This window comes from Pleurodeles waltl, chromosome 2_2 (assembly GCF_031143425.1).
Source record: "Pleurodeles waltl isolate 20211129_DDA chromosome 2_2, aPleWal1.hap1.20221129, whole genome shotgun sequence".
In the NCBI taxonomy this organism is placed as follows: Eukaryota; Metazoa; Chordata; class Amphibia; order Caudata; family Salamandridae; genus Pleurodeles; species Pleurodeles waltl.
This window is the reverse complement of record NC_090439.1, coordinates 849,577,474-849,649,562: the sequence shown is the minus strand read 5'-3', so window position 1 is coordinate 849,649,562 and position 72,089 is coordinate 849,577,474. Positions and strand designations below refer to the sequence as shown.

The following is a 72,089-nucleotide window of genomic DNA, read 5'->3' as shown; positions in this document are numbered from 1 at the left end:
CCGTCTCAAGAACCGCTGAACTGGGCCCTTCAAGGCAAGAACCGCTGAACTGGGCCCCGCCGTCTCAAGAACCGCTGAACTGGGCCCTTCAAGGCAAGAACCGCTGAACTGGGCCCCGCCGTCTCAAGAACCGCTGAACTGGGCCCCGCCGTCTCAAGAACCGCTGAACTGGGCCCTTCAAGGCAAGAACCGCTGAACTGGGCCCCGCCGTCTCAAGAACCGCTGAACTGGGCCCCGCCGTCTCAAGAACCGCTGAACTGGGCCCCGCCGTCTCAAGAACCGCTGAACTGGGCCCTTCAAGGCAAGAACCGCTGAACTGGGCCCCGCCGTCTCAAGAACCGCTGAACTGGGCCCCGCCGTCTCAAGAACCGCTGAACTGGGCCCCGCCGTCTCAAGAACCGCTGAACTGGGCCCTTCAAGGCAAGAACCGCTGAACTGGGCCCTTCAAGGCAAGAACCGCTGAACTGGGCCCCGCCGTCTCAAGAACCGCTGAACTGGGCCCTTCAAGGCAAGAACCGCTGAACTGGGCCCCGCCGTCTCAAGAACCGCTGAACTGGGCCCCGCCGTCTCAAGAACCGCTGAACTGGGCCCTTCAAGGCAAGAACCACTGAACTGGGCCCTTCAAGGCAAGAACCGCTGAACTGGGCCCCGCCGTCTCAAGAACCGCTGAACTGGGCCCTTCAAGGCAAGAACCGCTGAACTGGGCCCCGCCGTCTCAAGAACCGCTGAACTGGGCCCCGCCGTCTCAAGAACCGCTGAACTGGGCCCTTCAAGGCAAGAACCGCTGAACTGGGCCCTTCAAGGCAAGAACCGCTGAACTGGGCCCCGCCGTCTCAAGAACCGCTGAACTGGGCCCTTCAGGGCAAGAACCGCTGGCCCTTTGGCAGACGTGGCAGGGCAGGATCTATCTCGGGCAGGGCTGCAGGATGTCCTCTGGCCAACTTGCCTCCTCCAGTGGCAGTGGGGTCTGTTATGGACTGTATGGACTGTGGCTTTGCTCTCCCCAGGATGGCCCAGTGGGCAGGCCACCCACTGTATGGACTGTTTGGACTGTGGCTTTGCTCTCCCCAGGATGGCCCAGTGGGCAGGCCACCCACTGTATGGACTGTATGGACTGTGGCTTTGCTCTCCCCAGGATGGCCCAGTGGGCAGGCCACCCACTGTATGGACTGTATGGACTGTGGCTTTGCTCTCCCCAGGATGGCCCAGTGGGCAGGCCACCCACTGTATGGACTGTTTGGACTGTGGCTTTGCTCTCCCCAGGATGGCCCAGTGGGCAGGCCACCCACTGTATGGACTGTATGGACTGTGGCTTTGCTCTCCCCAGGATGGCCCAGTGGGCAGGCCACCCACTGTATGGACTGTATGGACTGTGGCTTTGCTCTCCCCAGGATGGCCCAGTGGGCAGGCCACCCACTGTATGGACTGTATGGACTGTGGCTTTGCTCTCCCCAGGATGGCCCAGTGGGCAGGCCACCCACTGTATGGACTGTATGGACTGTGGCTTTGCTCTCCCCAGGATGGCCCAGTGGGCAGGCCACCCACTGTATGGACTGTTTGGACTGTGGCTTTGCTCTCCCCAGGATGGCCCAGTGGGCAGGCCACCCACTGTATGGACTGTATGGACTGTGGCTTTGCTCTCCCCAGGATGGCCCAGTGGGCAGGCCACCCACTGTATGGACTGTTTGGACTGTGGCTTTGCTCTCCCCAGGATGGCCCAGTGGTCATGGAGTCCCCTCGTGGATCTGGCGTCGTGTACTCAAGTGGCTGAGGTGCCCCCCCTTCCCTTCCCCCTGAGGTGCCTGTCCTATTTTCTTTCTGATGCCCCTGCAGTGTTCTCTCCGTGGAGTTCTTGTCGTGGGACTGGGCCTTGCCCCTTTGCACAGGACCCCTGTGATCCACGGACAGTGGTTGGACTACATTTAGTAGCTGTATATATTTTGTACATAGTTTATTTATTTTTTGGGATTAATGGCGTACATATTTCAATATATCTGCCCGTTTATGATCTCTTCTTTTGGTCTTTGCATTATTTCGGAGGGGGGTGGTTTGTGGGTTGTGACAGTGATCTGTGGGAATGCATTGATGTGTGTGTTGTAGTGGGTGTGGGTGGGTGGGTGTGTGCCGGTAATCTTTTCCCTCCCCTGTGTCGTAGGTGCAGTACTCACCGATGTCTTCCGCGCCGCCGGGCGTGCTCCTGGTATATGAGGAGGAATAGGAGTGCGGGGATGACCTGTAACTCTGGCTCCATACTGCCGGAATCTCGCGTGGAGTGCGTAGAGGTGAGCGTTTTCCCGTTCGTAGTCTGTTTCCGCCGTGTTCTTATCGGCGGTGCTCCCGCCCCGGAAAAGGTGGCAGATTGGTGGGTCGTAATAGGGTGGGCGGTACTTTGTCTGCCGCCGGGCTGTTGGCGGGAACCGCCGCGCTGTTTGTTTGTACCGCTGTGGCGGTCGGAGTGTTAAGTTGGCGGGCTGTGTTGGCGGTTCCCGCCAGGGTCAGAATTGCATATTTTAGACCGCCGGCCTGTTGGCGGCTTGGCCGCCGCTTTATCACCGACCGCCAGGGTCAGAATGAGGGCCTATGTCCCTTGAGGCATAAGTATGTGATATTTTTAGATAGGAGATCAGTTTTTTATTTTGAATCTGAGGGTCTGATTTAGAACCTGTCAGGATGGCCCTTTTCTTCATGAGGGCAACAGAGAAAATTACTCTGTCGCTATGACGGAGATAATGCCTACCAGATTAAGAAATGTCCGAAAGGCTGGTGGACATTCCTAGTATTGACAGGAACCCCCATCACAGTGGTTCCTGTCACTGCATTGTAAATTTGACGGAAGGGCTTCGCCAAACATGACAGAACTGCCCGTCAGTTAACCTATTTAAAAAAAAGAAAATCCTGAAGTGGGATTTTCTTTTTGAAAATAAAAGAATAATGCCCCCTCACCATTTGAGTCTTCTACTATGGTGATGGGGGATTTTCTTTTATTTTTTACTGCCCCTTACTGCCGGGATTTGCCTGGAAGTGACAGACAGTAAAAAATGGCTATATGTCCACCCATCTAAATTGGGCGGGTGAACATATAGCCAATACTCTGATGGCCCTCACTCTGTCGGCCCACTGGAGAAGTTTGGCCACGTCGCAGATGATGCAATCTGTTTTGTCGTTAAACTATAGTCTGCCCACAGCTAGATGCGGTAGGTAGACTATTATGTTGGTGGAGTAGGAACTCTGTTGCTGTTGTGATGGAGTTCCCTCAATGCCAACATATAAATTGGCCACATAATCATTAGGTCACCTCCGTTTCAGGAAACCATATGTAATGAGCAAATAGAGGATGGAGTGGGGTAAGTACAGTAAAGTATTGTTCAATTCATTGTCTGCTTTGTTAGAATTGCTGGTAGCCAGCTCTAATCAGAGGTTAAACTTGGATGATTGAGAGACTCGTGCATTTAATTTTCCAGATGTTCAAAAGAGTTCTGCATGGTCCCTTCTTTTGCTACAGTCATAGTTTTCTAAATTGCATTTCGCAAAACTGAGAGTTTTGCCACTCCTTTTAGTTGTGGAGGCATAATGGATCATTTTGGAAATTATTGCTAACAGACACAAGCATGCATTTATGAAATATTTAGTGATTTTAATCCCCCATTTTCTAAATGTTTCTTTTCTAAATAGACCTGATACGCTTCATCTGAGGAAGCTTACGTTCCGAATGTCGACAGTCTTTTTGAATATCAGAAACATTCTGGTTGAATCTTTCTGCTCTGGTGGCTTATCTCTCTTGCACCCCTTAGCGCCCCACTAACGCCACCATGTATGTGCAATATCTAAGATATGGCGTACCATGGCGGTAGTTAGGGGCCTAGGGTCAACATTTCTTATGCTAGTTCGGAACTTTTCAGGATTATCGTAAAAAAAAAATTATGCTAATCCTGTAAAGCCCATGGAGGCCCATTGTAAACAATGGGAGCGTCCTTCTAACACCTGCTCTGAACAGGCATTAAAAGTGCTGAAAAAAATGACTCAAATGACCCATTTTTTCAGCCCAGCCCAAAGGGGGAATGCCCCCTTTGCATACATTATGCTTGCTGCAGGCACAATGTAGCACAAAGGGTTACAATGTGGTGCAATGCATGCATTGTGACACTTTGTAAATTTGGCGCAGCAGTTTTGGCTTCGTTGGGCCACATTAGTATAAAAAATAATGATAATGTGTCGCAAGGAGTTGCTAGCGGCTCTTAAATCTGTCCTTTGTTTGTTGCTTTCCATAGCCTTTTCTGTTCCCTTTTTTAACAGCATTTTGCAATTACCCTTTTGTGACTGTGTAAATTCATAGATTCTCATATATCGTGTAGTTGGTGTTTTAAGGGCAGGAATGACCTGGGGGTTTTGGACTTGATGTAGCTCAACAGGCCCTGCTCCAGGAATTTTTATCTGGATGAGCCAAGGGTGCATTTGGGTGGGCCACAATGGGCCCAGCTTTTAATCCTTCTGGAGGTAGCCTACAACCCCGTGATTACGTAATATCTACGTCCAAACAGGCACCTTGGTACAAACAATAGATCCTATGTGTATACAAAGCTTGTAGAGGATAGGGTAGTGGTAAATTGAGCTAACAGCAATTTCAGGGTTTAGGGGTGGTTAGTGGTAAACTGAGTTAAGGGTAATTTTAGGGTTTAGGAATAGGCAGTGGCAGTGGCAATGAGGTGTATGGGTGATTTCACGGTTATGGGGTGGGTAGTGGTAAAGGGATATAAGCATGTTGTTTGTATGTTGTAGTCTTAGTTTGCTTCTATCAAATTAGTTAGACAAACCATGAATACCAATGAGTTGTGAGTTTAAGTGAAGGACTGAAAAAATGTACACGATTACATAGAGGGATGTTTCACCCTAAACACAAGCAAATGCTTTTAGTACCTCCAGATTTGTGTTGGAGAAAGCGTCTTAAATGGAATGGGTCCTAGACAGAACTGCTGGAATTGGGATTGAAATCATCAGCTCTCCAAGCTGCAATCCTCCTGTACTTTGCGGAGGAGTATTGGAACACTATATTACGTGGAACTGTTAAAAACTATTTTCTCCCATCTCAGACAACCAAGTATAAGGAGTAGAGAAGGTAAGCAAGAGTAGGTTAACATAACAGAAATCTACTAGAACTGGTGGCAAAGCAGAAACTCAAAAAGTGGAGATGTGCATACGAAAATCCTTGAGATCAAACATTAAGGGTCAAAAGGAAGTGAGTGAACCCAAAGTAACCACACTCTACTTCCAAAGCCTCCTATCCCATGAAATTCCGAATGTCATTTAGTCATAATTTCAGATAAGGCCCATCAACAAGATGCCACCTTTCATCCCAGACAGACCTGAAGCTGGTTGCAGGCACCATAGCACACAGCCATCAGATTCATGGTAGTGGACTCTGGATTCATCTTTCTCGTAGTCTATAAGTCTATTAGTGCAATCACACAAAACATAACATTTTGCAGTGATGCTGACTGTGTATTAGAGCCAAAAGCAACTCATCGTCATAAGCACCAGGCCTGCATCTGGCTCAGAGGTCGGCCTACATCAACTTTAGGGTGATGCCTCTTTCACAAGAGTTGGTTGACACTTACTAGACCTTAACCTTAAGCAGGAACTACACTCCTTCTTTTAGATTTGAGTGACCACTCCAACATACAGTTAGGTATAAATGGTGACCACTGATTCTGCATTGAATGATCTGTGCATTTCCACCAATCACAGTCCATAAAATCTGATCAAAACGTGACTGTTCTATTTATGATGGTATGTCAAATTTTTCATTGCAAAACTCCAATTTTCCTTTTTTAACTTATATTTGAGAACTGTGTCCCAGAGCATACACTGATTATTGCTTAAGGTAGAATGCTCAGGGGTGTAACCAGGCATCTACAGCTCCTGCAGTGCAGGGATCCCCCACAACCCTTCAGAGGGCCCCATTCATTCCAAAGTCAATGAATATATGTGAGATATTGGAGGTTCAGATGCCCCTCATCACATTCTGCAAGGGGCTCCATCATTTTGTGCTATGCCACTGGGAATGATCTGTCTCTATCAGGGCCTAGACAATACCACCACTCCAGCCTGCCGGCCCCACTGCAGCCCTGAGAAAGGTGCACTGTGTTCTCATGTCACAAGACCTCCAATAGTAGAGGAAGAACTTACAGTGTTTAGCTATTAAACGTGAAAAAAACCATAAAAGTCCTCACTTCCAGAGTCTTCATCTCCAGTATCTATTGGTGGCATAGCCAGTGTATCAACAGCCCTAGTGCGAGAAAGAAAATGTGCCCCCTGTTTGAACTGTGAAGTACTGCAATAATCAGAGTTCTTTTGACCTGGGGCCCAGTGCCACTGCGCCTGCTGCACCCTCGTATCTCTTGTCTTCTGCTTACCAGAGTGCCTGTCTTATCCTCATCCCTACATCCCTAGGCTCCACCCCACGTATCCAGTCTCTCTAAAATAGGTCACTGCCTCACTGTCTATATACTGCAGCTCAATATTCAAACATTTGGGGCCAGATGTAGCAAGCAGTTTTGCCCATTCTGTGTCTATGGGAAAACGTGTTCGTACATATGGCCCTTGGGGTGTTACATCCCGCACACAGGGTTTCCGCATAGCCTGGTTCATACAGGCTAGACTGGAATTTTAAAATGTAGAAATTAGTAAAATAACATAAGGCCAGTATTGTTTCCCCTTTAATATCTAAAACAGTAAATATAAGAAGAATGCAAATTAAAATGTGCTCATAGTTGCATTTGTGGCCCAACTGATAATTAAAGTAAACGAAATCAAAAAGGGAATGTTTAAAATGAAAATGATAACAAACGAATTTACATTAATTTCTATTTATGGCTCGTGTCCAAATCTTTGCAGAATCTCAAAAACGTGAACAAATGTGGGAAAGGTGTCAGCCGGACCCAGGTTCCCCCACAACTTGTTCCTAACTGTTTTAAACTTTAAAATCAAAATTTGCCTCACAGCATGGTCCGATAAAACAGCAGGTGCAGAGCTCAGGAAAGGTCCATGGCTGTAGCAGGCTTACTTTCCGTCCTCTGGGGCTGGAGAGCAAACGTGAGGCCCGCAGAGTAGAGGGCACTGCAACAGCTGTAAAAGTTGCTCTGGGGAATCAAAAAACAGAGCAGCTGGAAATCCACATCACCCAGTGGGATTAAAGAAAAGGATTTATTCCCCTCCCCATGTCACTAATGTGCCTGCACTAGCGGGTGAAGACAAAGCCCACCTCTTTAAAAGGAGATGCTTGATTGGGTCTCCTTTGTGACAAAGACCCTAGCTTGATCACACACATCTCTAGTACCAGCAAACAGGAACTGAGAAAACACCACAACTTCGGCAGACGACACAGAAAAACTTAGTGTAATTATACAAGTGTATCTTGCGTTGGCAATTATGCTGTGACTGAGCAGGCCAAGTGTCATGTTTGGGTGGGAATGGCCCACCCGCTAGAACCGGGCCTGTAGATCAATGAGGTTTGCAACTTGAGCGTGCATCTGTGTTGTTTTACAGAGGATGTTACGTTGTTTTGGACTTTCAGAATGTTCTTCTGTGGCCTTTTTAGCCCGGATTAATCTGAGCAGGGTCAGCATATTGTGACAGACGTTAGTTTTCGGTGTTTGATTTGATAGAGCTACATATTGATGTTGTCTTTGCATACCTTTCAGATTGTTTTGTTTTGGAACTGTTTGTCTTGTTGAAGGAGTAATATATGTTTGATTTTGCTCTGGTATGGCTGTTTGGTATAAAGGGGATACTTACCATGAGCTATTGTTTAATTTTGGATTGCATGTGTCACTTGTTTGTCTTTTACTTATAATGCTTGTGTTTTCAGACATGTTTTTTATTTCCATTATCAAGGAGCCTACAACTGTAGGGAGTAAACGTAGCTTATTGATTATGTGAAAACACTGGCACAAACTAGGAACGTCAAGGACGTCAGAACACTCTGATTAGGCCCATACAATACGGCTGCTCAAGTTTGCTAATTTTATGTCTGTTCCTGAGACAAAAAGAACTAATGTATTTAAAGGTCAACTTGCGAATCTACTTTATTTGAATGGTGATTGAAAGTGTTTACTGTGTCTTGCAAGGTGTCTAACAAGGACGGTCAGCAATCTCTGGAAGATGCTGCTGCTAGATCACAGAGATTCCTTTTAGGAGTTAGAATTTTAGGGGCCTCGTTGGATATTATTTCTGAGTTACTGAGATTCGACATTAGAAATGGGTTGACAAGGGCTCTTCCGAAGGGTCTGTCTGGGGCAAATTTTTGTTGGAGCTTAGTATCTTGTGTGGGACATGGACTTGAGTGTGATGGCAAACTTTCTTGAATCAGCTATAAATGTCCCATGGTTGAAGAGCTACTTGCAAGCAGATTTATGCACCCCCCCCCATGGGTTAAGATCCCTTGTGGGCATTCGCTTAGCTATTCTACAGTGATTGGATATGAAGACTTCACTTTTTCATCAAGATCTATTTGAGACTGATGTCCAGTTATTATTTCTGTTAGATTAAATGTTTTCCCTGATTTTTGTGCTTCCTTTATTGGCAGAGATCTGGTTGTTACTTTTAGAGGATCCATAAGTGGTGATACAAACTAGAAAGAATGTGGGGACTTGGTGATAGTCTTTGATACATTTCTGAGGTAAATTGCACAGCTCCTCAGTGCCAGGCATGCTGCTGGAAACACTGTCTAAAGTGTTTTTTTTTAAATTGGTACTAATTTCACGTTCCTTTGGATGCGCTATGGTACGAAACTTTATTCACTTGGCCCACATTTGTTTAAATTGGCAGCCCCTTGAAGTTTTCATTTCTATGAGGTTTTATTTGTTGATTAGAGGAGGTCCTCAATTTACCAGATCTCATTTTGTATTGACAATATAGTATAGCAGCTGCAAATTTCTGTAGGCTGAGAATCATTTGAAGGCTATATTTTAGCGATCCGTATTTTCATATGCTGAGATGTATACATTTCTTTAATTTGTACCACACACTAAATATAAAAAAAAAATATATTTCTTTTAGGTTTGGATCTTTTTCACTTTTCGATATACTTTACCATAAAGAGGTCTCCATCGCAGTGGTGGAGATCTCCGCCTACGCTTGAAAAGTTTACACTTGTAAATTAGGATACACCCCCTGAATTCAGGAGGTAGAGACATAAAAAATCTACACTTTGTATTAATTTTATAGTCAGAATTGTTTTTTTAAATATATATATTTCTTTATTGTTTTTTTACATAACACAAACAGGTCACAAGCATATTCCGATCGCTCACAATCATATTGGTGAACAGTCGCACAGTCACTTTCTTCGTGTCTGAGATGGACACAATTCATCATGTATATCTACTTCAGCAATTCACTCTGGTGTGATCCAGCCATGTTTGTCCTTGGCATAACTGCTGTCAGCAGGCATCAGTATTTACAAGGGGAATTACATTACGGAGCTTTTCACAGCATGATAAACATTGACAGCTTGAAACTTAAGTAAACTAATAAGGATATCCGAGTTCACAATACTTTCTCGCAATATGATGGACACGGTACATTCAGATATTATTTATCCGTGCTGGGACCTCAACAGCGGGGGATTCAGAGGGGTGGGGGGAAAGTCCACAGCTGTCCATGGTCATGCACTTGTGTGGCGGTGCTCTTGGTTCTCTGCAGGAGGGCCCCATCTGCCTCCTCCTCACCTCTCTGTCACCCTAGTGGTGTCTGCAAGTATTGAATTTCCCATTTACTGTGGGCATTCATCTGATTTAGCTTCAAATTTGTTTAATAAGTCCATCCCATTGTTCAATATCTCACCCTCTCCCCGGTATGCCCAGTTGCCTACGCTGGCTTTTATCTCCGCTTTTGCCCCTTACAGTAAATCACTGTTTTAAGCTAACAGCAGGTGGACCGCTGTGGATTTCCAAGCCACAGTGATCCACCACTTGGCCAAGACTAAGACTAAACTTACAAACCTATATGTATGCTTGTTCTTTTTTTAAATGGTCGCACATCTAATAGGCATTGAAGGGTGTCCTGGGGAAGGAGCACATTGACTAGATTCCTCATATACCCAAGACTGTCCTCCCAATACTGCCTGGTCACCAGGCACTGCCACACCATGAGGTAGAAGTCAGCTACGAGTCGGTGCAGCAGGGACATGAGGTAGATGCTGCAGGAAACATACAGCCCGCTCATTTTGGTGTAATGTAAGTGTGATGGAGTAACTTAAAATCCGTGTAGCGGTGTCTAGCATTCATTGACACCCCTTTCAATGATCCCACACATCTCCCTCATGTGATGGTTGTGAATTCTTGTCCCTTTCGTGATTTCCACCATTCCTTAGCTGCCCTGTGGTGTTCGCTCTGCTGCAATAGTGCCCTACTATTACTGCTTTCTGTTGGTGCCCATGCATTAACAGCACTGTCAGTACTGGTGCGTGCATATCCTGCAGCACACCCTAGACCCGTCTTGTCACTTTATTAAGAGCCCCAAGCAGAAGAAAGAGTCCTGGGCCCAGTCCATACATGTCCCTGAGATTCTCAGAGGTGCACAGCCATCCACTTTCTACCAGGTCTCCCCAAACTTACATCCCTGGTTCCGTCCAGCAAATAGTCTGGTAAGAAGATTTCAAGGACTTGGGGGGTAGTGATCAGATTACAAGTCCGTGGAGTAAAATGTCGACCTGGAATGGACAGGAACATATTTCTTCCAACATATTCCAGATACTTTCAGAAGCAAGTTATCTGTCTAAATGCCTTGCATCATACCCATTAGGTAATCCAGAACACTACATCCCTCCAAACCATCCAGCACATCTTCACGTTTGAAGGTGTTTTCCTCCACTATCCATCTCACTTTAAACTGCAGTGGAGCTGCGGCATAATATAGTTGATAATTAAGTGCCTCTAGAACCCCCCCAACAGAGATTTAAGTTTTGTTAATGCCGCTCTGCACCTGCCAGTATACCATATCACGGATGTAAGTAACCACTGCAGCTCCTGAAAGAAGGAGGGGCCCAGCACCACTGGTAGGGCAGGGAAAAAATACTGCAATCTGGGCAAGGTCAACATCTTGGAGATTGCAATCTTCCCCATGGGTGATAACAGCAATTGTGTCCAAAATGGTAAGGACTGCCTTGTCGCTGTGAGAAAACTCACCAGGTTCCCCTCCACCAGTTCAGTCTCAGCGTGATGCACATTCACTCCCAGGTATTTAATCATGTCTAGTTGCCAGGGAAGTTGGATAGTCGGGAGATTTACTATCTGAACGTCTGGGATATGAAGAAGTGGGACTAAGCAGTATTTATCCCAGTTAATTTTAAACCACAACAGCCCTCCAAATTCATTAAGAAGATCAATCGGTAACCGGACATTGGTGCTGTCAGCAAATAAATAAATTAAGATAATAATATGTTGTCATGGGCTCAGTAGAGATCCCTCAGTCAGATCTCAGAGGCAGATCAGGGGCTCCATAGCTAACATGAAGATAATGGGCGACAGTGGCCATCTTTGCGTAGTGCCTCTAATTATTGTTATGGGGTCAGAGATTACCACACCTGTATGCACATGCTCTATCGTGTCTGTGTATAATAAAGAAACCCATTGTTGGAACTCCGGTCCTGCTACCAGTCTATTGAACATTGTGAAGAGGAACGGCCAGGTCAGTGTATCAAAAGTTTTTTTGATAACAAATTATGCCATCCAGTGCTGGATATTCTTACACCTGGCCCAATCCATTATTCTGAACAGGTGTAGCAGGTTAAGGAACGTGTTCCTGCCTGGGATAAAGCCATTTTGGTCTGGGTGTATTATTGTCTGTGACAAGAGGGCTAGGAAAGTTGCCAATATTTTCCCTATGTCTTTAAATTCTAGGTTTGGGATTGAAAATGTCGGCAGGACCGCTAATTAAGGGGATCCCTGTGTGGTTTGGGGAGGACCACTAGTACTGCTTCTCTCATGGATGTCGGCAGGCAACCCTTGCTTCTGGCCTCCGTAAACCAGCAGCAAACATTGTGGCAGCTCTGCAGTGTATGTGTCATCGAATTCTACAAGAGACCATCAGTACCAGGAGCTTTAACGCTTGCTACCTGTTTGATGACCTGAGCTCTTGTATCATAATCAGGGCTTCAGGTTCCAGTATCTGCCCCACGTTGAGGGCTGGTACAGCAAGGCAACGCAGGTACTGTGTCAGTGTGTCCCCGGTAACACCTGCAGGTGCTTAGTGTAGGGTTTTGTAGTAAGTATAAAATACCTAATTAATTTTAACTTCCGTATTTACCTGTGTCCCCACACGGGCACCTATACAGCTAATAGGAGTTCTGGATATCTGACTTAAGCAGCAAGGCAAGCATAGCCCGTGCCTTGTTGCCTGACGAATGCGGACACGCCCTATACTCCTTATAATCCATGTGACATAATCTTGTAAAGATCTCATTATATTCCTATCTCAGCTCCCCAAGGGCCATCTATGCTGCACCCTCCATTACACTACGTATCTCTAAATCCCTAATGTGCGTTGCCTTGTGCACCATTTCCGTATGAAGCATCCTCTTTGATGCAACCATCTGCTTCATGCATGTCCCTCTTACAACCACCTAGAATGCACTCCAATCTATGGTAGCATCCAAGACCATTCCTGCATTCTCAGTGAAGTATTGCTCTATCGCTGACCCTATCTGTTCCTAGAACACCTGGCTGTGTAGTGCCTTCATGTGTAGACACTACGTAGCCATTTTTTGACATGATCTCCCCAGCCAATAGAGATTCATAGAGGGTTACGATCAGATAGTGTATGGCCCAGACATTCTGCATTTATCATCCTAGCAAGTGCCTGTGTCGTGCCAAAGGCCATATCTGTTCTGGTGTGTAACAAGGTAGACACTCGAGTAGTGGGAGTATTCCATTGATGCAGGTTACATTGCCCACCACATATCAATCGCCTGACTGTGTGCTATCCATTGCCGAAACATTTGGGTGTAGGGAATGTCTGGGGCCCTGGAAATGGTGGGATGGGTCTGTCGAGTCCAGGTCTTGGACCTAATTGAAATCTCCACACCACACAGTCGGTGTCCATGCAGTTTGCAGGAGTTCAGGAGTCGAGCCATGCCCATGGTGGTCCTTTCGTAAAACAACCCTATTGCGTCACTATGTCAATTGGGCTGTGCCACACATCCATTAGCTGCAGTCTCCAGTGGTGAGCTCCCACAGTAGGTGCAAAGTAGAATGGTTCCTGATTAGCGTTCGAGTCATATAGTTCCACTAAGGCAAGTAATGCCACATCCAAATCACCCTCTACCACCGCAAATTGACTCTCTGGGTCTAGTCTGGTATGTAATGTGACAAACAGCATCCCAGAGCTATAGAGAAAAGTAACCCCCCCCCAGCAAACCCTGAGTATGTGGTCCTGTACATTCTGCCCCTCCATCATTTGGCCAGTTTCTGTAGATACCCAGATAAAAAGTAGGTCTCCTGTAGATAAGCAAAATGCACCTGTCTGTGCTTTAGGTATATATGTATCTTATAGCACTTTGTTCATGTGGCCATGCCCCACACATTCCATGCCAAAATTTTGTAATTACTGGTTGCCATCTAACCACGAGATTTTGGGGTCCTATTAGGCCATCCCACACCCTGCCCAGCCTCCCCCACAAACCCTGTCCTGTTCCACTTGTACCATTTCTGTTTTCTCATGTACATGCCCTATGTCGGATGTCTTGGTGTGAATCTAACCCCTTGAACTCCCCTGCTGAGGCGAAGTGTCCAAACCTACTGAGCCAAACATATCGCACCCCAAACTTGTGCAATTGAACTTCTTTTCTCAGAGTGTGGAGGTCAGTGGAGGTTGTCAGCATTTAAGGTGGTGTGTGAGTGCCAGCATGTATGTCTACTTGCTAGAGTACTGTTCTTCGCCCACAATCACTGCCTAAACATCAGCAGCTAACGTATATGATCCCATGATGGCTTCCTGCTACCCTGTGAAGAGGGATTCAAAGAGGGGTACTTGTGTTATTATCAAGGTTATGGGTCTGATTTAGATGTTGACGGATGGGTTACTCTTTCACAACAGTGATGGATATCTTGTCTGCTGAAATCTAGATCCCATAGGAAATAATGGAGTAGGAAGCAGGCTCTGTATATACTATATCAAAATGAGATATAGGGCCTGATTCTAACTTTGGAGGACGGTGTTAAACCGTCCCAAAAGTGGCGGATATACCACCTACCGTATTACGAGTCCATTATATCCTATGGAACTCGTAATACGGTAGGTGGTATATCCGCCACTTTTGGGACGGTTTAACACCGTCCTCCAAAGTTAGAATCAGGCCCATAGTGTGCTCAGAGTCCAGGGGTTCCCCAGAGGCTTAGCGGAGGCTGAAGTAGATAATACTAATGCTCTCTTTTGTGGTAGTGTGGTCGAGCAGTTATGCTTATCAGAGGGTAGTGCAAAGCATTTGTTGTACACAAACAGACAATAGAAGAAGCACACACTCAATGACTTAACTCCAGACCAATGGTTTTTATACAGCAAAAATATATTTTCTTAATTTATTTTTAGAACCACAAGATTTAAGTTGCAGGTAAGTAGTACAATAGATTCGAATTTCACATATGTATCAACAGTACTTTGTTAGAAATCGAAAAGTTATAGGGTTTTTGAAATATTGGCAATAATCTGTTTTAAAACTTGACACACTGCAATTTTCAGAAACAGTTCCTGGGGGGAAGAAAAGTTAGATCGATTTGCAGGTAAGTACAACACTTACAGTTCCAGTTTCCAGTAGTAAGAAATTCCACATGTTAGGATTCAAGTTAACCCCAAACACCCACTATCAGCAACACGGTGCTGGCCGGGTGCAGAGGTCAAAGTGTAGGCAAAATTAACGTGGGCTCCTATGGAGACTGGGGCACTCGGTTTCGGATCTGCAGGCAGGTAAGTACCCACGTCTTCGGAGGGCAGACCTGGGAAGTTTAGAGGAGCACTGGGCAGGCTACAAGTAGGCACCAAACATACACCCTCAGCAGCGCTGGGGCGGCCAGGTGCAGGGTGCAAACAAGATGTTGGGTCTCCAATGATTCTATTTGAGGGTACCCCAGAGGTAACTCAAGAGGCTGTAGGTAAGGTCCAGGATATCATCTCGGGCAAACCACAGACTGGAGAGGGAGGAGGGCTGCCTGCTGAATGTTGCTGCACCGGAGGTCGGGTTCTCCAAGGCCTGGGGGCTGCGGGTGCAGTGTTTCTTTAGGCATCGGATATCTTCGTCCAGAGCTTCACGGTTAGGGGAGTCCTCGGGATTCCCCCAACAGGCATTGTCGTGGAGGGGTGGAGATGTCAACCCAGTGTGGGCACTTGCTCGGAATTGCCTGGGGATCCTCTCTAGTTGGTTCGGCCACCTGGACACAGGACATAGGCGTCGGGTGCAGAGAGGTTAGGACTCATGCATTCGGAGTGAGGTTGGAGTCCTTAGATGTTGTTTCTTCTTGGACAAGGCCGCTGTCCATGGGAGTTCTTGGTCCTTTTGAGTGCAGGGCAGTCCTCTGGAGCTTGACAGAGGTCGCTGGTCCTACTGGATACGTCGCTTTTCTTTTCCAGTGTCTTTGAAGCAGGAGACAGGCCAGTAGGGCTGGGGCTAAATCAGTTGTCGCCTTCCTTCTTCTCTGCAGGGGCTTTCAGCTATGCAGTCCATCTTCTTCTTGTCAGGTCGTCAGGAATCTGGTGAGCTGGGCTCGGGGAAGCCCTTAAATACAAGATTTAGGGGTGTTACAGAGATCAGAGGGCAGTAGCCTATGGCTACTGTCCCTGAGGGTGGCTACACCCTTTCTGTACCCACTCCCTTTGGGGAGGAGGGCACAAACCTAACCCTATTGGTCCCTGTCCTCCAAACCAAGATGGAGGATTCTGCAGGGAGGGGGTCACCTCAGCTCTGGACACTTTAGGGGTGGTCCTAGCTGGGGGATTCACTCCCTGTTTTCCATAATTTTCCTGCCGGACATGCCACCAAAAGTGGGGCTTTGTGTGGGGGACGGGCAACTCCACTAGTTGGTGTGCCCTGGGGCACTGTAACCCGAGGCTTGAGCCTTTCAGGCTCACCACCAGGTGTTACAGTTCCTGCACAGGAGAGGTGTGAAGCACAGGACAGGCTTTATTTCTGATCACGGAGAGCACAAAGGCTGTCATGCCATGTGGTCTGAAACTTGTCTGAAAGTGGCAGGCTGGCACAGACCGGTCAGTCCTACACTAGCACTTTGGCTAACATATAGGGGGCATCTCTAAGATGCCCTCTGTGTGCATTTTTCAATAAATCCCACACAGGCATCAGTGGGGGTTTATTGTGCTGAGAAGTGTGATATAAAACTTCCCAGTATACAGTGAAGCCATTATGGATCTGTGGAGTTCGTAATGACAAACTCCCAGACCATATACTCAATATGGCTACAATGCACTTAGAATGTCTAAGAATGGACTTAGACACCATAGGGGAACATTGCTCATGCAGCTGTACCCTCACCTGTGGTATAGTGCACCCTGTCTTAGGGCTGTAAGGCCTGCTAGATGGGTGTCTTACCTAAGCCACAGGCAGTGGTTTGTGGCATGGCACCCTGAGAGGGGTGCCATGTCGACTTTGCCTTTGTCTCCCCACCACTACACACATACTGCAAAGGCAGTGTGCATGTGCTTATTGAAGGGTCCCCTAGGGTGGCATAATACATGCTGCAGCCCTTGGAGACCTTCCCTGGCCACAGGGCTCTTGGTACCATGGGTACCTTTTACAAGGGACTTAACTGTGTGCCAAGGGTGTGCCAATTGTGGATACAAAGATACAGATTTTGGGAAAGAACACTGGTGCTGGGGCCTGGTTAGCAGGATGCCAGCACACGTTCAATCAAAGTTGGTATCAACACTAAGTAAAAAGTGGGGGGTAACCATCCCAAGAGTGGCACTTTCCTACAAATGGGATTTAGATTTTGGCAGACAGGATATCCATCACCATTGTGACGGAGTAACCTGTCTGCCAAAATCTAAATCTGTCCCTGTGTAATAAGATCAGTCTCGCTTGAGAGTCGAGGTTGCATCAGAGCTTGATCCCCGGGCATCTGTCCTTGATAGACTACCATACTCAATGTCTGCCACTACTTGGGCCTTTTTTCTCTTGCTGCTTGCCGTTTGGAGGGTCTGCTGTGCAGCTTCCTGGCTGAGCGCTGATTGTTCTTCACAGGTATCTAACCCCCGTCATTGATGCCTTCACTCGTTGGCAGCACTTCCCCTTTGCTTTCAACCAGTCACATGCCTCTTGCGGTGCCTGTAAAAGAACAGTCCTCTTTCCATTCTGGATTCTGAGCCTCACCAGGTACAGCAGTGCATTTGTAACATTCATCTGCCACAATTTCTACATAACCACTGTGAATTATTCCCACTTCCATTGTATCATCCGGGAAGATCACCCCCTTTTCATTTTGTACCTGCCAGGGAACTTTAACACAAGCAAGTTGCAATATGCTTTCCCTGTCTCTGTAGTTCAAAATGTGTGTGACCACGAGGTGGGGCAGAGCACCCAGGAGAGGCTGTGACCACAAAACTCTGTGTGTCCCTTCCATAGAAAAAATTGGGAAGTTTTTCTCTCCAGCACTGTGGTTACCAACCAGATTTCCATAAGTAGCTCCATGCTTGAGTCATCTATATGTCCTGGGAATCCAACTACCCTTGTAGCATTGCAGCGTGCATCCTTCTGCACCATTTGCCTTCTGTGGTAGCAGCTGGACTTCATCAGGCAGGTCTTTGATCTGCTCTCGGGCTTTGATCAACATAGCCAGTTTTGACTCTGCAGTGTTTATTCTGTTCCTTAAATTCTTATGATCCTCAAGCAGGAAGCCCATGCCAATGACTTGCTTGTCATCATCATCATCATCATTTACTTTATTTCGGTAAGAGAAACATACCATAAAAGTACAATACGTAACAATGTATAAAAAAAAAGTTATAAAAAATACTCAATAAGATGAATAAAAATTTTTTTGAAAAAAGAATTAAAACCGTGAGAAGGTAGGCATAAAAAATTACTTGCACCATCAACACCTCTGGACCCAGAAAATATCAGCTAATATCATGTACCAAGGTGCAATACAACAAATATACTTAAAAAAAAATCTAAATCTAAAAGGCAGCCACCCAAACTTATTCATTGAAATCCTAGTCTAAAGCACCACAGATGGTTCCTAAAACTTTTACCATAGGATGAGATAAATAAACAGATAAAACTGGTTTGGAGAATTCTCTCAGCAGATGAACAGTTCCCAAAGACTGTTTGTATCCAATAATATAAAAACAGCGCCTCAAGTACCACAAAATATAAATTAATATCATGCACCAAGATACAATAAACATGCATAAAAAGATATAAATCTAAAAGGCAGCTACCCGGACATATTCTTTAGAGTCGCTAGTCTGAGACGCCAAATTGATTCAAATAATTTTGCCACCGGATAAGCTATATGAACCGATGGATCAGATTTAAAAATTCTCTTGACATGTATACAGCTCCTAAAGCCCATTTGTTTACATAAGGGATTGATCCACGAGGCCCTCTGTTTGTCATATGCACGACATTGAAAAAGGACGTGTAAGACAGACTCTTCATTCTTACATCCCATCGGACATGACTTAGACTTATTAATAGAGTTAGACCATTTATAGGTTAAAGAACACAGAGGGAGGGACCCTATTCTAAATCTGATAAAGAGGGCACGCGCAAAGGTGGAAAGTGCTGCATCCATGAAGGGCTCAAACTCATAATGACATTTGAACTGCAAACAGGTATTAGACATGGACAACAGCACAACCTCAGCCAATTGGGCAGTTTGAACTTTGAGCCAAAAAGCGTCTTTCAGTGACTGCACAGCGTTTTTAGGAATGGAAAGGGGATCCTTCCAATAGGACCCCAGACCAAGGAGCGTTAGGGACCCTTCAACATAAACACACCAATTGATTTTAGTCTTGGAGTTGTGGCCCACCAGATTGAGAAGCCCACATCTGAATGGAATGAGGGCATCAGATGAACCATAGCCGAATCCAAAACAGAAGGGGCCTTAAGGCAGCAATGTGATTGATTGAAAAAAGATTTAAATCCATTCGGATAGGCAAGGATGGGGTATTGGAAGGAACTTTTAACAACATCTTCAAAAACTGGTTTTCCACCCTAGCCAGATTCACCAAGTTGCAATGGCCCCAAAGCTCTGCACCGTACAAAGCCCCCCCTGGCTTGAGATTTATATATTTAAAGAGCAGGAGTCATAGCAAAACTAGGGGATCTGGTCGCAAATCTCACAATGCCACCCGCCCTTTGTTTCAGGCACATTACTGATTTCTGGCGATGGGCGTGCCAGAAATGTGAATCTTCTAATTTTATACCTAGGCAATCAAAAGTGCCCACTCTTTCCAAGGAAACGCCTTCTAGATGTACATGTATCTTCATTTTCTGCTTTTTGTCCCCAAACACCATATATTTAGTTTTAGCTGAGTTGATTTCCAAACCATCGTCCTTGCAAATCTCCAAGAACCTTTCGAGCAGACATGAGAGACCCATAGCTGTTCGAGAAAGTAGCAAAGTATCATCAGCAAATAGGAGGCAGGGGAACTTCTGCCCACCCATACTGGGGGCATCACCAGGACAATCTAAGAGGTACAGAATGCAGGCATTGATAAACAGGAGGAACAGGGTAGGCGCAAGAACGCAACCCTGCCTCACGCCACGAACTGTGGGAAATGCTGGAGTCAGATCTCCTGCCGGGCCCCATCGTATTTTGGCACAATTGCCAGAGTAAAGATCTTTAAATATATTAATCATGGAGCCTGGGACTCCAGCATTGCTCATAACCTCCCGCAGCTTGGGACGCGGGACAAGGTCAAAAGCGGATTTCAGATCAACAAAGACCACAAATAGGTGACCATGATCTACGTCTACGATCTTCCACTTTATGGTAATAAAGCGGAAGACCTGATCATTGGTACTGACCTTGTCCCTGAATCCTGCCTGCAGATGGCTTAATACCTGAATTTTCGCTACCCAGTGTTTCAGTCTGCTTAGCAGCTGAGAGCAGAAGATTTTTTGCTTGTCAATCTTGGGGCCAAGGGATGATTTTATGTCTATTACTGCCTGCAGTACCTCAGAGAATTTCTCTGTGTGTTCTTGCAGTTTTCACTCCAATGCAGTGTGTGGTGCCATCACTGGGCTCTTCGGCATGGGGACAGGTGCCTGGTGTGTCCTCTCTCATACCCTTTGGTTTCACCATTCTCATGTTCCTTGCAACAGCGTGACCCATTGGGGGTTCAACAGCTGTCCAGCCATGCCCTTGGTGGTCCTTTAGTAAAACAAGATAGCAACCCTATTGCTGTCTCTATGTCACCTGGGTTGCGCCACACATCCATTTGCTGCAGTCTCCAGTTGTGAACTCCCACAATAGAGTATCAACTCTCTGCTCTCTATCTGTGTTGTTAGAGACTGGGAAGTAGACATCTGCACACAGCTCGGATCCCTGGATCAGCCTGTCTCCGTTTGGCTTATCTAAGGTCCCTTCCCCTATCTATGCCTCCAGGAATTATCATGGTACACAGTACAGGTGTCCTTGCCCCCTTTATGTGGCAGTCCCCAGGCCTCAGGTGTGCATTGATCAATTGCTAGTGCCCTGAGGCATCCAATATGCTTCCAGTGAGACTCCAATCTAATGTTATTATCACCAGATGTGGGCATCCCTCCTAGCCAGGGAGGGAGCGGTTGGGCCTGGAACATCTTAGGTGGGGGGCTTCTTACCCAAGGAGGCACCCAGCCTTGTCAGTCTTCAAATCATACCTTGGGTGGCATATTTACTGGTGGATCCCCTGTTCCTCAGGCCACGTGGTTGGGAGCCTGTTGAGTTGCACTCCCATGCTGTCGTCAATGGACAGGTCTTTGTCTCCCCTTTGTTGTGCCATTGCAGATGGCAGGTCTCGCCATCAGAGGAGCGCCCTCACCATGAGCCCAGCTCTTTTGCCACCCACGCTTGGCTGCAATGTTGCAGTCCACAGCACCCGGTCTGCCTCCTTTCACTGCAAGCCATCGCCTCGGGCAGTTTCGCCAGCGCAGTCCCACTCTCGCTTCAGCGTCTGCACTACTGAGTACTTAGCATGCCACACCATTGAAACACACCCCTACACTCAGAATTCGTTAATAGCTAAAAGTAGTAATTTTACTACAACATGTAAAAGTGAATTTACACATGAAGATTTACTCATGTGTAAGTGTACCTTTGTAAATAGGCCTCCAGATGCATAAGTGTGGCAGTTATGCCAATTAAAAAAATTAAAGATGTACATCTTAAAACAGAACAAATGCAACTACACCTAATCAGTAGGCTGCAACTACGGCTTTGGTCAACTAAGAGATGTCCACAGCAAAACCACAGATTGCTCATGCTGAGAAAACGGATCACTCACAGTTGTGCTATATGTCTGCTAGGTACATAACACTGTATTACATTACATTCTGAACTGGTAGATGTTCCATGCATGGATCATGGGTGTTCCCATGCACCCACCCATGAATCTGACTCAATTCCAGATTTACAACGGTTTCTAAATCTGGGATTGCGCCAAATCAGTACGTCTACAAGAGGATGGCGTAACAAGGAAAAAATAAGTTTTTCCCCTTGTTATTTCCTCTTTGAATTGGTTGTGTTGTTTCTATTGAGTTTGTTGTGCGTTGTCCTTGGTATGAGATGGGCCTAGTATTATGTCAAACTTGTTTGTATCTGGTGTATGTGAAGGTGTCTTCCCTCAGAGAAGGAATAGATGGAATGTACAGTGTGAGATTAATCCTTGAAGGAATGTGTTCCTATAGAAGTATTTGGAACAGTTGATAGAGACGGATTGGGCACAGAAAACCTGTTGAGTGCTGGTGGGATGTGCGTCCTTGTATAGCAAAGGGGTATGTGTAACTAGTATCTCGTTGATAAAGACAACTTTGTATATGCAGCATGTGGGCTTCTATTTCTACTCTAAACCTTTGTTAAAACCTCACAGAGAATCACTGTGGGATGATTGATACCCCGTAGAGTCAAAATCACCAGAGAAATCAGAATTTTAATAAAGGAAAGACTCACGTCCCGCTTTCAGTGTTCCTCCGAAACTATGGTAGTTCATGAATTACTCCTCAGAACATGACTATTTCTTCTTTTCCCCATTATGCTAAAGTAATTCCTGCAGAATTCTTACATCCTTCACTTGTGTTTTCTTGTCATTGAAAAGAATGTGTTGTGTATCTAGAGATCCTGACCTCTATTCTATTTTAATATTATATAAGTGCTTAATTTGAGTTGGTTTGGCACTCATTTTATTTGTATGGGACACTTGAAATCTCAATTCACTTGCGTTCTGCATTTGCAGGGTGGCTCTACAACAAGTGCAACAGGCAGCTGTTGCAGAGTTAAACATATAAATATCTCTTAGGGATAGACCTAAGGCATGCCCAAGCTGTCATGAGACTGTTGAGTGACACAATGACAACCCATCACATAGCATGTCTGAAGTATGGAGAGAGCCTTAGCCACGCTGGCATGCCTTTTACCATTGGCTGGTGTGGGCGTGTCAGACCTTATACTATTTTATAATTTTACGATAAGGTGACACATAAAGGGTAAAGACATCTATTAACCTCAGAGGTCGACTCGAAGCTTTGGACTCAGACAGGAATAAGAGAACAGCCAAACAGATAACATGAGTCAGTAAACATCAACTATATCAACCAATAATCAAAATATACATTTAAACATTTATTGCCCTTAAATTAAGAGTGCTAAAGTCACGTAGATGAAGCACAAAACCAAATGATAAAATCCAAAATATCACAGGCTGTCCGAAGCATCTAAAGAATCTCAATCTGGCCAAGACACTCCAAAAGAACAATGTAGAATAACAACAGAATCAAGTGAATGAAAGAAACAGCATACATTTATTTGAATTAATCACAATCAATTAATAAACATCAAATTTAGACACTGGGTCAGGCATTCCTAACTAATACTCTAATCAGAAAGCATGTGTGGGTTTCATTCAAAAATAAAAATAAGACAAAAATTAATTTGGAAAACATCTACCTATGCTGCTAACCAAACATATGTGGTTAGATTTCTAAAAGAGTGAACCTGCACAGGAAAAATAAATACACATTTGTTATACCACTCCTAAATGAGACAACAGCTTGCTTATTATTCTTCAGCAGACAACAGGAACTGCAGGTCTTCAGAGAGCAGCATCAGGCAACAGGAACATGAATGGGACAACAGTTCAGTAATAATAGAGCCTAATGTATCTGAACTGATAGAATCATAGGCAATGACAGAAACACATCTAACTCAGCACAGATCTAGAACAGAAACTGACTGGAACACAAACTAGAACAGAACTAACTGGAACACTTACATCACTTAAACTTTGCTACATTAAAGTCCCAAAATGTTACTAGCTGAGGCCCATATTTATACTTTTTGACGCACAACTGCGCCAACGCAGTTGTGCGCTAAAAATTTTAATGCCGGCTAACGCCATTCCAGCGCGCCATGCGGGCGCCTTATTAATGGAATGACGTTAGCTGGCGCTGCGGACTGGTGTGCGTCAAAAAAAATGATTCACACCAGGCAGCGCCGGCGTATGGCAAAATGGGGGTTGTGCGTCAAAAAATGGTGCACGTCAGGTCTGAGGCAAAATTCAGGCCTCAAACCGGATTTGCGCCATTTTGTTTTACGCCCAACCTCCATTGACATGACTCCTGTCTTAGCAAAGACAGGAGTTATGCCCCCTTGCCCAATGGCCATGCCCAGGGGACATATGTCCCCTGGGCATGGTCATTGGGCATAGTGGCATGTAGGGGGGCCCAAATCAGGCCCCCCTATGCCACAAAAAAAATCGGAAAAAAATACTTACCCGAACTTACCTTTACTTCCCTGGGATGGGTCCCTCCATCCTTGGGTGTCCTCCTGGGGTGGGCAAGGGTGGCAGGGGGTGTCCCTGGGGGCAGGGGAGGGCACCTCTGGGCTCCTTTCGAGCCCACTGGTCCCTTAACGCCTGCCCTGACCCAGGCGTTAAAAAACGACGCCCATCAGGCTGTGCGCTGTTTTTTAAGGCCTGCCCCCTCCTGTGCGTCAAAATGACGTCAGAGTATAAATAAGGGGCACAGGCCTTAAAGTCATTTTTTGGAAGGGAACGCCTACCTTGCATATAATTAACGCAAGGCTGGTTCCCCCTTCCCAAAAATGATGCACATGGTGGAATTTTGACACCTGCGGGGTCGGACGTCAAAGTATAAATATGGGGCAGGGTTTGCGCCGATTGTGCGTCAAAAATTTTGGCGCACATTCGGCGCAAACAAAGTATAAATATGCCCCTAAGCGTCTATTGGACAAGACTATTTGGTAGTTTAGTGTGCAGCCAATAAAACATAATCTGCACTTCAGATGTATCTCTTCTTCATAGAGCATGTTCGGATTGGTTTACATTGTCAATCCTCTCTGGTCAGCAGCTTCCGTGATTAAATACAATTTTAGAAAGAAACATGAAACATGACATTGAGCACTGAGGCCCATTGTTGAAACTAACAGTTAATAACTGGAGGAAATTGGACAAGTGAAACAAGTACAGAACATACTTTTTCCAGTGTGCAAGTCACACAGGATGTTTAATAAACTAAGCAAAACATTTCAGTGAAGTCAGAACATTTAAAACATCGTGCTTCTAGAAAATGCTATAATGTAGGCCTTTCACTACTGCTAACATATGAAGAAAATAAAACATTTTAGGAATAATTTCAAACATTAATTTTGTAATTCATTAATAATTCATCTTCTTTAGTACATATAATTATGATTAATCAAAATATGTTTTCATTAGATATTATTATTTCATATAATGCACATTGTTTTTGGTGTCCACCATATCAGTCATTTTAAAGCGGGACATTTCTTTTTCTAACACACGTTTTTCATTTAGGCCTTTAAATACATGCTATTTCACATTGCGTTTTAGTGATTCATTTTTATTAATAATGTTTGCTCTCTAAAACTGATTATCTTCAGCTGTGGCAGGACGATACAGTCTGACACATTTACTCTCTGCACAGATCCTCTACCTAACACTTGTCAGTCTCCTGCCTGCCTCACAGCATGCAATAATGCTGTGGGAGCTAGTGCCATGCAATTAAGAAGGATGAACTGCCGCCTGACACTACAAAATTACACTTTACCAACTCTACTCTTCTTCATGATAATGTGCCCAAGTCAAAATGGAAGATCATCCTGGAGTCATTCTTAAGTCATCTGGTGACTGCAGCTAGGATAATCATGGAATTATCTAGTAAAGTCATTCCAAACCATTGTGAAGTATGTGTATTGGGCAAAATATTTAAAGAAGATGGTTCATCACAAAACCTATTCTAGGATAGTGTCCTGATTACTTCAATTGAAAATGAACTATGATATTGAACTATTCTAGGAATACTAATTGACAATTTCAGGATGAGTGTGAATTAGTCCAGCATAATTTCAGGACAGCTTGAAGATGGGTGTGGATTTCTCTAGGATGATTTGATTACAACTTCAGAATGAGTGTGCATTATTTTTGAATGATTCCATGTCAACTGCAGGTTACTCCTGGATGGATCACAAAAGATTTGAAGGGTGGGGATTACTCCTTAATTTTTAAGTCAGGTTTGGATTGCTCCTTAAAGATTCTATAATGCGAATATGTTTTCTAAATAAATGGCACTTTTCCCAAAATAGGAAGCCTCAAGGAGACTGTAGAAACATTGATTTCCCTGTAAGTGCTTGGAGATGCACCACTGGTCCTATACAACACAGCATTGTGTTGGGTTGTAATAAATGGTTATACTTTACACAATACTATAAATTCTAATATCTAACGATTGGACCAATTATTACTCCTGTTTTGGCATATAACTCTTCTTGACAGGGTCTTGCCTTTATTTGAGGGACAGAGCATTAACTCGAGTTTTTTTAGGAAGCATCAGGCAAAAGAAAATGGATCCACAATGAATTATCAACATTTCATTTTATTTAATTAAGGCTCAGGCTGAAAATGTTCAGTTCTATATATTCCACCCTCCAAATTCCCAACAAAAGGTAATGCCAGTTCCCACATGCCAAGCAACAGATATGCATAAACTCCACATGGTCTGAAACATACAAGACAAGCTTCCATATGCTCAGGTGATGCTCATCTCTGCCTGCCCCATGAAAGGTATCACATTTACCATGTATCTCCAAGTTCCCTTTCATCCTTTCCTACCCACTTTTCCTACCTTCTGTGTTGGGATCGAGGAGGACTTTCCTTGGGTGAAGATGAGTGGGAGAAAGTTTGTGATATGTGCGACCCAAGCCCAGTTTGCAGCTATAGCTCTCGTGGTATGTGGAGCCAGTTCGCGCAGGCCAGCATTGCCTACTGGTAAAATGCCAAGTATGGTGGAATTTGTGAACTAAAGAGCTCTCCGAAGATTGATTCATTAGATCAGTATCTTGAAGGTAATATGTAAGCTGCATTGGTTCATTGGTGAACTTTCTTGGCAGGTGTCATATTGAGCATCAACATAGCATATTTGGGTATCATGCCCTCAGGTTGGCACAGTTAGCTTCATATTATTTAGCAGCACTAAAATAGAAACGACCACATCCTGAAATATTTTAGCCACACTCATATTATTTGAAAATCTACTTTCGATATGAGCAAGAATTACTGTCATGATTATTAGTAACTGAGCAAACAAAATTAATGGGTGAACCCTAAATACACCGCAATCATATTTCATCACATGCTGCTACCCAATTGGTCTAATCCCACTTACATTATAACTAGCTGAATTATCACACACTTTGTATTACAATATAATTTCTGGGTCATGTAGAACCCTGCAGACATTGATTCTATAAGGTCTGAAGTCAGAGGTTTGGCTTTCAGCATGCCACCAACAGCCAGTACATCATCATTGCTCGATCCCAGTTACCAGTATCTTTTATAAAATCTTTCTTAATGTAGTTTATAAAGCAAAAAGGCATCTACTTATGCTTGACTATCATTCTTTGTTCGGTTACAATGAATGGTGAAAAATCAGTGGTGGTACCTCGTAACGGGCGGAGGAGAGTTGCCCTGTCTGCAGCAAAAGCCGCAGATAAACACACAGATTAATAGAATGGTGATTAATATTTTATTATTCTGTGTGCTGCAGTGCCAGCCCACGCTGCTATTACAGTGTGCCTGTGAGGGGGGGGTAGGGCTGTGATAGGAGCATGCTGACTGCCGCCAATGCGCATGTCAGATAGGCTGGATGTCTACAGCTGGCCTGTCCGACGTGTGCACTATAGACCCAGCAATGCCATGGCTGTGAAACAGCCGGGGGGTTGCTGGCACAGGCTCCCAGTCTCAAAATGAGCACTGGGTTAGCCTGCTCCAACCAATCCCGGAACTGTGCTCATGCTGCAATAAGCATAGGAGCAGCTCCAGGATTGGTTGTTGGCACTACAGGAACCAACTTCCTGCTCGTTACTGGGTCTTGGAGGAGGAGAGCCAGGCAGCAAGCATGGGTGAGTCTTTTCGGCATTGTGTTGCAACCTGCCTCACCGTTTTCACAGAGTACTAGTCGCTACTGTGAACAATACTTTTGTACAGAATTTAGGAAATATACGAGAGCTGCCACTATTGTATCTTGTCAGTTCCTCTGCTAGGAACGGAGCGAGGCAATTTATAGCTGCTGAGAGTCCGTGAAAGCTAGCCACTGCAGAGAGTGGAACAATCTTTCCTTTTGCTTGTAAAACAAGGTAAAGAAAAGGACAAATGAGCAAACATAATTTTAAAGGTGATAGGCCTGTGTTCTGCAAGGCCTATGTTAGTATTAAACAGTCCTATTGCCTAGTCACTAGATAACTATCAAGCATACTAATACACTTTATGCACAAACAATAGTCATGTTAACACACAGCTACCCTGTGCTACATATAATGTCACATTCACATTTAACAATAAGCCATCAAGCTATTCCAAACATGTCATAAGCTTCAAAAGTGTTTTTCATGAAGTGTAGACCTGCAATGTGATGAGGGTATTAGATGCAAGTCCTTATTTAGATTTTGCAGCCAATCATGTACTTACTACTTACATTTTGCCTTGAAAGCGAAACATTATTTTGCCTGGTTAAACAGCAAACTCTATAACACAATCTCTTTTTTCTAACAGATTACGTTTGATGGCAAGCTGTTCTGAAGGGGAAAATACTCCACAGTATTTCCTTGGTGTAATGGTATACAAATTGCATATGAAAAGTGCACATCCTGGTATTGTCAGCAAAGAATGGTGTAAATTATAGGTAAAGGTGTGAGTCTTGTAGTAGTCAAAAAGCTGCCAACAACGGCCCAGAATTATCTGCAAGCCAAACAATGTTTTGTAGTCTTTTGATGAAGGGTTCTAGTAAACATTTCACCAGGTATCAGAGCTAGTAAGTAAGTAAGGAATGTGTGTAGACTCTGCCTTGCTGTGTTTTAGTTAATTACTGTAAGGTGGAAGGGTATCTCACGCAGGGTCCAATTATACTGATGTCCATAGTAATGTAAGTGGAGACTTTGTTACATTTTTCTACTGTTTATGCTTTAACAAATACATAGCAGGGCCTCAAGACTCAAAGGCCCTGATTGCAAGCTGGATGGAGAGGTATCCCCCAGGTAGGGTGCGGATATGCCCAATACAGCCGCTTCTTCCCATTGCCACCCACTCCTCCCACTTCCGCCGTGCTCAAGCCCAGCCTCTCCCATTTTCTACCTGCTGGGATAGGAAATGAACATGTAATTGGGAATTTTCATTGTGGAATTTGAAACAGAAAAGTTTTGGTTTGCACAGTTACTCCCCATACTCTGGGGATTAGCTCATAATAGCCAGGATACTTGACTGAAACCTTATATTCAGCCACATGGCATCTCTTACATTAATCTACATTACTCCTAAGTGGAGCCTAGATGCTTTTTTGTTGTATACAATATCAGTTGGTATTGGAGTGCAGCAGCTTAAGGAACAGTTTTAAAAATTGTGTTTTGATGCCTTGTCGTGTGGCATCTCCACTTAAGAGGGATTTGCCAGGTGGCCAAACAAAATGGCCTGTTTGGGTCACAGCCTGTGGACTGCACAGTGACGTATCTCTTCTCTTAGTTAAACAATCACCCCTCCCTCACCCCTCCCAAACACAACTTGCCACCCTCTCAAATGGGAACACTTGCAAGCAGGGTGGTGCTAACAGAAAAAAACTGTTTGTTGAGCCCATAGGGACCAGTGAGCGGTGCCAGAGATGAGAGTGGAGGGCCTTGGCAGTGGTAGTTTGTGGCAGTTTGGACTTTGGCATTTATCCATTTATTTTGTAAATAAAATTAAGCAACTACGAACAATCGCAATTTATATTTGTCATGATGAACTGACCCTCTTTTAATAATAATGCAGCAAATGCTTTGTCTTGCAGAGAAACCTAACATTTAATACTTGAGCTTGCATTTCAGTTTGAATTTCAGTTTGAATCTAAAGCCATTCTTAAGCCATTACTGATGTTCGGTGCCTTTTTTTAAATCTTTTTTTCTAATAAAATGCTGACTGACTTTAATGTGGAACACAAATCATTCCACTTTCATTTCTCCCTGACAGCGTGATTGTGGGTTCTAGAGTCACCTCCAGATGCATTGTTGGTAGCAAGATCCAGAACAAGTACTGGGCACAGCCAATAGGTCTGAAGATGGCTGCCAGATATCAGAGAAAGGATTAAGGCTATTCCAGCCATTCACCCACCTCCTTTGGTGTTCGTTGTCCTTCTGCAGATGGAATTTATTTAGTTACCCAAATGTGGTCCTACTAATATATATATTGGTGAAGGTGTGCATGTTCTCTGGGTGGATCAAATCATACCTGTGCTTTCATACTTTAACGCTATTATGTTGTGTAAAAAGCTACTTTGGTGTTTCACGCCCTATTTTGGGGTTCTGCTAAAGCTTTCAAGTGACTGAGTGACCCACTTTGTCTCTTCTATAATGAGGGTAGTTTGGAAGGATTGACGTATACAGCAGTATTTAACTATGCCTATCACCCTTATCCCTCGGGAAAAGTTGAGCACTACAGTTGTACGCTTAAGACCAACTAGCAAACATGTGTGATGAAACCTACCTTAAGACGCCCAACATACTACCGCTGGCACTCAGATCTATCCGAGCCACTTCACTCAAGAAAAACAAGTTGAGCCCCTTATGAAGAAGTCATGGACTGTCCATCTTACTTACTTCAAACCCTCAGTTTCTCCAGCTGCTCTTGAATACCTCTGAACGATGATATGGTTCTGCAGGGATTCTCGATCTCTGCAGTTTCCATTCCCAAGTCCTGCTGGAGTGCCGGACTGAAGCCTGTCCTGAATTCCAGACCTGTGAGTAGATCTACATAAAGTACCACCAACAAAAACTCGACCTGCAACTTCAGTGGAAAGATTCCTACCAGATCCTGTTGACTACGGATGCAGCTGTGAATTGGTGTGAAGGTCCAGCCTGGACCCCCTCCAGCCACTGCAAGAAGGCAGCTTCGAGTCCAGACTCCAGCCCTTCCGCACCTCCTATATCTCCTACCAGCTCAGTTGCTCCATTGAGCCAGCATGTTGCATGGCTTCTGAGAGAGGCTTCTGTGCCTGTGCAGCATTCATCACCTTAGGATTCAGCCACACCATCAAAGTGGATGTGATCGGCTATGGTTGTGACAAGCCTTGTTGCTTGAGCAGTAGTATGGCATTTGTTTGAAAATGAGGGCTATGGGCACCCAGAAATGAATTGCATGCAGCTCCTTGCTCACCCTAGAAATTGTTGTGCCTTATATATTGAAAACACTGACTTAAACCTCTTGGAGAGGTACCGACAAGACCTCATCTTTTCCTTTGTGGAATTTGCACTCATCTGGCCACATATGCGTGAGGGGGCATGTCAATGGTCCCTATCTCTTTTGACAAGAAAGCAATGTATCTTAGTCTGTTTTTTATAACTTTCACACTGATGAGTATGGCGATGTTCTTACAATGTTATACAATAAGGCTTTCCATTTTCCAAATTAAAGCATCAGACCTGCTGCCGTTCACCTCACTAATGCTGCTCCTGACTCGACATGTAAACCGGAAATGGCAGGCACTTCATAGTGAGTGTAACCTCATTGTCCCTATCGCATCCTATGATCCAGAACCAAGGTTTTCACTCCAAGTGCTTGCAGGAGTACTGTACTATTGTGCACAGTCCAATAAATAGTACAGAACTTACTGTTTGTCCTAGAATTGATATGGAACCAGTTACCCTACCTATGTTGTCCCTGTGATGCGTCAGACTCCCAACAGACTCCATCATCCTAAGAGACTACCTTGAGGTATCTCAAGGACTGTCCATTTCTTTGCCATCCTGTTTTGCACATACAAGGTAACACTTGCCATCTATGAAGTTCAAACCCTTGCTAAAGTCTTAAACAAAGTCGTGAAAGTAACATCTCTGACACTGGGACTCAGAGGTCTGTCATATTACAAAACAGAATGGCTTTGTATGTTGTCCTTGCTTTCAAGGGTGGGATATAGTTGGTGCAGTGTTGTTCATTTATACCCCATGTGTCTGTTAGCATCTATGTACAAACAGATCATATTAGAAAAAGTGTGAAGGGAATGAAAAACTACTGAGTGGATTTGATTTAGAAGGGGATAGAATCTGCACCTGCTTGAAAGGTATTTTTGGAGGCTGGTGAATCATTCATCATAACCTTGCTAATAAAGGTACTGTTCCTTCCTTTCCCCTGACAATGCCAGTTCCTGAAGACAATGATGGTATCAACAGTGATTCTGATTTTGAAGTTGAAAAATATAAGGACACTTATTTAGATGCTGAAGTTAATGGACTAATGTCAATAGATGTTTTGCAGATGTTGCACTTTTAGTTCAAAAGGGAGGGATTGATAAATTGCACAAAAATGTGCTATAAAACGACCCTAATAGCAAATGCCAAGGTAACTCATTATCTGCCAATTTGTTTTCATATTGTACCCATGTTACACACAGCCCTACTCTGCATTCCCGCATCTGAAGTACTCAGTCTCATTCCCATGTTTGGAAATTTTAAATAGGTATTAATAAATAACTAGATTGGCATCAGGTATTTTACATTTCTTGTATCCTTGTTTCATTCTTCTCATGAGAAAGCTGTACCTGCTAATCTGTGTTTGGGTTTCTCTCGTGTATTCTTTCATTTAAAGCAATTCATGTAGAAAACCTATAAAAGGCATGCAACTCTAAATAGGTAAAATAAATACTTTGTCATTTTTAGGCATTCTCCTGTGGATTATATATGTTCATTTATATTTAGGTGCATGTTTTAACACAAGAGCACAAAAGCTAATGGCATAAAGTATTTGTTTCATTGCCGTGTGACAGTTCAGCTTGCTTTAGTATATTCATGTTTTATTTTAGAATGGCCAGAATTGATTTTCTAGGTATTGATATTAAATCATGAACAAGGTTTCATTGAAATTGATATCTGGATTTCTCAGTTATTGTCTTTAAACAAAATCAGTGTTTTACAGAATATAAGTAGGTGAAAGGCAAGAGAGCTTCATTTTTAATTGTTTATTCTGAAGATGTTCAAGAATATTCTGACAGAGTGTATACACTGGAACAAAGCATTAGTTGATAGAGAGGTACTTCACTCCAGTGATTTGAGACTGAAGGTCATCATGGTTGCTGTAAACACCTTTTCTTATCGAAGGCAACAGGGGAGGCACATCAAGCTCTCCCTACAGCTCGGCTTATCTGCTCACCTCGAGGACATAGTTGCTAAAGCACAGATATTGGAGCAGAAACTGCTATTCCTTTATTTAACGCTGCTTCTATTGTACAGAAAAGGTAAGCGGATGCAAACACAATTCACATCATGTGCACTAGAATAGGATTTTGATTTCAACGAATCTTGAAAATATATTCCTAGCTTGCTAGTGTTCTTGAGTGTGTCTATTTATGATGAAAAATTGATGGGCTTCCACTAGCTATTCCTGTGAGATACTTATAAGATTGATTGTTGCCCAATAGTCACCTCACTCAATGCAGAGTAGGTTGTGGGGCGTTGAATTATATCAGGTTCTCTCCTCTTCTCAGTACACTAAGGGGGTCATTCTGACCTTGGCGGTCTTTTCGCAAGACCGCCGAGTTACCGCCGCGGTGAAGACCGCCGACCGCGGCGGTATGCCGCTGTGCGCATTCCGACCGCTGGGAGCGTTCCGCCGGAAAACCGCCAGCAGCCACACTGGCGGTCGGCGGGAAAGTGGAGACTGGTCAACCTCCACCGCCACGCCAGCAGAACACCGCCCACAGAATTACGACCCACATTTCTGTGTGGCGGTCTTCTGTTGGCGGTCCTCTGTTGGCGGTCACCTCCCCATGGCTCCTTTCGCCTCCCGGAGGACCAACGCACAAGGTAAGTTGATCGTCCGTGAGGGGAGGGGGTGGGGGGGTGTTGTGTGATGTGTGCGTGCATGGGGGTGTGCGTGTGAGTGTGTAGAGGGGGTGTGTGAGTGCGTGCATGCGGGCGGGGAGTGCTGCTGTGCCTATGGGCAATGTGTGTAGTTCGGCGGGTGCGCATGTCGGCATGTATGTGTGCGGGTATGTGTCCCTGTTGTGTATGTGTGTGTGTAGGGGGTGTGTATACGTGCATGTTGGGGGTGTGTGCATGTCGGGGTGCGTGTATGTGCATGTCGGGGTGGGGGTGGGGAGGGGGTTCGTACCACCTCTGAAGGGTGGCAGGGGGGTGGAGGGTGTGGGGGGAGGACTCGGGGGGGCAGTGGGGGGTGGGGGAGACCCCTATCAGTGCCAGGGAAGGAATTCCCTGGCCCCGATAGTGCTTACCGCCATGGTTCGCATGGCGGTTCCCGACCGCCAGAAACCGCGGCGGTAAGCAGGGTCATGATACCGTTGGCGGTCTTGGGTCGACCGCCGGACCGGAGTGCGCAGACTCCAGCCCGTCGGTCATGACCGCCGTGGCTGTCGGAGTGGGGAAGTGGCGGTCGATCGCGGCGGTGACCGCCGCGGTCAGAATGCCATTTTTTTGACCGCCGGTCTGTTCGCGGTCCGACCGCCGCCTCTCCGCCGACCGCCAAGGTCAGAATGAGGGCCTAAGTCCTTAGTGGCAAAGGTTCTAGATGTGCCTCAGGATGTGTTCTGGAGAGAAAGCCAATAACACATTTTATGGAGAGAAAGCCAGAAAACGTATCAATGGAAAGAACTTAGATGTGTATCCTCCTACCAGTTATAAAATGAGAGCCACAGCATTTTTTATGAACATATATATATTAGAGAGCTATGAAGCTGGAAATCAAAATGTGAAAAACACCTTCTGTGTATGCAAAGGTGTGAAAAAGCTGATCTCTAAAGGAGACAGACAAAACACACATTTATGCTGGTTTTGAGGTCTCATACACAGTAAGGACACTTTGGGGGTCATTCTGACCCTGGCGGTCAGAGACCGCCGGGGCCAGGGTCGGCGGGAGCACCGCTGACAGACCGGCACTGCCCCGCAGGGCATTCTGACCGCGGCGGTTCGGCCGCGGTCAGATGCGGGAAACCGGCGGTCTCCCGCCGGTTTCCCGCTGCCCTGCAGAATCCTCCATGGCGGCGGAGCGCGCTCCGCCGCCATGGGGATTCTGACACCCCCTACCGCCATCCTGTTCCTGGCGGGTCTCCCGCCAGGAACAGGATGGCGGTAGGAGGTGCCGCGGGGCCCCTGGGGGCCCCTGAGGTGCCCATGCCCATGGCATGGGCACTGTAGGGGCCCTCGTAAGAGGGCCCCACAAAGTATTTCAGTGTCTGCTATGCAGACACTGAAATACGCGACGGGTGCCACTGCACCCGTCGCACCTTCCCACTACGCCGGCTCAATTCTGAGCCGGCGTCCTCGTGGGAAGATTGATTTGCCCTGGGCTGGCGGGCGGCCTTTTGGCGGCCGCCCGCCAGCCCAGGGCAAATCCCAAAATACCCTCAGCGGTCTTTCGACCGCGGAGCGGTATTTTGGTGGGGGAACTTTGGCGGGCGGCCTCCGCCGCCCGCCGAAGTTAGAATCACCCCCTTTGTCTTAACAAGTAAATAAAAAGTCATTTTACAGCGAAAACTATTTGTATATTTTGTTTTACTTGAACTAGAGTCAATATTCCGTAAGAACTACAAAGGTATGGAATACAGCTTGGAAATACACGTTGTTAGTGCTTTATATTTTGCCATGCATCCCAAGAATGCATCATGTTGCATTACCTTTGTGTGCAAACATGGCACTGGGATATCCCTGAAAGTAGATATATGTGCTTTTACTATAAATGTCTTTTGGCTACTATTAAATGTGTAGCTAATCGGGATATAAAAATTTGAATTCGCATATTTTGTCCCATAATAGAGGTGAGCATGGCCAGCCCTTTCTAGCATGCAAGTACCCACAGCTTAATCTGGGAGAAATCAGGGGAAAGTGAGGAACTTTTCACTGGATGTTCAGGAGAAACAATTTACAGTTGCTTATAGTCTGTGGGGCCGAAGACAGAGATGCTATGGCTTTTTTGGGTGACAACATTTGCCTGTCTGTCCCAGTGAGGTGGTGCAGAGTCTGAGGCAACTGAAGGCCATGATGATCTATGTTAATGGGACTGGGTAAGGTCAGTCTGAGCAGACTCCACCCTGAAATAACTGTTGTAGACTGTAATCACTGTTCACAGACACCCAGCCTGTGCCTGCTTCACAAGTACCTCTCTTCCTGCACTGCTGGCTCGGTTCTTCTATGCTGCTGGCTTGCACCTTGGCTCCCCGACTAGCCTCAGGCAGCTCCCTATGTCTCAGCTGGCGTGACCCTTGTGTGAACAGGGGTCAGGAAGACCTTGGTTAGCTATGTGTACAGAAGTGCAAATTATGCCCTTGCACCAGAGGCTGTGAAACGAGCAGTCTTTGGGATAAGTGTCTCCCATCTGCTCTAATTGTATGTTTGTGTGCATTTGTGTGGCTGGCACTGTTTCTGTCCATACTGTATCTTTTATCTGTATGTGTGAGGGAAGCCTGCACTGCTTATATATATATGGAAGCTATTCTGTGTGAACAAAGGTGGTTTCCACTCTGATGCTCATGCGGTACCTATGTTTTGTATGTGTGGGGGGAGCTTGCATAGCTGCTTAGTGAGTGAGAGAAGCTACACCCCCTTCCACCTCGCATCTCACCCCTTCTTCACTGTGCACCATCTTTACTTCATGTGCTCCTCCCTGGTACAGTCCACTCCATCTCTTGCTCCGTGACCTCTCTCCTTATAACTCAACACTCCACTTTGCACCCTGCATTGTCCCTTAGACCATGCAAGCGGAACCATTGCTTGGAAGCCAGAGCTTCTATGTGATCTGGGCCATGCCTTCAATCACCAGTCTTAAATACAGTTCTCTTGGAAACTGGGTCCAATGGGCATTCCTTCTTGTCAAGAAAGTGAGGTACGTGGCATGAAAAAGGCCCTTATACTGGACTTCTTGATCTAATATCGATCTTTGGTTTTAGGAAAAGTAGAAACTATGAAAAGACCCAACATGTCTTTCCATCAGTTTTGCCTTTTTCGTTGTCTTTCAAAGCCCACGCTGTTCGTTGCTTCCCCCATCAGCATGGATACCAGCAGCCACTTGATTGCGGAGACACCACACGACCATACCTCAAACCTTCACAGAACTCCACTCACATGTTGCATTTTCATGATCCCCTGGCCTTGAAGCATAGAGTACCGTGAAAGTACTCACAGGGCATAACACTGTGTCCCGGTGCTTCCAGAGCAGCCCACAGAGGCTGACTATCTGCCCCTCTGGAGCGCTAGGAAGCGCCTCTGCTGCAGGAGAGGCGGCTACGGAGGCAAGCTGGGATCATCAGGTAAGAATGTGGGCTCGAGGGTACATGGGGGTCCCGGGGTGAGCTAGAGCTCGGTATGTGGCTCCAGCTCGGCTCGAGCTCAGTGGCTCGCCCATCACTAGCTAATATGAACGCATGAACGCGCGTGGTATTTGACATCATTTGGTTTTGTTAATTTCCCCATTGCTGTGCCTAGTAAACTACTTTCATAGCTGTTCATGTCCACAGATATCCTAACTAATGGCTGCGTCTGTGTGTGCACTCTGCCTACTTTTCGTGATTGTTGGCTCTAGCTTTGAGCAGATTCCCTGGCGGAATGTCTGAAACGGATCATGTGCCTCTTGCAAGGTAATGGTTTTGTGACTCTAAGTGCGCAGCGCTGTTGGGGGTGGGGGGCACCTCGGCGGAGAGCCCAGTGACGTCACGGAAAAGCCCTGTCTCCGATCAGTTCTGCCTGATATAAACCGGCGGAGCCAAGAAAGACTTAGAAAGAGGCAGTCGGGGGACGAGAGAGGATTCATTTCAGCGTCCCGGGCTCCGTCTCTGCTGTTTCCAGCCGTCCGCCGGAGCAGCGCAGCGGAGAGCGCAGGAGCGGCGGCGCGCACTGGGGGCTAGCAAAGGTAGGTCCTGCGGGCGCCAAATAAACCTCCATCTGAACTCCTTGCCTTCAGAGAATAAATTACCGAAAAACACACTCTTGGGTTTTCCAAAGGCTTCACGCAGTGGTGAGATTATTATGCACCCGATAAAGAAGCGCTATAATTTATTCAAATACGTTTATTTATTTTAAATAGGCCTCCTTGGTTATGCAGTGAATTTTCCCGGCTTGGAGACTTCTCAGGGTGAAAAGCTCGCGCTCTACAAGAACTAGTGTATTGTATGGAGCGAGCCCGCTGTATCCTGCGCTACGTGTGAGGAGTTCATAGGGCTGAAACTTTTATGTGCGCTCTGGCTCCTGTAGCTCTACATAAGTAGTGCCTGAGACAGACCTAAAAGAAAGCCACTGGAATTATGCGATTTTGCAGCCATGGCGTTTTCAGCATAATTATGAATTTGCCGCTTTTGCACATGATTAGTGCAAGTACAGCAGTAGCGGCACTCCCCCCAGCGCTTTGAGACCCTCACGGGTGAGTTGTTTACAAATGCTATGATTGATTGATTGATTAATCATCTGCTGATTAATCTACAGATTTCAGCATTAAAAAAAGTCTCAAGTTCCAATGGATAAAAAAAAATAAACAACAAAAAAAACACGTGTTGTTGCGCAGCGGAAGGCCTTTTGCAAAGGCTGACTGGTTAACTGAGTGTCAAAGTGGTACTAATGAGGTGAAACGTTTGCCCAGAAAGTGCTAACATGGGTAAAAAAATGCACAAATAATGAGGCAATATGAACGCAAAATGAGCCGCAATATGCCATATAATTTGCATTTTCTTGACACATACCTTGGCCAATCCTGCCACCCAATATAGTCCTCCCCTACCGCATATATATATATATATATATATATATATATATATATGCACACACACACACACACACATACATATACACATTCATGCAAACATGTTTTAACGCAGGGTTTCCCTTAACTTATATATACATACATTGCGATCTAAAGGCATGCATGATAAAGGTATATGTGTGGTAAAGTAGTTGCGTGGTAAATTAATTGTGTGGTAAAGGATGGTGGTAAAGGCATATGATGTAAATGCATGTGTTGTAATGTCATAGAACCACTTTCAATATAATTACAACTTTCAATCAATCACTCAAATTGGTATTTGTATAGTGTGGCTATTCACCCGTGAGGGTATCCAGGTGCTGGGTTGGTTCAGTCAAAAAGCTAGGTCTTGAATCTGTTCCTCAAGTCTGCCAGAGAGGGTGATGTCCAGAGGTGGAGGCCTTTCCAGGACTTGGCTGGCGGCGAGGTAGGAGAAGGAGCAACCTCTGCTGTGGCTTCAGAAAATACGTAGTCCGTGCGAGGGCAAGGGCTGTGGATCAAAGGTTTTTGGATGATTGGTGGAAGTTCACTCGGTGGTTGATGTATGCTGGTCCTACGTTTTGGAGAGCTTTGAAGTAGCGTGTATCAATAACTTGAATTTACATCTTTTCTGGACAGGGAGCCGTTGGAGTTTCCTAAGGTGTGGGGAAATGTGGGTCGTTTGGGTGGGTTGAGGATGTGTCTTGCCAATGAGTTCTGTATTGTCTGAGGTCTCTTCATGTGTGTGAATGAATACAACTCTGGCAGGTTACTTTTATTGGAAATGGGGCCCATGGAATTAAGCAATTACTTATACACGCATTTTTTAATAATTCTGCATTTGTTGCGCTAGACATCATCTGCTACATAAATTGTAGATTTGAACAAAACATTTTTTTTTGCCCGAACAGATCCAGCGTTTCTAAAACACACCCAAACATAGATTTTGACCATTTATTAATGATGGCCTGTCAACTTCCATCTACTGATTGCAGTATTCAGACTTTAATATTTTTCCCAGATGGTGTTAATAGCCCTAAATGGTGGACTGGTGAAAGCACTTTTATATTCAGGAGAAAACCACATCATACATACTTGATTCTAATTAAAACATGGATAGAATGCGCAATAAATTTATAGTGTTTCTTGTCAGAGGTCCAGTACAGTGAATATAGAATAAACCCATCACTGAACTCTGAAAGGCAGGTTTCGAAATGTAGCTGGAATGCCCAGACTAAACGAGACAAACATTTTATTGCAAGAAGTGTGGAGAAAGTAGCCATGTTTTTGTCTCAGTGGCAGTCCAAGTTTGTGTCAGAAAGTAAAAGGGGTACTGGTAATAAGGTGCAATGCCTGTGCGTTCCTGCTTGACATCACTAATTGTTGCTGATTAACAAAATGAACAGGGGCTGCTGAAGGTGTACAGTTTTGTAAGGACCCTCTTTATGATTTACAGCTTTGGGGTCTGCTTTGTGTAAGTAACTATGGGAGGTAAAATATCAAAATAGCTACACGAGACAGAATTCAGCACATAATGTCCCTTTAATTGCATAATAGTTTACGTAATTCACTTTTAATGTTTGCATATTTTAGCCAGCTGTGATGAATAATTTAATTCACCTTTGCAGGGACATCTTAAGGATTTGTGATGCCCTGGGCCAAATGTAGTTTTGGTGTCCCTATTCAGAACATCTTTTAATGTATGATCCCATTTTATCCTTTTCATGCCCTCTTTGGTCAGGCCACTGACAGCGCACAGGCATGTCCCTATTCTTAATGTGTTTACATTTAATACTCGGGGATATAGTTCTTTCAATTTTGTAACACAGCAGCAGCTAATTTATATCACTGAAAATAATCTCTGTGACGCCCTCAAATATCTCATATGGGAGGTCCCCTGTTTTGAATTAAAAGAAACTTGCTTATGGATGTTGCATGAAACAAGCACAGCATTTCCCTGGAAAATGTGTCTCACACCACTCATATTAAGAATTATTCAAGTTCATCAGAGCAGGACTCTGCACAAAAGAGCTGGCTCTATAAGTGGGGACCCTGAAAGGCCTGGGGCCCTGCGCCAGAGCCCACTTTGCCCATGCCTTAAAACGACTCCGCACCGTTGTTGCATAACTTAAGAGGATTTATATTTTGCAAGACTTTTTAGCAATGTTAATTTTGTGATTAATTAGACCATGCAGGAACAGATTTCTTAATCGTCTTCCTTTTTCTACAAAGCTGTCCAGGGATTTATTTAAAACATGGTTATAAGCATGAAAAACTCCACCTTGCAGATTACTGGCTCTTGATTTGATAATGTCATATATGTGTAATGAAAATATGTGAAACACCAATTCATGTACACTATCTTTAATCATCTCCCAATACCCTACACACCCCATCCACTGATTTACAGCTTACCGTGTCACTATAGGTAGGTTGACACTATGTAAGTCCCAATACATTTAAGCATACATAATTCAGCATCTTTGGCAGACAAATGTGCTGGTAGTAAAACTCTCATCCGACCTCTTTCCACTAGGGGGACCATAACCTTGTCTTGCCAATAACAGGAAACATGCTGGGACTTGACAGTTTCACTTTTCATGTTATGAGGATAGCCTACAAGTCCCAGCATGCTAAGTATTGGTTAAAAAACTGGATTCACTGAAGGCTCTCCTCCTGGCATAGGAGCAGTTGAGACCGATGTTTAAGTTGCAGAGAACCCCTTCTTTCTGATGTGTTGCCAGAAGTCATTAATTTTGTGTTGCAGTTCTCACTGCTTGCAGAAAAGAAACACAAAGGCCTAAGTTTCCAGAGTAGATGCCCAAACAAGTGTCACTGAAGCGGCTGCTGGACAGCATCAAACTAACCTTACTAAACATGGTAGCTGTAGGGTGTGCTGTATGTGAGACAGGCCAGGCTTACTTCATTATGGCCTGCCCGATAATCTGCACGCCATGTGTAACTCAAAGGTGTGCCTGGAGAGGCAAGATTCCCCCATCCTTCTACCAGCCTTAGCTTCGGTGGCTCAATCAGGCAGAAGCAAAGCATGTTAAAGAGAAGCATTTTTGTTAACAAAATTGTGGCCCTTACTACAAATGTGTAAGTAATTGGTGTGATAGTCGGACGCTATTGAGTGCAATAAAAACCACCCAATTACTACGCGAGTTTGCCGATAATGGGTAATAATATGCAAAGTCTGCATATGTTTGTATTATTTCCCTGGTAAGTATTGGTAGATTTCGCCTATTGAAATTTATCCAGGGGTACAATTTTTGTTGAAATACTCGAAAATTCGGATATGTGCAGTACCAAGTGTTACCACACACACCAGAATTTAACGACCACAAGGCATCGCCTTAGACATTCACTTTACCATTATTGGTATGGATTTAATATCCAGTAGACAAACATTATTTGCCTAAACGCCTGGTCTGGCAGATGCTAGTGTGGGGACCCCTAAATTTGAACACCCCAAAATTTACCTCACACCTCTGCCCCGGATTGATGAATCAGAGACAGTGTTTAATCTCAGTTTCATGAGGCAATGGGTCTGCAAAATAAGGCACCCCACAGTATATCAAAATACATTGAAATAAGTAAGGGCCCACCCAACAATTGAGCTCTAGATCAGGAATACATTGTAAAAGATTTAATACAAAAATCTGAAAGGTGTGCTACACAGATCATAAATGCAAAAAGTGCAAAGCCAGTGCCATGAAAGTTCTCAGAATATGGCATTACAGAATAATGTAAAATTGGAAAACATTCTAAGTCCCAAGTGAGAAGCAAAATCAATAAAGAAATGGACACCATCCCTAGTAGCATTACAAAGTCTTCTGGCTAAAAACAAGGGGTTTATATAGGAAATCTTTGCATGGACTAACCTTAATTCTGAAGAATCATAGTAATGTGAGAAAAATAATTACATTATTAGCAAATCAGAGGACAGGTTTATGAAACATCATATTGCCTTTAACATCTAAACGCTATCCTGCTAAATGAATATTGATTTTGCCCATTCTATGCTAATATCTGCTGGAGATGGCAGGACAACACTAGTTACACAAACAACAGCAAACTATTGTGAATGAATAGAGTACATTGAGCTAGCGGTAGATCTTTGAAGATAGAAACATTATTGGGACCATGGTGGAAAGTTAAACAGATCAGCAACACATCAATGGAAATGAACCACCATGACGCTGCTTGAATGTGTGCTGCAGAAATAATGAACAGTGTATATGCAGGTGGAGAAATCCATTTTGGACAATATGGTGTTTGGGCCTCTACAGAGGCCTAGTTGACAAGAGCCAGGGAAACAAACGTTTATATGTCATAGGATATTTGTTTCAAGTGCAGTAACATCAGGTCAGCATGCACATATACATTTGAATACACATTCTGCGTGTTATTAATAATGTACAAAATACATAATGCACAAACACTCTAACACTGTTATACGATATGGAGGAACAAGATTGTGTGATTAAATTTTATTAAGTGACAGACATACAACCAATGTGCTTTTTTGACTGCGTTCATCGTTAGCACATTTCTTTCTGCCTTGTGTCTTCTGTCATTCGGAACACTTTCAGCCAGTATTAGCATAATGTCATTTTCAACCTGTTAGTAATGAAAACGCGAAACTTCAAGTCCCAGAATGCAAATTTCTCTTTGCTAAAACAAGGGAGTATGACTGAAAGTGTCACACATGTCATGGGGCCTCTTGGCAGCTTTACATACTGTGAGAAAGTGTGATAGTGCTGACACTGTAATTTCAACAGCGAATCGCAACTTGATTAATAATTTAATAATTCCACAATAAAATAATTGTACATTTGTTTACACATATTTTTTCTTCTTTAAAAAAAATGAAAGTTGTGAGAACGTATAGATCTACTTTTCTCGTGTTAATAACAAGCTATGCTTATAGAACAAAACAAAAAGTATACAGTATGTCCATGCTTCGGGGTATAGAAGATTTTACAGAAGGTATAGGTCAAATCCTGTATTAGATGACAAAAAGCTGTACATCTGTACTTTTCGGAGTCCAGATTTGAAAAGGAATCCTCCCATTTGAAGTCCTAAGAGGAGGCCCATTCCACAGTGAAAATATTATACGGAAGATGGAGGTCAAATCCTGTGTTATATTTGCAAATTATGCAATAAACGTCATGCCAACATATGATAAATACTTTCAATTAAAAAGTTTCTTGAACATTTGGAAGGGTTTCAGTGCAATTCATTAGATGTCATCACTTCACTGAGTGACGCATATTAAAAACGAAAGCTTCTAAACAAGAACCTAAAATATATGCCCCTCCCTCTGCCCTATCGAGGTTGCCATGAGCAACCCCAGAGACAGTCCCAGTGTCCCTTGCATATGGTGAACGCCGCAGCTGAGCACTGGCTGCCCCTGTCTCGATGTGTGGTTGAGAGGAAGGGGGCAAGGTGACAGTGTGCTGCAGCAGCTGTACTGCACACTTGGCCTCTGTAGGAGCCCTTACTGGGCACCTCGCCGGTCAGAGTCTGATTTCAATAACTGTGTGTAAAAATCAGTCGCAGCACACATACGAGAATGTAAACAAGCATTTGCAATGCAATGGGTCTCGCATTTGCTTGAGTTAGAGCTATTAGCGTTGTAAACTCCTAACCGGACTGTTCTTGCCACATAAATTAAAAATGAAAAGTAAAACATTTTCACATAAGTGAGCCGATTCAAAGCGCCACCGTCGCCATGAGCATCAGTGTGAAGGAGAGGCACAAAAGTAAAAAGAAGTTTGCTTGCAGTCAAATGTATCGGCAAACGTGCAATTAGCCATGTAATAGGGTTGATGTAAGCATTTACCAATGATAACAAAGGATTTTTGAAGGGCAAGCCCATGAACGAGTGATAGTGTCGGGCGTGAGGTGGGCGTGGTTAAAAGCCCAAAAAGATAACACGTCAGGAAAGCAGTACTTGTGCGCTGCTATGCTTGACCTTAAAATGGAGTAGGCATTGAGTGAATATGCAGACATTATGGCTTTCATCAGAGCAGGTCTTTTCCGGGATATCACCTTAGGTGTAATGAAATGTGGCGCCCTTACTGCTGCTTGTGAATAAAATGACGCAGAAGGTGTTCCCTTTTGTGTTCAATGGCCAGTCCCTGGCTGCACAAACACTGGCCTCTAAAGACCACTATCTCCAGACCTCCGCAAACTCACCTGAATCAGCCACAGCTTTGCACCATCACATTGGTGAGGGGGGTGTTGGTGTGTGTCAGCAGAAGTGAGACATAGAAGGAATGACACTGATGAGGGGTTAAAAACATCTCCTATGGATGGTTAGAAGGTATTAACTTCACTTTGAACACAATCATTGGATGCAGGAAAGAGGAGTGCTGCTGGTTACATAACCTTAATACCCACAGCTCTGGGCACCTCTTTTAAGATTGACGCCCTGGACCTGGGCCCAGCTCCCTGGTGCCAGAAGCTGGCACTGGCTTTGAGCCTCCTACTAATCCCAGACCAGTTTGAATTAGTCCAGGGTAAAGCTGAATGTTAGATTGCCCTGCTCCTCTCCCGCTGTACTTTCAGCTGTGTCAGAGCATCACTCCTTCAATGAATATAGAGAATAGTAGATGGATAGCAGTGAGTAACGGAGATGCTTTACACCTCAGTGTTTTGAGTTACCTCAAATAGACAGCAAGAGCGAAGCTCAAGTTGTCTGTGATGTCACTCAGAATCCTGAGGTGAAAAACAACCACTATCCATGTTTTGCCATCTATATTTTTATCTCTGGTCCCCAAAGCCATCTCCCCCTGCTTTTAACTGCTACAAACGGGCAGCTGAGTAATGAGGCCGCTGTAGGTCGAATGGCCAGTGGCGGAAGAAACAAAATAAAAGTGATGGGGCGGGTGGACGGGGCACAGGGCAGCGCGGGTTGAGTATGCGGGAAGGGTGAAGCGCGGGGGCGGATTAATAATAAATAATAAAAACACTTACCTGGTGCTGCCGACCACCTCGCGCATCCCATGCTGACCCCGTGCACATTGATTCCTATTCGCAGTGCTCACTTTATCTTTACCTTCTAGCTCCCATATCTCTACCTCCTTCTCTACTTGCCTTACCTTTCTTCTTTTAGCCCCTATTTGCTGAATCTCTCTTTACTCATTTTTTCTTCAATTCATCAACCCTTTCCTTTCTGCCTCTACCCTAATCTTCTATTTTTATCTCATATTATTTCACCTTCTTTTTCCTAGCCCCATCTTCCTCCATCTCTTCTATTATTTCCCTCTCACTCTTTTCCACTCAAGCTTCCAGCTCGCTCTCTCTTCTTCAGGTTGTTTACACAAGTCATCCTGTTTCCCTCCCCTCTCTACCTTCAACCACTTAAGTCCTCTTTCCTATCTCCCCATCCCTGCGTATCTGTTGTTCTGTTCTCTCCATCACGTTGTTCTACCCTTTCTCCTCTTCTCTTCCTACTCCACTCTTCACGTCCAACAGACCTTATGTTTCTGTGCTCTCTATCCTCATCTCCTTTTCCTTCACTGTTTTTTCTCACACCCCTTCTTTCAGTCCCTTTGTTTTCTCTCACCTCATTTCTACTTCCTTGATCTTCCTTTCCCCTGCTCTCTCTCTCTCTCTTCCTCCATATTTTCCTTTCCTCTGACTCACCTTCCCTTCCCCCTGCATTCTCCTCTCCATCTGTCCTTCTTTCTCCTTCCCTCTTCGTATTTTTCATTAAGTACCTCCTCTCTCTTCTTCTTCGTAGCACCACTCTTGGCTATCTCAAGGCTCATTTCCCGCCTTACTTCTGCTTCTTCCTTTTTCCATTCCACCGGGTGCTTCCTTCCTCCCTCTCCTTACTCTTAGAGTCCTGCAGCACCACTGTTTCTGAGCGCTGTACTAGGACGAGACCATGTACACTCCAAGGGTAAGGAGGCAGGAGACAGGCACGCTTGAGCACAGGGCAGCAAGAGTAAAGCTGGAGGTTGCATATGGAATGATAGGAATGAATAAGTAGTAAATTGCTGGACTAGACTGACTAGGCAGTCATCACCAGCTACACTGTTTTGTGGTGGGGGGGGGGGGGTGTTAAGATATACGCATATGGCAGTTCTGTGGTGCAAACCTACCAAAAGGCAGAAGAACACTTCATGTTATTTCATTTCCTTTGATGTCAATTTAGGCTAGTTGGAAAGTCTTAAGACTGCAAATTCCTCCACCTTTAGGTCATAGAATGCTGATGGAGTATTTGCGAGTTCGGAAATACAGTCATTTTGGAGCAAGGCAGTCAATGTTGTTCAATACCAGGTACATTACAGTGGTGCTAGATTTGCAAATGGTGCCCACATGGAAACATTCTATTTTCTCAGCCCCTAACTCACATATAACTGTTGAAAATCCAGTGAATCAGTAGTATGTGCCATGCACCTGTATGAATGCAAACATCCTAGTTCTGCGAATCAAGATATCAAATTTGCAGACAGAGATGCAGCTTTTAGCCACCACGTTTCTCTTACCTACGGAAACAGGTTTACGAATGAGCCCGGTTTTGAACTGAAAACATTAAAAAGTTGATTTTTTGTAGCACTGTGATGTAAATACCAATTCACTACTTTTTGTCGCAGGGCAAACATGACTCTGAACGTGAGGATGCGTCGCAGTAACACCTCTCTGACGCCACAACAGCAGCGCTGGAGCATCCCAGCGGACGCCAGGCACCTCCTGGTCCAGAAGCACCCACACTTGACCCGGAAGTACACCATCAACCCCGAAGACTACTACAGGGACAGCTGGTCCTCCGACTCCTCTGACTCTGTCACCTCCTCTGAGTCGGGGAACACCTATTACCGGGTAGTGCTCATCGGGGAGCACGGAGTCGGCAAGTCTGCCCTCGCCAAAATCTTCGCAGGCGTCCACGATAACCCGGACGGGGAGTGTGAAACTCTGGGAGGTAAGACGCCAGGGCCTTCATAACGTGAAGATTACCGCGGGTGATAAATCTAATGCGCCTCTGGGGTATCCAGTGGTATGATGATTGCCGCCAGCGGTACTGAGTTCATGCATTAGGAAATGCCGCTTCGGTAAATTACCACTGGGCCAGTCATTAAAAAAATACAGTCACTGCACTATATACTTTCATGCCTTTATCGGCTAGACATTTTTAACTGAGATACAAGTTGACTGTATATTCCTTAAAATACCACGAATGAAAAATACATTTCAATTTCATGAGTAGTTATATGATTCTTGTCGGTGTAATTGTATGGCCTGTGTCAGACAAAATATTACCGCACATTGTGGAAGCTTGTTATGTATGGGTTTTATTCATTTTATGAACAGGCCAGGGCTGATCTTAATTTGAGTGGTAAAATCATCAGTTTTGGCTTAACATTTTTCGTGTAATGGAAAATGTCAATGATAATGAAATTAAAGTGAGTTGTAATTATTCCATCGAGGGGGTGTTCCATGGGTGGTACATTGGCATTCCAAAGGCAGCCATGCTAATTTTTAACACAAAATTCTTTCTACTAAGAAATGAAAACAAAGTTCTGCATAAAAATAACTGCGTTTTAACATTGACTTTATCAAGGAGAAATGCTTTTATTTCTCCAATATTTTCCTACTTTGCATATGTGCTGCACTGTACAGCACACATACAAAGTAGGAGACATATAAAAGTTAGTCTAAGCATAGTATTTTGGTACTGGCAAGGTATCTTTCCAGTACAAAACCTATGCTAGAAATGATGCAGACACACTTGTACTATGGTGTAAAGGTGTGTGCATAGCGCTAGGCAGCCTCACTGTGCACCTGCACTGGGGAGAGAGCAGGACAGTGGCATATCTCTGTAGATGTGTCACTTTCCTGCTCTCATCCTTATGCAATGCAGCACATCAACTCTGGTTGCTGGATTGCAAGACATTTTAGTAAATATACCCCTGAGTTTTGCTCTATGGCGTAATGGGGTAGGCAGCAGTGTCTAGCCTGAGATTTGCACTCCAGGTGCACCCTTAACATCAAATTGTAATGCAGTGGTGACCGCCCAAACGTAAGCAGCATAAGGTGTGTAATTTAATGTAAATTGCACATCTTATATCTAAGGCTATCAAATGTTATTCTGCATTTCCTTTATTTGTGTCTGGTTTCATATGAAGTTAGGATTTTGCTCAAAGCCATGTCATGATATTTTAGCATATCTGGCCTGTGTGAAAATGTATGTGTTCGCACTGTTTCTGCCCTGTTACTCCTCTTCTGCATAGATAATAAGAGGTGAGCCTGGGTTTGGAGTCCCGTAAAGCAATTTTGGAGGTGTGTTTGCATCACTTTTGACACAGAATGCTTTTGTGCTCATTGTGTTGACAGTGCCCATGCAAATATATTGTGAATCTGGGCTTTGGTTGTGGTGGAGTGCCACTGCAGGTGCCTGCAGAGGTCCAGCGGCGCCCCTAATGTACTTCCATCGGCCCCCCTAATGTACTTCCATCGGCCCCCCTAATGTACTTCCATCGGCCCTTACCACCAATTAGTAGATACATCTTTGCCTTGGAGAAGATGTATAGTTTGTAATTAGGACCATAATATGATTCTACTCACTGGTTAAGGTCATAAATTGTTTCAAATAAAAGTCTTCTGTGTTTAACTATTACATCTATTTGATGTGTCTCCTTAATTAAATTCACTTATCCATGGCACAAATTCCTAACTCTTTCACTATTCAGTAGCTGTTTTTTTTTTTTTTAACAATTAAAGGCTTTGCTTCCCCACACAGCATCACGTGCTTTCATCAAGAGTCTGTAGCATAATGGCAAGTCCAGTGTTTCATTACCTTCCGCACTACTATTAATTGATTAAGGGTTTTGTAGGGTACTAATATAATGCTTCATAGCCACTTCTTGGCACTTGTTCATGCAATGGTTGGGCAGCGTTAGCGGGACAGCTTCCACATAGATCAGTCTTGGAATTTGGCTTCGGACCAAAAACTACCTGATGGAAAGGCCAGGATATTTCTTACCTAAAAGGTATGATTGGTGGATTTAGTTCAAGGGTACACTGTTCGGAGGCAGATTAGCTGTTTAATCAGCAAGGCCTGGTTCCTACAAAAGGGAGTGGGGGTGTGCTCATATTATGAAATCCTAGCAGGCAAAGCGTTGTTCTTACAGGGGAGTTTTTTCTTGTATTTTTGCTAGTTTGGACTTATCCTGGTCCAGGTTGCTCTAGAGTGAAGGGCCTTGTACCGCCAGTGTTCTCTCTCTCGCTCTGTGTTTCTTGCACTTAATTTTAGATTTGCCGATAGCAGGGATGGGCCTGGACGGCAGGTCATTGGTAGCAACATAAGTAGCTCAAAATCTGCACCAGATGAGCCTGTACATGGTGCCCAGGCGCTTGAGTTGTGTTCTTGAATTCACTGGGAGCCCGAGGAGGGATAGAAAGGTGTTGTGTTATACTCAAGTATGTTTAGGTTAAGACACATTCTAGCAGTCCTGTTTTGTGCCCGTTATAGTGTTTGCATTTGTTTTGGTTTGGTAATGCTATGTACTGTATGCTTCATCAATCTAAGCTTGATAATCAGTTATTCCTGTTTTCATTTTGTTTGTTCAAAAGAAGCTTTTCTTCATGGGGAGAATATTTTTGGCCAGGGAAGCCTGAGACCTGAGTCAGGTTTCCAGGTAAGTACTCCTAGGTGCACAGCTCAAAGGCCTGGGCTGAGGAATGAATATTCAGTTTGAAAGCGATGATAGTATGAGCCTCCTTTATGAGGAGAAGAGACAGATATGTTTACCATGCCTAGTATCCTTAGACTATGAATTGGGATTACAGCCAGCCCTTTTTTCACAAGGGCTTTATACAGAGATATCAGTTTTTCGAGGGAGTGTATGTATCAAAGACGGAACACAAATGTTTAATGTACCTGTCAGAGATGGGCTTAGGTCTAATTCTATGTATACAGTTTTCGAAAGCTCACAATTAGAGCTCTGAACTTAAACCTTTGTCACTTGAGGCCTCCCCTTTCCATGACACACTGTTATTCTACAAGAGCTAGTTGGCCCTCTCTTCTGAATTATAATCAAGTGCTATGAAGTTCTTTGAGGCACTAAAGGGCACATGTACAAACGTTTGTGTTGTATCACAGATGCTGATTTTGTACAGCCTCTGCGAGGGGACAGACCCTTGTGTGCTGCTCTGGATGTATAATCAGCTGTTATCCAAAAGTGTAATTTGCTAGTGTTTTAAGAAAACCTACATTATTAGTATTCCTGGAGCCGAATTTTCCCAACAATCGTAGCAAATTCGATGTGAAAGCAGAGATGTGTGCTTTCAAGGGACAACAGACCTGACGTCCAGGAACCCCCCTGACTGGTATGCATGCACTGGAGTGTAATCGTGGGATTCCCCAGGCCCCCTGGATAATCTCTGGCATTACTTTATTTGTGGTATTGCTTACTTTCACATGTAATTTCTACCACACTACCGTCACTGTAACTGCAAAAGTATTTAGTCTAGTCTAAATTTAATCCATCACATTTTGAATTCTATTTTGTCGTCCACAAGATTACACACATCGTTTGTTCTAGTTACAATACTCCATGTGCAGCATGCTCCAGCTGCAATATAGATGTCTATGCAAAGTGCAAGTTTACATAGGAATTTATGCAAGAGTATGACCACATGGCCTGTCCAGGCTCCCCAGCTGCCTGCCTGGTACAGCAACATGGACTCTAGTTCAAGAGTCTCCACTGGTAGGTCCAGGTGGTAGATTTTCTCACTGACTATGTAAATGTATTCTGTTTAGTTTCAATGTATGTGAATTTACGATATGTAGATATCCTGAAAATCAGGTCAACATCTGCACCCAACCCCGTACCTACATTGAATAAAACCCACTCTTTTTACTCCCCAATTCTATCCTTGCTCTTGGTAAGACTTCTGATCTCTGTCCAGCACCTTCTTGGCAGCTCTTCTGGATGGAGAATTCTATCAAGTGGAGGCTATTTGTTTCTGCTGGATTACTTTTAACCCATATATCCTTTTGAAAATTTGATCTCTAGAATGGGGCATAATGCAGTTAAACAGAGCTCTATTTAATATCAGTCGGAACACACGTTGACTTTTCTTAAACTGATCCTTACTTATTCTCCCAGTTTGGGGTATCATTTCAGCTGCAGATCTTAATTTTATCTAGAATGAGGGATCTGTTCCCTTCAGTACATCAGCAGAGTTGCTGATACATGCATTAAAAAACATAGAACCTTGTGCTGATCATTGAGAGATCTCACTGGTCTACAAGAATTTGTAGCCTATCGCCTGGCTAGGGTGCAACCCATCCATAATGTGGACCCAGACTAAAGCCATTTATGTTGATTATGACAACAACATCTCTTCAACCTTCAAAAAGTACAACCTTTATTACTTGTTCCTGGTTTCGGCCACCTAGTTAAGGAATTCTATTAGATTTGTTCTTCGTGACCGTCCCTTAGTGAAACATAGTACAGTGAATGCTACAGTCCTGCAGCATCAAGTATACTTTCAATCTGTTTTAAGCACATGAATTAATTTTTGCATGAGTTAAGGCCTACATAAAAACTATTAACAATCTCTGTTTTTGATCAACGTTTTAGTGGTGCTGTCAATGGGTCCATAAACTCCCAATGTATCCTCAGGGCTCCAAAAATCTACTCCACTCCCTATGGCCAGTTTTAATTTTAAGAGGTCAAGCTATTTTTAGATTCCGCTAGACCCTTCTGGGGAATGGACAAAGAAAAGGTGTTCTGTTCAGTTAGAAACTGAATTAGCAATTAAGATGCCTTTAATTCTTATCACATTTGCTCTGTGTTCAGAGACAGGGGTCAAAAGTCACTTTGTCTTCTTGCAATGCAAATACTTTTCCTTGAGATTGCAGAGTTCCAGGATTTTGGAAGGTGAGCTCTCTGACCTATGTGAAATGAAAGGCTTTCCATATCGTTTTTCCTAACACATATCATTTGTATAACTAAGTCAACTTTACAAACATTTCAAAATATATTTCAGTAGCTGTGAAAGACCATTCTTTCTACTGCTGTGTGATGAAAACAATATTTTAAAAGAATGGGAAAAAAAAGTCAGAACACTTTACTTGGTGATGTGCAAATGATAAATGTTTTCTGAAACCCAATTTTCACAGATTATTGTTAATACACTATATACTTTTATCAGTAAAGCTGCAAGTTAGTGTGAAGGTTTTTTGACATTTCTTGGAAATTTACTGTCTGTAAATGACAGTGCGCTACCACCTCATGCTTTAGTAGTATATTTATTAAAAGTGAGTGTTTAAACATAAACTGAGAATCACTCCTGGCCTGACAGCAAAGCTATTAGTAAACTAAGAGGCAAGTCATGCATGGACCATGTGTACCCTATATGTTGGCTAGATTTATTATACATGGATCAAAGGTTTTGTGTATTTAATCAAACAAAAGAGGATTTGTTTGACATCAGAAATACTGAACTCACATATTTGAAGGTGCACTCATATGTCAGAATAAAGACAAATGTGACTGTAAAATACAATATTTGCTTAGGATCACACAATTTGAGACCGTTTCTGGGTCAAGTACATTACACTTAGGTCGAGTAGATTATTCAAGCTACTCGACCTGCGGGTCTAGAAACATTTTTATGATTTTTCGATAACTGATCCTGATAACATATCGAATTAATCATCATTCTGTTGTCTACCAGTAGTTTGCTATTTCCAGTGTTGGCACATATTGCTGTATTTCTTACACTTTTGTCATGCACCTTTTGATATGAAATCTATTGCTTCACCTGTGGACATATAGCAAAAGTACATGTTCACAAGTTCATTTTTTTCCAGTCCTTCTTGCGTTTCCCATTCTCCCCTGTGCCTTACCATTTCAAAGAGAGGTCCAACCATGTTTACCCAGCGTGTGCTCAGCTAGTTATTTCCACCTTGCTACAACCTCTTATATAAGCATAGGTGTTTGCAAAGAGAAAATCTAGCTAGCCAGCAACAGAGCAGTTAGCAAAAGTCAATCTCTTGAGTAGTGAATCAGAATCTTTTATATTGAAGCAGAATTTTTCTGGATGGTGAATCCTATCAAGTGGAGATGTTGTGGTCTTCATCTCCTTTTTGGAAGTGGCTTTTCTTCTTATTTTTGAAAACTTTTTTGCATCCAGTCTAGTGATATCTTGGCTTTTGTAAGGTATTAGCTATCTGCCTGTACAAGGTATAGAGTAATGCAGATTCTATTAGCCTTGTACTTGATGTAACTTATCTTGAAGATGATGCGGAAAGCAAGAGCACGGCATTGATGACATCTAGATGTGAGAGGACTAAGAATTGGATTACTGTTCAGAAGTCAGTTTCTGGAAGGTAAAGATTCACTTTCTTCAGGTGCTAGAGATGTTCCCTTGTTAGATAGGTTTGTTGCAAGTGTCTTCTTTGAAAGTGAGGTCAGTATCAAGATTGAAACCAAATGATTTTGCTTTCTGTGTGCCCTGGGTAAGAAACCTGCACATGCTCATTTTGGTGAGGCAGAGTTCAATTCCTGATTGATTGTTACAATTGGTAAACTGGAGGAATTCTGTCTTGGTTGTGTTGAGTTTTATGTTAGTGGTGGACATGAAATTATGAATTAAATCGAGGCAGGGTTTTTTGGGTAGAGCTCTATGTCATCCGTATATTAATGGACCATCATGCTGTTGTTTTCAAGTAGAATCACAAAGGGTGTGATGTGGAGGATGGAGATAATGGAGGGCAGGATAGGACACAGGGCACTTCACAAGAGATGGGTGGTGTTTTGGCATCTGGACAAATTGTTAGCTATTGGTGATGTAGAAAATATTGCTGGGTCATGTTGGAGAAGCCCAGGTGTGTTTGCAGCACGTGGATTAGTATTCGGTAGTTGGCTGTGTCAAAGAGTGTAGAAGGGTCAAGACACAGGGGTCATTGTTGTTGGCAATCAGGAGGGTGTTGTCGACAGGTTAAATAGTAGTAGCTACCTGCTGCCCAGAGGTCTGAAGGTGGATTAGTAGACTTGTCAGAGGATATTATTGCTCATCTGATCTTGTAATTGAAAGGAGACTGCTTTCTCAATTATTTTAATAAATCCAGACAGGTGGGTGATGGAGCAATAGTTGCCATGATCTTCTGGGACCATGGAAAGCTTTTTCAGAAGGAAATATTTTTTACATATTTTGGGCGTGTCTGGGAAGACTCCTTGACTGAGGGAGGTGTTGATGATATTAAGAAGAGGCGTGAGGGCATCACCATGGATTTAGGTATGGATGATGGTAGAATGTTGCCTTTTTAGGTAAGTATGTTAGTTCAGTGCACAAGAGGAGGTCAAAGGAAGTCCAATTTGGGATGTAGCAGTGGGGTTTAAAGGGAGCATGAGTCCCTCTTTGTTATTGTTGATGTAGGTTCTGATTGTTCTGTATTTTTCCTGTGGAGAGTAGATTGATGTCTTCAGCTGTGTAAATTGAGCATTGAATAGGCGAGTCTTGGAAGGGGTTGACACAATGCTTAACTACCCTAAAGGGTTCACTGTAGCTCCTGGGCATCAAAGTGCTCTGCCTTCGTAGGTTCTGAACGCATTGAGATCCCTGCCAGGCAGGTAAGGATCTCTCAATGTGGTTGCGATTCTCCGCTAGAGGAGCAGAAACCAGAGCCTCTGCTGACCTATGGGCTGGCGGAGAACCTGTAAGGTCTAAAGAACCCCCTAAATGAGTTAAAGTTTGCCGCTGGCATCTGATGTTGACAGCAGATCATGAGGATAATAATTTTGGAATAAGAAACACCTCAATTTACAGCGTCTAAAAATATCAGAAGTGCTGTATGAAACACTATGTTATTACTCTGCGGAACAGGATCTCCATTGTTGATGTTAAATAAATACTATTGGTAATGTAGGAACAGCCAAAACAAACACGATATAAAGGGGCCAGTAACCTTCATGGAGAATGGGTGGGAGGGCACTCTCCCTAAACTTGCCCAGAAGTTGTTGCACTATGCTGCTTTTCCTATTCTGATGAATCACTTAAAACAAGGCGGTGGTGTTGTTGCACTTGTAGGTGCTATACACACTGTGCCAATAGTATTAAAAATGAATAAGGAGCTCCAAGCCCTGTCCTCACTTGATTAAAAGCAAGCTGACGCCTTCCTATTGAAACCAGGAGCCCATCAAATCGCAAATTGTACTCATGGAGATTTTCCACAAAGTGTAAAATCTGCTTGAGTAAATCATGCGAAGTTGTGAATTTGCACAAATAACTTTTTGAAAAAATCTAGAGAGGGAAAGGATTTTTCACTACAGAGAAACCCCTTGCCCCGCTCTTCCATTTACTGTCTGATAATGAGCATGGGGGTACTTCTGTCTGTCACTGTAGTACATTGACATACGTTTCCAGGCTGGCAATGTACCTGGCAGAGGTATCTGGTCACCCACAGACATGCCACCTACTTCTTCTGTACAGTTCCCACTCTGAATCTCCAGTGTCCTGTCCTAAACCTAAATCTCTGACTGTCAGATTTCGGAAATATATAATTTTGCGATTCAGGGTGTGGAGAGTATGATCACAAAGTGCTTTTTGCACACTGAAGCATGAGAAAAAATCAGATGACCAAAAAAAGTCTGTGCGTTGTGCTCCCACAGAGGATGCATGGTGTTAAGATCAGTAGGGTGAGAGGTCTGTGGAGGCCTGGACCCTGCTGAACGCGTCCCAGTACCATGTTAAAATTCCCTCTGCGAGGTGCCCTCGCGGAACTTTAGAAAGTTGAAGAATGATATATCCTGACGTCTATGCAACTATTTAAATCTTGGCAGAGTTACCAACCTTCCCCAACAAAGCCAAATGTTGCAGCTGATATCCAGCCAAAATATTTTAAGCAAAAGTAATGTGAATCACAAAACATCACTGGTGGAAGGAAAAAAATTATTTTCCATGATCGTGGCTAGCTGGAGTCTGTTTGTCTGCTGCTTTATTCGGTTCTGGAGGGTTCTCACTTTCTCTAGTCACTTTCCGTGTTGTGTCTTTTATGGAATCCATTGAAGTGAGTCAGAATCTGAACAACACCCAGGTATATCCCCATGAATGCAGGGCGGGGTTGGGATTAGTAAAACCGGGCTGCTTTGCTTGAAATGGATATTGATGTGCTTGGATCTCTGTTTGCATGTGTTTTGTGTTATTGAATTACCATAGTATTTATTTAACTCTATTTCCTTCCCAGAGAACACCTATGAAAGAACCTTGACAGTAGACGGAGAAAGTGCCACCATTATTCTGATCGACATGTGGGAAAATAAGGTATCCCTTTGCATTTTGTGTAGTGTATACGTGTGTGTTGCAAGCGATATTGCTCGAGCAAGGTACACTACCTGAATATCATGTGCGAAACACCAGTGTACAAAAATATCGTAGCCTAAATATAGAAGACCAAAATATTGACACGGTGTGTACGTTTTATAATACTCAGGTCCACTTATATGTACGTTGACTACATGTATAGCTTTAGGGTATGTAGATGTGGAATTAAGAATAGTAAATCCATACTTATGCATATAGTTTTACGTTTTCAATATTTTGGTCCACGATATTTAGGCTAAAATGTCTTGGCAGGTCCGTATTTCTTGTGCTATACTCTGACTCGCAACTATCGAGCAATGGCAACCGATTGAGTTAGTCTTGTTATTTTGTTCTACACTGACCACAGGTCGTTGGGTGGCCATGTTCAAGACACCAATAAACAAACAAGATTGTCAGCTGGTGTGGAACTGGTGTTCCATCACCCAGCTACCACCACTAGGACACTGGGTAGATCTTGTTCCCCCTGAGGCTAATCGGGGAAATACAGCCCCATTACCCCCCTGCACCCTCATCCAGACATCTGTTCAGCTTTTCACCACCGCCCCCATTCTTGGCTATCCTGCCGGCTGCTGATAAACTGCTCCGTCATCTAGGTTTTCTTAGGGGCCACCATACGTCTCTAACATGTAGGTTCATGAAGGTGTCAGACTTTTTACCCCTATTGAGGAAATACAACCCTATTTTGGCGTTCTCATCAATTACTTACCATAACTCCTTATTCCTGGAGTTTCTAGTATCCTGAATCTTTCAATGACCTTTAGACTTACAAGAAGGGCGCAGATCTCTGATTCAAGCTCCTTTCTGCACTGGTGTCCAGTGTCTGCAACAATACAGCCTGCTGCAATGCCTGTCTACCACATGGAAATCGAAATCTCCATTATGGACCAATTAGACCTTCCTCATAAGGGCAGCCCATTCACGTGCCTCTTCTGGGCTGCCAGCCGCATTCTTTTTTCACGATTCCTACTGAAGCTTTTATAATTTTCTTTAGAAATCTGCAATCTTAAACTACAATCCACACTTTAAACCCGACTTTAAGCCTATCCGTTCGATAAATAGCAGTCACTTTTGCTCTGTGCAGCGTTTACCAATACCAACAAGCGAGTCTCTCAGCAGTGTGTAAGATAGGTATGATCTCAGGGAAACTGATTGGCTCACTGACTGACTAACAAGCACACTGACTTAGTGACTGACTGATTGGATGATTCACCCACTCACACGTCATTGTCACTGTAAACGCTGAAATGAGGAGCAAAAAAATGTTGCTTCCAAAACACCAAGAACGAATCACAGAACACAGTTATTTTACATGTAACCTTCTACCTAAAACAACACTGGGAAAATACACTCATTCATAAAAATATGTTATACTCGCCAAAACTGAAGCAAGTCTGTTTACAAGAGGGGGGCGGGGGCTACCTCCCGTTATCTGTTAACCACAGGCGGACAAGGGCCCTCGGTTTTGCCTGGGGCCCACTGACTCCTTCTTCCAGTCACAAACCACTCATGAGTTTCTTTCTCCTGACATTATATTACTGCTTTCTAGCAAAGGTGGTGTTGCAGAACCATCATACCGCTCTGCACGGGAGCCTCGTTTGTCAGTATCGACCATGGAGTATAATAGCCTGAAGCTGAGACGCGCCCTGTCACAGGCACAATTTGCACAACAGGAAGATTGAACGCTGTCCTTTTGATTGGCCATTGCCTGGAGACCATAATATATATATTAGCATCATTGATGTACAAATTGAAACGGATCAAAGAAAAACTGTGTTTCTCCTCAGCCTTCTTTTTTCTTCACTGTTATCAAACATTTTCATCATCATCGTGACAATATATATTGCGCCTACTACCCATGTAGTGTGATACTGGTCTTTTCGTGGTCAGGCACTAAATTTCATCTAATTTTATGTACATACGAGAAGGGAGCGTATTTTTGGGGATCATTTTCATAATTCATAAAATCTGATTCCCGTGGAATATGAATTCATTGCACTAAATTCAGCATGTCTTGGTATTTGTCAGGTATTTTCTCCAGATATATATCGGCATGTTTTACATGCCAGTTTGTACCTGGGATACTTTTCGGAGGTGTCCCATACTCATAATTCCAAACCACGTAGTAACAGGGGATTGCACAGGGCTCTGAATTATTCGAAATTAGGAATGTGACAATTAGGAATCAATTCAATTTCAATGTTGCTATCATATAAAGGATTCCGCTTATGAAAATAACCTTCTAAAAGCGGTTAAAATTGAGTCAGCCCCATTGTGTTGTCCCTGGCCGAACAGTGTTTCGGAATAGGAGATAAACATCATGCAGAATTTATTTAGAGGAAACCGAAATCCATATAAACACCCCGAAACCATTTGTTTGTTAGTTTGATTCTTTTATTGGTAATTGCAGAGTGAAGTATTGCGTGTTTGAAAATAAACAGGGCAATAAATATTGAAACCTAGATTGTAAGCAAGTGAAAATTGATTGGTGGTACCTGTGCATTTCGCTAGCAGTGTAACTCCGAAACCAGGGGCCATATTAAAGAAAGTGACCTGGGGCACAGCTGCCATGTGCGCCCCTTACTGCAGATGCGGGGTGCACTCATGCTCCATCTTCCAGGAGTGACTTGGCACCACGTTCACTCCACGGACTGGCAGCTGAGACTCCTTTCTGGTGTTGCCTCTTCCATTAATCGAAGGCCAGTTATTGGAACCTGCTTCAAAACGCGGACAGAGTTGCTGCTGCAGGCCCCGTCTCCATACACAATCACACGGCTAATACTCCGCTTTTTACCTGCTCCAGAAATCCACTTCCGGGCTGAATCCGAAAGCGTCTCCGGCCAAGCTGTGTGGGCTGCAATGTATCCTGTTCATAATCATTTCCATCTGATAGGGAAACTAGTAGAGGACACTGTAATATTTATGCTCTGTCCTGATGGTGCTCAGGGGCGTCAAGTCACCAAAATGCCAGGGGTAGTGGAAGCGACATCACACGCCATTTCATCTTTACTTTTACTCACACATTCACTCGTACACACACTCTCTTTTACATGAGCACACTCTCACCCGCAAGCACGCACGCAACACACATTTAAATGTCTTTTTACTTACCTCAACCACCGAGGAGGGTCATATGCCAGCTAACAGTACTACATTTTTTTAATCACACTAACAGTGAATAATATTTTATTACATCTGCCCGCTAAGCTGGCTGTCTCTTTTTTTATAAAACGTTTCTCATTGTTTTACTTGAGGTGATGTATGTCAGTTTCCTTACTGATCCTCTGTTGTCAAAATAAAACTGCATGTCTTACGTTTATTGAATGATACAATGTATCAAACTATATAATAGTTCTTTCCTCGAGTTTCATCAAAACAGTTGATTGTTGATGTAAGAAGGCAACACCGGATTGGTTCAAATACCCCAGACACCATATGAGTCCTAATTAATTAAGACCAAAGACAGATTAAACTCTGCAGGAGTTACTGCCACTGAGTATACATGTGGCTTGTTGCAGTACACACTCAAGCTTGAACTCACAGGTTGGTCTGAGCTGTCTCGTTCATGCCAATCTTTATCATGAGTTACTGGTGTCTGTCCTTTTTGAGCCTTTTCTGCCCATGTAGGTTCTTCTTATAGCTTCCACTGATTCGTGGACAGGCTCCTCATGCTTGCAGTTAAATCGTGTTAGTCTACATAAACGAGGTCAGGTACCTTTCATGTGGTCACTTAAAGATCGTCTTTCCGAAAGCCAGCGTTCCCGTATTGTCAAGAGAATCGTTGATCCCACTAGGCACACTTGTTGTAACAGTTATACTTCGAAACAGTGATTTTACTCCTTAATCTGATAAAATAGTAACTCTTCTCTGGTAATATCTTCTGCACCTTTTTCATCAGGGCGATGACCAGTGGATCCAGGATCACTGCATGCAAGTCGGAGATGCATATTTGATCGTGTATTCCATCACTGATAAGGCAAGCTTTGAGAAAGCCTCTGAACTCAGAATACAGCTGCGCCGAGCCCGGCAGACAGAAGACATCCCCATCATACTGGTGGGCAACAAAAGCGACCTAGTTCGATGCCGAGAAGTATCAGTGTCAGGTGAGTACAACTGTATTTGTTTAAATTGCAAAGTCCTAATATAACACTGTTTCAGCTATAATCTTTTAATAACATTTGTTTTTGTAATTTGTAAATAATTAAGATTAAAATACCTGCTTTTTACAACACAGTCTTATCCTGAAATTGCTCTAACCATGACAGAGGAACAGATGGGTAACATATGGGTAATGCGCCTGAAATATGGGTAGCTGCCATGGACCAATTGAAAAGCAAGATCATCTTTTTTAACATGAGGACTGACCCCACCAGAACAGGGAGGAGATCATTTAGCAGAGTGTGGAGTATATCTGATCAACAGAGTAATCCGTTTACCTCATGAGTGTTCTCTGCCGCACATCTCCTGTCTGTCATGAAGGCACTCGTTTGCACTGTGTAAGTGTTTGTATGTGTACATTTGTGTGTGCAAAGGGTAGGGTTTATACCTCTTTAGTTAAGGATAAGGCATGAGTTCAATGATTTCCTTTTTTTTTTATTGCCAAAATCCTATTCAGCCCCAAAGGAAGTGTTAATTATTCTAGAAATGATTTTGATGAATTTCATGCAGATTTATCAGGGGACATGACAATTTGTTGTGACCTTCACAATCTTTTAGACTTAAAAATGACTGATAAGAATGTTCTCTAACTTATCACGTAGTGCTTAGCTTCTTTGGGTGCTTTTTAAAAGTTAGGTGAATTTTCATCCACCTATGTTTTAGAACACCAAAATGTAGATGCCCATTGAATTTGTACAAGAAAAAACTTTTCAATTGATTAAAGTCCTGCTATTTGTTATGAGAGGAAATCGATTGGCTCAAAAGCCTCAGAACAAATGCAGAGGGCTAATACCTCATTTCTTTTGTATTTATTTGGGGTCAACGCAAAATGGCTTGCATGAACAACCATTGTTTGACCATGCAGGCTGTCCGTTGACAACTGGAGACCCGGCCCTCTTTCAACTGTGCCAGATACTGAGCGGAGGCAGACCAACACTGCTGTCCTAGATCCCTGATATAATTCTCTCACAGTCCCCTGATAATACTCCCACAGTGAGACACATGCTCACACATGCACTCATCCGTGCTTATTTTCAGGCGTTTATGCTACCTCATCAGATGAGTGTTCATGTGAGAGAGTATGGATGAACATTTACTCTAATATATGCTCCCTCAATTGGCGAGTGAGTGTACGTGTGTCAGGGTATTTGTTGGAGGTATATATGTCAGTGTGTGCATGCATGCATTTGAACACGTTCATGTGTTTTGTATTTTGAATATTCATACACACACACACACACACACACACACACACACACACATAATTGCATTTATTAGAAAATAACCTAATGTTAAAATACACAACAGTAACAGGTGGGCAAAAGCTATGGGAGACATGCACAGAAACACTCTGGCTCTGTGAAATTTGTGCCCTGTGATTGAATGAAAACACATTCCTTATGCCTGAAAGAAGAATCTTTGAACACATTATGGTACTTAGCAGGCCATAATGGCCCTTTAGCGGGATGTTGATACTTATTGTGGAGATAACAGTGAATTACAATTACTGGGACTTTGATTATGTTTAATAACCAAATAATGTAAATGTAGTACAGAGGTGTGGAATTGAATAAAATATCTACTTATTCATGGGACAGGTTGCTTCATAAATCTTCTTCTCCTGTAAAATAATCTACTTGTCCTTTTGGTGTCCTGTAGCACAGTGACAATTTAAGGCAGCAATCTCATTAACGATAACATCTCAGATTATGCCAGGGCTAATACTATAGTAAGGCTTCAATAATAGCAGTTTTCTTATTTTGCCACCTTTGCCACCTACATTCTGGGGCTGAAGGTAGTGGTAAGCAAAGAAGTTCAAAGTTTGGCATGCCCTTTTGAGTCTGTGCATACCTACTAACTTGCATGTTTGGAAATTTACTCTTGACAAGGGCAGAAGTCAAGCTTCTTCCATAGTGGAGAAAAAAGTATTTGGAAGGAAAGTGAACTTGTACACGCTCAATAGATTTTCACATGAGTAAATCTACACATGCATATTTGCTTGTGCTAAAATACAGCCCACAAATATTTTCTGGTAGTATGATTTTCTGTCTAAGTCTGTAAATACCTGCTACTTCATGAAATATGTTAATCTGCACTAATTCAAAGACATATACAAAGGGTATACTTTTATCACTCTTTAAGAACCGGGCCCCTAATTAGGTCTGGCATTAAACAAGACCTTTTGTTTTTATTAAAATTCTGTCTCTCTCTATCCATCTATCGGCTGGTTTCACTGTGAGTGGTAGCAATCTGCTCATTCACAAGGAGCACATCTGCACACAAAATAATTTTGTTCAGTGCCAAGAACTACTGTGTTAATGTGTGCTTTTGATACCAAAAGTATTTTTGCTTTTTGCCAGTGTTTGTTACAGTGGTGAGGGCTCGGCAGCTCCCACAACAATATAAAGTTTTACAAAAGTCATGTATAAAAAACAAGACACACATTGACAAATCCAAAAAACTGACCACCACAGTCGGTCCTATTGACTTTGCCAACGCTCCTTTATTTTCAAGTTTCCCATAATCTTGTCGAAACTGGGTACACTGATTTTCCATTATGAATATGTTTTGGGAAATACTAGCATGCATCAATACATTTTTATTAAATGATGCTTCAAAGAAATGGTACCTACTATTTCACAGTAGTTCAGCAAAACATTTTGTTCCTGGTTGCATTTTTCTGTGAACATTTTATTTTGAAAGCAAAGGATCATCAATCTTGCTTTCAAGCTTTGCAAATATTCACATTTAATCAAAGAACATTTTGGGGGTTGTATACATAGCCTCTTATTGTTACACTGTGCAAACGTGTATACACTTTTTTTTACTGGACCTACCGTCAATAGTGCAGTCTGACCTTAGAATATTTATTTACAGCACGGATCCTAATAAAAAAGGCTTTCCATTAATGAGCCATAAATACAAGTTTGAACAGCTTAAACATATGGTCACAAATATTATCTCAATTGCAAACAATTTGTTTTGGTGCTCTATAATGTGGTACTGTAAACTGGCAGCCTAAGGGTTTGTGCTGCAGGGGGTTGGGTCTACTTGCCCCAAGGACAAAGTAAACATGAGATCTTGTTGTCCATGTCCTCAAACAACATGTCCTGGGCATCAGCTGTAGGAATTCCACATCCCTGTTAATGGCATATTAATAATAACACTACTGCTACTCTATTTGGTATTATTACTACTAATAATAACAGTAATGGATATTTAATTTGTGTACCTATTTATTCATATCACACCTCTGCTGTTTGTATGTGCTGCCAAACACAGAGTCCTCTATTTTCTAATTTCATTGTAATTACTTTCCCAACCTTGCTGGGATGGAAAACCTGGTTGGCCCTGTCAAAATGTGCAGAGCACATCGGATGTCAGTGACAAACACTTAACTCACTGAGCCTTCTTTCCTGTATTCTGGCCTCCAAAGTGATAAAATATCTGCAACGATTCCTTACAAATGCCAGGAAGTGCTTTTCTATCCATGAATGTCTAATGATTGTTTGTACCAGTTGGCTTTTATGTAATCAGAGCTTTGACATTTTTGTATAATTCCAAAGTTACTTTGTAATTTATCTAGCAGTATTTTTTTTAAAATAGCCTTGACTGACCCATGGTTGTTATTGTTTATTTTGTAGAAGGGAGAGCATGCGCAGTTGTGTTTGACTGTAAGTTCATTGAGACATCTGCTGCGGTCCAGCACAATGTGAAAGAACTGTTCGAAGGGATCGTTCGACAAGTCCGTTTAAGGAGGGATAGCAAAGAAAAGAACGAGGAGAGGATGGCTCACCAGAAAAGGAGAGAAAGCATTCCGAAGAAAGCAAGGAGGTTCTGGGGCAAGATAGCTGCCAAAAACAACAAAAATATGGCTTTCAAGCTCAAATCCAAGTCTTGTCATGACCTCTCCGTTCTGTAGATGCATCGGCTATCGCAAAACTCCCAAGAGATATTCTCAATTTGGGCATTTGAGACTGATACATGACTAAACATCAATCTATATTAGATTGGATTATCAACAGTGTCTACATTTTTTACATTTATGGTCGTGATTAGAGAGGACCAGAAGTATACTTTTTATGTTCGGACAGAGACAATCTGTTAAATGTAAATATTTATTTGTTGAGGGCCAAACTGTGTAATTTCCACACCAGGATGCCTAAAGCATACTTTTTAGTGAAGTTCAAGGACCTATTGTTTATTTCCTCAATTTCTTAGAACATTACCACTTGAATCGGATGAACTGTATCTCCTAAACATCTTCTAAACATTGAAGGCAAAATTGGGAAAAGTGAGGCAAGCGTGGAACAACTTCTTGTTGATGATTGTAAGCCACCAGCAGATCCAAGCTCAGAATGTTCAGTCCTTTTAGGACAAATAATTTTCTCAACTATTTTCGTTTTATCTATCCCTGGAGGAACATCATATTCACTGTATGCAGACTCTCCTCTTTGAAGTGATTATTGCATCTCTTGGTAGAATACCGACTTGCAATAGCTGTTTGGTTAACAGTTTTTAAGAACATATAAATCATGCATACTGTTTTTTCTAAGCCATTGTTTTTTTTCATTTGGTCACTTTGTTGTTTTTTCTCTATCTTTGCTCTTTAAGTTTTTAGTTTATTGTAAAGCTGTGAATCTGTCTGTTAATCAACCAATACCCGCCAAGTAGACTAAAACTTTAAGTGGGGAAACAATCCAACCAATTTGAAAATGTATTTTATATGTTTGGGAACCCATTGTTTAGGCTACAATGTGAGAATATGAAAAAGTCTCAAGCTGAGAAAGTTTCAACGTTGAAAACATGTTAAAAATTGAGATGCAAATTTTGAATTCACATCTATTTCAGAATACGCAGGTTTGTACTTTATTATCTTGTAAAAAACTATGAATACAACATTTGCTTTGTTTAAAGCACAATAAACTCTTTGATAACTAATTTTTCAACCTGTCCTACATCTGTTAAATAGATCCTATGTTCTTGGACTCGCCCACAGAATAATTGAAACCCCCTGAATGAAACTCCATTCCAGGCAATTATTCTATGATAGAGCTCAGTATTTAACTTGCTGTATTACAATTTGAACTTGTGTTTTGACATCGCTTCTGCAAGTTTTGGGCAGCTTTTCAGGGTCATCCCCAAACATGTTGCCTTTAACCTCCGTCTCTTTTTCTGACCAGGTTTTGCTGGCTTTAGGACTTTGGGTACGTTACCACTGCTGACCAGTGCTTAAGTGCATGTGCTCTTTCCCTAAAACATGGTAAAATTGGCTTATCCACAATTGGCATATTTAATTTACTTATGAGTCCCTAGTAAAGTATGCTACCTGTGCCCAGGGTCTGTAAAATAAATGGTACTAGTGGGCTTGCAGCACTGATTGGGCCACCCACTGCAGTATCCCTTCCAACATGGCTCAGGCAGAGCCTGTGTGTGCAGTTTTTAACTGCCAAGTGAACCTGGCAAGTGAACCCTCTTGCCAGGCCCAAACATTTCTTTTTAATACATATAGGTCAACCCTAAGGTAGGCCCCGGACAGCACCAAAGGCAGAGTGCAGCATATTAAAAAAAGATGGACATGTACTTTTAAGTCTTATATTCCAGAAAGTGAAAAACTTTTAAAATCATTTTTCGCTACTGCAAGGCCTACCTCCCCCATAGGTTAACATTGGGATTGCCTTATTATATTTAATAAGTGTAATTTCCATTTGGGAAGAGATGGGACCCCCAAGTTCGGTGTTTCTGCAATCACAATTTAAAATCAAGTTGTGGTTAAGTCTGATTTTTAAATTGTAATTCTGAAAATGCCACTTTTAGAAAGTTGGCATTTTCTCAGTTTAATTCATCTAGGGCCAGATGTAGCAAAGGGTTTTTCCCATTCTGTGTCAATGGGAAAATCTGTTCGTACATATGGCCCCTAGTGCCTTCTGCCTGTCTCTGAATGCACCTCTGGGTGGGTGACAGCTGGGATCTTGTGCATTCCCTCTGGACAGCCACACACAAAGGAAGCTTAGGTGTGACTGAATGGCCATCTGCATGCTGATGGGCGACCTTGGGCAGGATGGGAGGAAGGAGCTGACACACTTGAATGGACTGTGCCCTGAACTGATACAAAGGGCTGCATAACCTCCTGAAGTGTGTCTGGAGCCAGGGCAGCAAGGGCATGGACCCGGTGCGCTTCAAAAGCCTTTCTTTGAAGTCTCCCCCCTTCAAATTCAGCGCTGGTTATAAGAATTGGATGTCTGACCTTACCAAATGAGTACACTTCTGGACCTGAGGACATTCTGCCAGGAAGAAGGACTGCTGTGCTGATGAAAGGACTGCCACTCTGCTGGACTCCTGCTCTGCTGTGCCTGCCCTGTTGACTTCTGACCTCCCCAGAACCAAAGTGACTCCAAGGGCTTGCTGGCTTGCCTCCTGTTCTGAAGTCTCAGGGACATAAAAGACTTCACTTCATCCTGCGACAACATCTGGATTTTGCTTGCTGCAAGTCTTGCCCTGCCAAATGGTGCCAGTACAGTTCTGAACCCTCGGAACTAGGTATAAAGTGCTGCAGCTGTAAAATCCATGCATTGCAGTCATTGCGCTGGTCTGCACCAACGCATCGTCTTTGACTCCGACACATCAGCGCTTCAGAAGACATTGCATCACCGGCTGGGCAGCTCAACAATGGCGCATCATCTACATCTAAGTGGTTCACCAGCGACACATCCCTGATTGCTCAGTTGGAAACAAAACATTGTCAGGATCAACAAAGCTGCATCGACTTTGCTGCTCCTCACATCGCTCCTTGCATCCTCCTTCAATGCTGACGTAATTTCAAATCAAGGTACTGACTTCAGTGGGCCAAGGCCGGGCCTTGTATCCGACCCACGCTCCATTGCAGTCAGCCTGACTTTTCAGATTTGACCCAGTCTTGCGCGACCAGACAGCCCTGGTTGGTGCTTTATGTTTCTAAGCACTATATTTGAAGATATTCTTTAAAAAGTCATATCTCAACTTCTATTTATTGGATTGTTTGTCGTTTTGATCTTGTTTTACTCATAAAATTAAACTCTTCTTTTCTAACCAGGTGTAGTTTCTTCATTGTTTTATTGTTTGAAGTGTTGCACAAATACTTTAAACATCGCCTCCTAGGATAAGCCTGCCTGCTCTGTGCCAAGCTACCAGAGAGTGAGCCCAGGTTAATTTGTGATGTGCATCTGACTTACCCTGACTAGGATTCTGCACCCCTGACAACCAGAAACCCAATTTCTAAACACATACAAATTCCTCTTTACATGAAAAAGCCTTCCCAAAGAAGATCTGGGACAGGAGGCGAAGAAGCAACCCCAGCATCTACAGCTTAATTCCATGGCATAATAAGCAAAGAATCAATAACATGCTAGTGGCCTGGCGGGAGCTGGCCACTGGAGGGAGAAGGCAGAGCCTCAGTGTGGATGCACCAAAAGCTTCTTTGAACTTCCTTGGTGCCATGAAGGCAGGAATGGTGTGTACCTTGGAGGTTTTTTCCCACCATTCAGTTGTGGAACCTGCCTATTTCTGGAGACTGTAAAATAAGTAGATGCAAGACAATAGCAGGGTTAGACCCAGAAAGGACATATTAATTCACACAACTCAAAGGACAGGTCTCGGTGTGCATTGCAAGTATGAGAAAATGGAAACAGTCCTTCATAGTGTATCCAATATGCAAAGAAATCTACAGCAAAAATCCTTCAATATTCAGATTTTTTTTAAACCAAAAATTGTAACTCACATCCAAGCATTTTGGTCAATGTTTCACTGCTGGGCTCAGCACACTTCATTTCTGATTGTTCTTTGCAGGAGTACTGTCGGTGATTGGTGGCCCCGTTACTTCCTAGATTTATCTTGAGCAACACTGCGGCCCACACTTAACCATTACAATGAATCATACACAGTGAAATTTTGGCCACGTTTGGTAGATGATTTTTCTACATCATTTATCGCAGTGATTTGCATGACACACAGGGCCTGATTCTAACTTTGGAGGACGGTGTTAAACCGTCCCAAAAGTGGCGGATATACCACCTACCGTATTACGAGTCCATTATATCCTATGGAACTCGTAATACGGTAGGTGGTATATCCACCACTTTTGGGACGGTTTAACACCGTCCTCCAAAGTTAGAATCAGGCCCACAGTGTCTAGGGTGCATTCCCAATCCATACTTGTCTAGATGAAGACCAGGGTTCCTTAAATGATTACCACACTCAAGTCAAACATTAACATCTTGTTCAATTTAATCACTTGGATGTGTTTTTGCACCTCAGAGTAAAAATTCTGACGATGGTGTTCTTATCTTATCCAATCCAATGTACCCAAAAGACTAGCGTGTTCTCCACTATCCCAAAGTAATGGTACTCTAAGGACAATGATTTTTTTTTTTTAACCCAACCTAGTGTACCCTAAGACAATGATGTTCTCCTCTTACCCACCACAATGTACCCAAAGGTCTAAGGGCATGCGCCGCTTAATCAAACCATTGGTTCTCTATGGGCAAGGTTGTTTGTTTGCCTCTGTCCATAACATTCCTTGGTGGAGTTTATGTTCAATATCTCATGTTCTCAATGCATCTAACTATCAGTATCCAGCATCCAAGAGTAGTCTGGCCTCCTCCCTCAGATCACTTGAGGCCCCCATGGGGGGGGTCCGCCACCCATTTTGAAGATCTCTGCCCAGTGCTTCTTATTTCCTTTTTAGGTTTCGCCTGCACAATGCTTGCGCTGTGGCGAAATCTTTTATATTTGAAAAAAAAATCTTAAAGGGGCTTACAGTCTGCTCACAGGCTTAGAGCTCGCTCATAGCTTTCCCATTACTTACCATCGGTAGGCTTCTCCGGTCACTCTCCTTTTCTTGCTTCTCATTGGTCAGAAGGAATACTCATGTCATCAGGCTGCGCTTCCCCTCTTCTCCTTCAGTTTTGGCTGTTCTCTGGAGCCTGGACGAAGTTCTCTTTCTGGTTGGTGAAGAGTGGCTGGCAATTAGTGGCCTTCCACACTGGCTGTGAGCTTCTGAGGTACTTCTTTAAAAAAAAAAAAAAAAAAAAAAAAAATCTGCCCCAGGTTCTATTTAACTGCATGTGTTCCGTCTTCATGGTATTTGTTGCCCAAGTCCTCCCCAGCACCTCCTGCCCATAGCTGCTTGATCCCTCTGGCCTCCAATGGCTGTCCACAGGCCCCCCTTTTCCCCATGAGCCTGCTTGACCCATTGTATGCTTGTTTTCTTCTCCCGCACTTGCAGGCGGCCTACCACCCTCACCTCTGGTTGGTTGTCCCATTCTAGCCCCACCCACCTCCCGCCCGTTCGGCGACTTACTGGCACCCGGTCTCCCTCCTGTTTGCAGTGTTGTTTGCCCACTCCTTCCCACATTAATTGTTTTATGAGGATTGGAATAATCTGCAATGTTGGCTGCACCTGGGCGGCACGATCGTTCAAGGCGGGGAAGGGGGAACAAGTAAGCAGCATGGTTCCGGTTTTCTTGCACATAATTTGCTTCACTGAAATGCTTGGATGAATTTTAGTGTGCTAAATAGTGCACCCATTAGTACACCAGTAAAACCGAGTACAAGGACCTCTCCTTCAAGTTATTCTGGACTCCAACACCCCAATTGGCGGTCTGGCACAGTGGGAAGAACTTGGTTTTATGGGCAGAGCTCCTGACTCTGCAACTGAGGAACCGGGTTTGAATCTCAGCGTCAAATCAACATGCCTGTGATCCTAGCCACATCTTTTGCGAGGTCTTATGAGGTTGAAAGGGGTGCTGCAGGGCACTTGAATGGCGTATTTTTGGTTCGGCGAGGCATAGTGCTTTCATGCAACGGGTGAGAAGCTGCCCCCATCTTCATTTCACTATTACGGGGTTGAGATACAGGCTCCTCCTGAGCTGGGTAAGTGTGCCTGTTCTTCTAAGCTCTTAGGGGCAACTCCTTTTGCGGTGTGCGCTCGCTAAAGTTATTATAAAATTAATCAATAGAAAGTATGTGCTAGTCATTTTTACATTTCACGGCACAAGAAAGGTCGGAATTGGGTTTACAGTGGCAGATAATTGTTTAGCAAAAAGCCCCTGTGTTTGAGCACCATCTATGGTGCTATAAGTTATTTGATCCACCGGGTGGCACTGCTCCACTTTTTATTGTTATAATACCCAAGGGGACCATGTGTTGTCTGACTTATTTCATTCATTTTTTGCCAAGCAGTCATTTACCAAAGTTTGCCAGGGAGGGTTGCCGATATACTATGGGCCAGATTTAGAAGAAAGTGGTGCATCAGCACTGATGCGCCACTTTTCTTGTGTCACCCTTGCCCCATCTAACAACACGATGTGTACGCTGTATTTATAATATGGTGCACCATGGCGGTCGTTAGAACAATAGCGGCAGGATTTTTTATGTTATTGTGGCGCTTTGCTACAGTAGTGTCAAAATTTTGATGCTAGTGTAGCACAGTGCAAGGAGGCCCATCGATTTCAATGGGTGCTTAATTTTAACGCCTGCTTTGAGCAGGCGTTAAAAATGATGCCAAAATGGCGCAGTGAAATCATGTAGATTTCACTGCACCATTTTTGCAGGCCTCCTAACGCCGGAATGCCCCCTTGCATACATTATGCCTGGCGCAGGCATAATGTGGCACAAGGGGTCGCAAAGTGGTTCAATGGTTGCATTGCACCACTTTGTAAATATGTTGCATCAAAAATTGCCTTCTTGAGTCACAGTGGTGTAAAACAAAATGACGCTAAAGTGGTGCAAGGAGGCGCTTGTAAATCTGGCCCTATGTATTTTAATAAACAGGAAACTAGTAGCTCACAGACATGAGTGAAGCTACTAATTCAAGCGGGTGCACCCTCAGCTCGCAGGACGCCTTCCCAGATGCTGCTGTAGTGTTCTGGGAGATTGCTTGCAGTATGAGCTGCACTCTGTGCGCTGTCAGTGCAGCAATGCCAGGCCCTGCGAAGGGAGAAAGGGGCATCGCACGTGACGGCTGCTGGGAGCGAATGACAAGGCATTTGCCTGCCTCGTGGCACAAAGTGATCGACCAATCCGCAGCCATGTGGAACGGATGATGGCCAGTGGTTTCACTCTGTTGTGGG

At 43.7% G+C, this 72,089-nt stretch overlaps 1 protein-coding gene across 1 annotated transcript; it reads left to right on the top strand.

Moving 5' to 3' along the window:
* Nucleotides 1–37,480: 37,480 nt before the first annotated feature.
* Nucleotides 37,481–65,922, top strand: GEM (GTP binding protein overexpressed in skeletal muscle). The gene is made up of 5 exons (XM_069220477.1): nucleotides 37,481–37,614; nucleotides 47,088–47,413; nucleotides 56,690–56,766; nucleotides 60,722–60,926; nucleotides 64,626–65,922. The coding sequence occupies exons 2-5, from the start codon at nucleotides 47,095–47,097 to the stop codon at nucleotides 64,901–64,903; spliced, it is 879 nt and encodes a 292-aa protein (XP_069076578.1). The 5' UTR covers nucleotides 37,481–37,614; nucleotides 47,088–47,094; the 3' UTR covers nucleotides 64,904–65,922.
* Nucleotides 65,923–72,089: the final 6,167 nt, after the last annotated feature.

Bases quoted from the DNA above. Each gene is read 5' to 3' on its own strand.
- GEM (XM_069220477.1), top strand. From the start codon at position 47,095: ATGACTCTGAACGTGAGGATGCGTCGCAGTAACACCTCTCTGACGCCA. The intron at 47,414-56,689 runs GTAAGACGCCAG...TTTCCTTCCCAG, and splicing joins GGAGTGTGAAACTCTGGGAG to AGAACACCTATGAAAGAACC. The intron at 56,767-60,721 runs GTATCCCTTTGC...CTTTTTCATCAG, and splicing joins TCGACATGTGGGAAAATAAG to GGCGATGACCAGTGGATCCA.